Below are 72089 nucleotides of genomic sequence, written 5' to 3'. Positions count from 1 at the left end.
AATACAAATATTAAAGAAGAACTAAAAGAAAAATATAGACAAAGACTGACAAAAATACTGAAAACAGAATTGACACCAAGAAACAAGACAAAACCTATAAATACTTATGCTACACCAATATTGACCTACTCGTTTGGAGCAGTGAAATGAGTAACACAGACCTAGAAGCACTCAATACACTTACACGATCACAATGCCATAAATATAAAATACATCACATACATTCAGCAACAGCAAGATTCACATTAAGCAGAAAGGAAGGAGGAAGGGGATTTATCTACATAAAAAGCTTCATTATGGATGGGTAGATAATTTAAGAAAATTCTTTATAGAAAGAGCAGAAACTAGCAAAATACACTAAGCAATCACTCATATGAATACATCGGCTACACCACTGCAATTTCATAACCACTTCTACAACCCTTTAGATCACATAACATCAACAGATACAAAGAAAGTAAATTGGAAAAAGAAAACACTACATGGCAAGCACCCGTATCATCTAACACAGCCACACATTGATCAAGACGCATCCAACACATGGCTAAGAAAAGGCAATATATACAGTGAGACGGAAGGATTCATGATTGCAATACAGGATCAAACAATAAACACCAGACATTACAGCAAGCATATTACTGAAGATCCCAATACCACAACAGATAAATGCAGACTTTGCAAACAACAAACAGAAGCAGTAGATCACATCACAAGCGGATGTACAATATTAGCAAATACAGAATACCCCAGAAGACACGACAATGTAGCAAAAATAATACATCAACAACTTGCCATACAACATAAACTAATAAAACAACACGTTCCCACATACAAGTATGCACCACAAAATGTACTGGAGAATGATGAATACAAATTATACTGGAACAGAACCATTATAACAGATAAAACAGCACCACATAACAATCCTGACATCATACTCACCAACAAAAAGAAGAAATTAACACAACTAATCGAAATATCCATACCCAATACAACAAATATACAGAAGAAAACAAGAGAAAAAAATTGAAAAATGCATCCAACTGGCTGAGGAAGTCAAGGACTGAACAAGACAAGGATAAAGTTGACATTGTACCAATTATGCTGTCAACTACAGGAATCATACCACACAATATCCACCAGTACATCAACGCAATACAGCTACATCCAAACATATGTATATACAACTACAGAAATCTGTAATTATTGATACATGTTCAATTACCCGAAAGTTCCTAAATGCGATGTAACATATACCGCACAGTTAAAAGGAAGTCACGCTTGATCAAGGTCCGCGTCACTCTCCATTTTTAACCAGACATAACGTCTGAGAAAGGAAAGAAATAACAATAATAATAATAAGCGAAGAGGCAGGGGAACGAAAGATCAGCACCTGATCGACAAAATTATTCTGGAACACTGCAAAAGCCGCAAAACATATCTTTATGACCTGAATGGGTTACAAAAAGGCCTTTGATCCACTGCTACACAGTTACATCATAAGGTGCCTGGAAGCCGTCGGGGTCAACAAAAAGTTCAGGAAATTCGTAGAAAATGCGATGGAACACTGGAAAACAGAACTCTAGGTCGGAAAAGAAAATTATGCACTAGTCAGCATCAAGAGAGACATTTTACAGAGGAGGATTCGTTGTCCCAACTGATGTTCATTATCACCTTAATTCCAACGTCAACCATCCTACTGAAGACTTACCTGGCTATCAAACAGCGAAAAATTCTCAGGAGAGTATCCCATTTCCAGAATGAAATTTTTACTCTGCAGCGGAGTGAGCGCTGGTATGAAACTTCCTGGCAAATTAAAATTGTGTGCTCTGGTACAGCACTTGCCCGCGAAAGGCAAAGGTCCCGAGTTCGAGTCTCGGTCCGGCACACTGTTTTAATCTGCCAGGATGTTTAGTATCCTATTTGTTGTACATGGATGACCTGAAGCTCTGTGGAAAATATGAAACCTAAACCCAGTCTCTGACGAATACAGTTCGAATCTTTAGCTATGATCAACACGGAATTCGGCTTACACAAGTGCTTCGTACTGCCACTAATGAAGTGCAAAATTTCATGAATGAAGGCATCGAAACGCCAAGTGGACAAACTATCATGTATCTCCAGCCAGAAGCCTACAAATACCTAGTCATTTTCCAGTTGGACAAAATCAAGCACGAAAATGTAAAAATGAGGTCAGCAAAGAGAACACTCAAAGGGCAGGAAAATTTTGAAAAGCAAACTTAATAGCGGAAATATCATCAAGGTACTCATTACCTGGACCATACCCTTATCAGATAAGCTGCACGCTCTGTGGACCAGATACAAGCAGAACTGGATAATCCGGACTGGAAAATAAGTAAACTCATGAAATGTACCATGCGCTGTGGCCTCGCAGTGAAGGCGACAGTTGAACTTGCCCAGAAAAGCAGGTGGCACAGGATTCTTGGAAGTGGAAAAATAGAAACATGCATTGGCAGACTTTTTTTGTCATCAGTCTTCTGACTGATTTGATGCGTGCGACCTACCACGAATTCTTCTCCGGTGCTAACCTCTTCATCTCAGAGTAGCGCTTGCAACCTATGTCCTCAATTATTTGCGGGACGTATTCAATCTCTGTCTTCCTCTACAGTTTCTGGCCTCTACAGCGCCCTCTACTACCATGGAAGTCATTCTCTCATGTCTTAACAGATGTTCTATCAACCTGTCCCTTCTCCTTATCAGCGTTTTCCACATATTCCTTTCTTCTCCGATTCTACGCAGAATCTCCTCATTCCTTACCTTATCAGTCCACCTAATTTTCAACATTCGTCTGTAGCACCACATCTCAAATGCTTCGATTCGCTTCTGTTCCGGTTTTCCCACAGTCCATGTTTCACTACCATACAATGCTGTACTCCAGACGTACATCCTCAGAAATTTCTTCCTCAAATTAAGGCCGATATTTGATATTAGTAGACTTCTCTTGGCCAGGAATGCCTTTTTTGCCATTGGTAGTCTGCTTTTGATGTCCTCCTTGCTCTGTCCGTCGTTGGTTGTTTTGCTGGCTAGGTAGCGGAATTCCTTAACTTCATCTACTTCGTGACCATCAATCCTGGAGTTACGTTTCTTGCTGTTCTCATTTCTACTACTTCTTATTACCTTCGTCTTTCTTCGATTTACTGTCAACCCATACTTTGTACTCATTACACTATTCATTCCGTTTAGCAGATCATGTAATTCTTCTTCACTTTCACTCAGGATAGCAATGTCATCAGCGAATCGTATTATTGATATCCTTTCACCTTGAATTTTAATTCTACTCCTGAACCTTTCTTTTATTTCTATCATTGCTTCCCCGATGTACGGATTGAACAGTAAGGGCGAGAGGCTACATCTTAGTCTTACACTCTTTTTAATACGAACACTTCATTCTTGGTCGTCCGCTCTTATTATTTCCTCTTGGTTGTTGTACAAATTGTGTATGACCCGTCTCTCCCTATGGCTTACCCCTACTTTTGTCAGAATTTCTAACATCTTGCGCAATTTTACATTGTCGAACGCTTTTTCCAGGTCGAAAAATCCTATGAACGTGTCTTGATTGTTCTTTAGTCTTGCTTTCATCATTAACCACAATGTTAGAATTGCCTCTCTCGTGCCTTTACCTTTCCTAAAGCCAAACTGATCGTCGTCTAGCGCATCCTCAATTTTCTTTTCCACTCTTCCGAACATTATTCTTGCAAGCAACTTAAATGCATGAGCTGTTAAGCTGATTGTGCGATAATTCTCGCACTTGTTAGCTCTTGCCGTCTTCGGAACTGTGTAGATCATGCTTTTCAGAAAGTCAGATGGCATGTCGCCTGACTTATATATTCTACACACCAACGTGAATAGTCGTTTTGTTGCCACTTCTCCCAATGATTTTAGAAATTCTGACGGAATGTTATCTATTCCTTCGGCCTTATTTGATCTTAAATCCTCCAAACCTCTTTTAAATTCTGATTCTTACTGGATCCCCTGTCTCTTCTAAATCGACTCCTGTTTCTTCTTCTAACATATCAGACAAATCTGCCCATCATAGAGCCTTTCAATGTATTCTTTCCACCTATCCACTTTCTCCTCTGCATTTAGCAGTGGAATACCCGTTGCACTCTTAATGTTGTCACCCTTGCTTTTAATGTCAGCGAAGTTTTTTTTGACTTTCCTGTATGCTGATTCTGTCCTTCCTACAATAAGTTCTTTTCCGATGTCTTCACATTTCTCCTGTAGCCATTTCGTCATTGCTTCCCTCCACTTCCTATTTATTTCATTCCTCAGCGACTTGTATTTCTGTATTCCTGAGTTTACGGGAACTTTTTTGTACTTCCTCCTTTCATCGATCAATTGAAGTATTTCTTCTGTTACTCATGGCTTCTTCGCAGTTAGCATATTTGTGCCTACGTTTTCTTTCCCAACTTCTGTGATGGCCTTTTTTAGAGATGTCCATTCCTCTTCAACAGTATTGCCTACTGAGCTATTCCCTTTTGCTGTATCTCTAGCCTTAGAGAACCCCAACCGTATCTCGTCATTTCTTAGTACTTCTATATCCCACTTCTTTGCGTATTGATTCTTCCTGACTAATGTCTTAAACTTCAGCCTAATTTTCATCACTCCTGTATTGTGATCTGAGTCTGTATCTGCTCCTGGGTACGCCTTTCATTCCAGTATCTAATTTCGGAATCTCTGTTTGACCATGAAGTAATCTAACTGAAATCTTCCCATGTCACCCGGCCTTTTCCAAGTATACTACCTCCTCTTGTGATTCTTGAACGGAGTATACGCTGTTAATAGCTGAAACTTGTTACAGAACTCAATTAGTCTTCCTCTTCTCTCATTCCTTGTCCCAAGCCCACATTCTTCTGTAACCATTGCTTCTTCTCCTTCCCCTACAACTGTATCCCAGTCCCCCATGATTATTAGATTTTCATCACCTTTTACATACGGTATTACTCTTTCAATATCCTCATACACTTTCTCTATCTCTTCATCTTCAGCTTGCGACGTCGGCATTTATACCTATCGTTGTCGTTGTTGGTTTGCTGTCGATTCTGATAAGAACAACCCTGTCACTGAACTGTTGATAGTAACATACTCTCTGTTCTACCTTCCTATTCATAACGAATCCTACTCCCCTTAAACCGTTTTCTACTGCTGTTGATATTACACTATACTCATCTGATCAGAAACCCTTGTCTTCTTTCCACTTGACTTCACTGACCACTACTATATCTATGCATTTCCCTTTTCAGATTTTCTAGTTTCGCTACCACGTTCAAGCTCCTCACATTTCATGGCCCACTTCGCAGAACGTTATCCTTTCGTTGATTATTCAATCTTTGCCGGCTGGTGTGACCGAGCTGTTCGAGGCAGTTCAGTCTGGAACCACGCGACCGCTACGGTCGCAGGTTCGAATCCTGCCTCTGGCATGGATGTATGTGCTGTCCTTAGGTTAGTTAGGTTTGAGTAGTTCTAAGTTCTAGGGGACTGATGACCGCAGATGTCAAGTCCCATAGTGCTCAGAGGCATATTCAATCTTTTCCTCCTGGTAACCTCTCCCTCGGCTGTCCCCTGCCGGAGATCGGAATGGGGGACTATTCCAGAATCTTTTGCCAATGGAGAGATCATCATGACACTTCTTCAATTACAGGCCACACGCCCTGTGGATACACGTTACGTGTCTTTAATGAAGTTGTTTCCATTGCCTTCTGCATCCTCATACCGTTGATAGTTGGTGATTCTTCCAGCTTTAGGGGCAGTTTCCCACTCCTAGGACAAGAGAGTGCCCTGAACCTCTGTCCGCTCCACTACCCTCTTTGACAAGGCTGTTGGCAGAATGGGGTTGACTTCTTATGCCAGAATTCTTCGGCCGACAATGCTGACTATTAATCAATATTTAAGCAGCAGCGGGATTCGAACCCGGGACCTAAGACGTTTTTTGAATCAATGACGCTACCCCTAGACCACGGGTGCAGTCCTATGTGACTATGCAGACTATGTGAAAGATAACTAAGAATTAGGTCGGCCTCAAATCAACAACAGTGAGCCGTGGCCGTATCGATATCATTATTCATATGATGTTTGACTAACATGTTGCCGTTTGAGCACAGCACCTTCTGGTGTGGCAGCTCCGGGCGTGGTGGCCAGTTTGATAGGAGTTTGAGCTGAGGAACGAAGCTGTAACGAGCTTTGTATTAATTATTGTACTGTTTCAGATACTATGGAGACTCGAGCGTGTCCTGGAATAGCTCTGCTTCGCCATGTGCAACTCGAGTATGAGTTAAAAACACGTGGCCATGTAACTGATGGGAATGTAAAATGAACTGGCAGCACGTTTACGTCCTGCTACTGACAGCATCAGTGAGTTAGGTTTGGCTATTATGTATTACTCTTCAGCCTGTTTAGAACTGGCTCAAAATATTGCCTTTCTTAGTGACAATCAACCTACTCGTAGACTGTGGTGTTGGGTGCAAGCGCGATAGGCACACTGGAGTAACCGAATGTCGGACTTATTATAATTACACCTAAAAGAAGAACTGGATAGTTCGGTGCTAAAAATGCTTAGCCAAATTAAAGAGTTGCAATTTAAGGTTAGTCTCCTTGGGTTAGAAGAGGAAGGAAGTGCTATTCAGGATCGGGGTGGAATTACTCGACACATTTCACGGAGTACCATTGATATTGCAGAATTACGGACAAGTGGGTGTGTTGGTGAAGAGTATGCTAAAGTACCGAATCCTCTGGGGGTTGTTAACTAGAATTTTTTCTGAGGTACCCTCAAATAAAGCTTCATTAAGTGCACTCAGGAAAAGAATAATACAGTTTAAATTGTCCCCTCGAATTAAAAGAGAACTTGAGAATAAATATTTTAGGAGTGTGCAATCTGTTGATGAGAACTTAGAAGACTATATTGAGAGGGTTTGCGCCACCGTGACCACCCTAGAGCTACTGGTCACAGAGTTGTGTATTGTTCGTTATGTTCTGGGGGGGGGGGGGCGGAGGATGAAACCAGAGGACCGTTTGTGGTTTACTTTTTCCATTAAACCCATTTCTCTGGCTGGACTGGATCATTTGCTTATCTCTACCGAAGAAATGCGGTCGGCCAATAGTTGCCGTGACTAGTGACTGAACTGGGAATGCCCATCCTAGTGTCTGCCGGAATCTTGAGAGCTCAGAAAGAGCTCCTTAAGTTCAGCCTAAGATCAGGAACTGTTATCAATGTAGTAATCCAGGGCATTTGGTGCGAGACTGCACGGCCAAGCGGGGTCCACGTCTAAGTAGCTGAACAGAGGCGTGGGTAATGCCCCTAAACCACCTAAACAGCGCAAGATTTCCTTATGTCTGCGTGCAGTTTAATCAGGAGCCTATTTGTGCTCTTCTTAACTCTGGTAGTAGCTTTTCCTTGCTTGATTTTCAATGGTATCTTGAGTTTCGTGCCACTTGCAAGTTGCCCTCCTTGAGTGCTTCCGATCAGGGACGTCGTGCTGTCAATGGGCAAATGTTGCCTCTGATAGGTGAAGTGCGGGGGAAACTTAGTATCCTGGGGTTTCCATGGCCCGTTAATCTGTTAGTAGTTGATGGTCTCGCTGTTAATTTACTATTGTGGTGCGATTTTATACATCGCAGCGGACTTGTTCTTGATTATGGGGATAACATGTCTTATTTCAAGTTTTGTCCTAGTGCACCTATTGCTCTTCGCTCTTGTCAAGCTTGTTTTCTTGTTAATGGTGTGCGAACAAACTCATGGTTTCGGTGTTGCTCACTTGGACATTGGCCGAAGTAGGTAGTTGTTGCAGGTCCTTCAGGGTTTGCCCGATGTTCTAAAGTAGAGACTTTGTGTTACTAGTAGCACTGAGTATAAGATTCGTTTGAAAGATGACGTGTCTGTTACGCAAGCTCTTTATAGATTATGAAGGTCCTTAGTCGAATAATCAATGGTATATTTTGACTAAAGTTCAGTCTTGATCACGTCATGTATGTTTTAATGATACAGGTAACCGGTTTCGGTTCTTTCTACAAAACCATCATCAGACCCATGGCTCCCTTAGGATGGTAGACGGAGCTCTCCTCGCTGCTACGCAGGATCAGTTGACTGCGTAGCAGCGAGGAGAGCTCCGCCTACCATCCTAAGGGAGCCATGGGTCTGATGATGGTTTTGTAGAAAGAACCGAAACCGGTTACCTGTATCATTAAAACATACATGACGTGATCAAGACTGAACTTTAGTCAAAATATAACAATTAATTGATCACTGCTTTCCAAAAATGTTTACCAAATCAATGGTATGATTCGTGGGCGTCCACCTCCCTTTATGCCCCTCCTGTCTGTTTGGTTCCCAAGAGGCAGGGAGGTGATTACGGAGCTGTTGTCGATTATAGACTTCGCTTCTTGCAGTCTGTTCCTTCTTCCAGAACTACAGATTTATTTTACTTGGTTTTCGGGGGTGCATTATTTTACTGTTTTAGATTCGAAACAGACTCATTATCAGATAACCGTAACTGAGGACTGTAAACATCCAACCGCCTTCTGCACTAATTGGAATCCTTACGAGTTCAATCGTGTTTCATTCGGACTTTCCGCAGGAGCCGCGGTATTGTCTCGCTTGTTAGATAATGTGCTCGGGGACATTAAATTTAAGTACGTCCTATCTGGACGATGTGCGAGCTTCGATGAATACTTGGTTCATCTTCAGCAAGTGTTACTTCGTTTTGGAGAGGCAGATCTTCCGGTCAAAGCATATGAGGTCAGCTTAGTCTGATCGCAGGTTTCCTTTCTGAGTCATTTAGCTTCGGCTGATGAAATCAGAATACATAAAAGTGTACGCGTGATCTGTGTAACTTTCCACCACCTTAGAATAAGAAGGGGGTGGCCAAGTTTATTGGCATGGCCAATTTTTTTTCGGAAATTCACCCCAAATTTTGCTCAGCTGGCCACCCCGCTCGATAAGTTACATGAGAAAGGCGAAGTCTTTGTTTGGGGTGAAAGCCAACAAGCCACCTTTGAAGCCATTAAGGAAGCTCTGACTAACGCTCCTGTTCTAGGGATTCCTAATTTTGAACTTCCCTTTATCGTTCGAACTGCTGCACCTTTGGAGGAGTTTGAGGGGCAACGACGCTCTAAGCTTAGGCCTCGAGAGGATTATCGCATGCCGAATTAAAATATTCAGCGTGTGAATGCTAAGCACTCACTGTTCTCTTCGCCCTAGAGAAGTTCAAATTTTATTTAGAGCATAGGTAGTTTCAGCTTGAAACAGATTATCAGGCATTAAGCTGGGTTCTGGGGGGAAGCAGTAAAATTCGCATTTAAGCTCATGGTTAGGCACATTAAAGTCACTGACATTCAAGTCACCGATGCCCTTAGTAGAATGTTCGAAGGATTTTGCCATACTGAGCCAAGGGATGTTGTTCATAAAGCTGGGCATACGGAAGCCGTAGTCAAGAAAATTCTGGACTTCTTTGCTGATCTTAAGCAAGACCGAGGCCCAGTTATTCGACTTATTAAATGCCACTTACAAGAGAGAGAGCAGGTTAGCGTTTGTGTTTTGAGCAAGGGCATTATTCGTCGTAAGGACAGCCAAGGCATTGGACTAAAGATTTATCTCCCTAGTGAGTTAACACCTGCCGTGTTTTATTATAGGGGGTCACTTGTGACTATACAAAATCCTTGTTAAGATTAGGAAACAAGTTACCTGGGCTTTCCTGTATAAAGATCGGCGTTTGGTGGGGAGTGCAAAAATGCAAAATAGCTAAGCCTAACCCCAATTCTCGAAACAGTTTCTTGCATTTTACTCACGATGATCGCCACATGGACAAAAATTATATTGATTATGTGGGTCGCTTCCCTCGTACCAGGAATGGGTATCGTTATGTTCTCGTGCTAGTAGCTACTTTTACCCGGTTTACTTGGTTGATTCGTAGTCGGGGAGTCACTGCTGACTTGACCATTCAACATTTATCTACGATTTTTTCTGGTTTTGGCCCACCTAAGAGCTTGGTTAACGACAATGCTCCTGCATCTGTCTCTAAGGCGTTCACAAGATTTTGTTTTCAAAATGGCATTCAGCATGTTAAAACTACTCATTATTCCCAAGGATCCTTTGCCGAGAGGGTTGATAGGAACCTTAAATCGGCGCTTACCATCTTCCATGATTAGGCCCAGAAGAAGTGGGACAGTTCTATCCCCTGGCTTATGTTTAATATCGCTCAGCATGAATCTGTTAAAGCCGCTCAAGCTTCCTCGACGTTGTCTTAGCTTATTAACTCGCCCTTGGTCAATTTATGGTCTCTTGATGAAATTTCGCCCGACATGATCGAATCGGGCGTTATAGCAAGTAGTTGGAATAAGGCCAGGAAGAACATAGACTTGGCCTATCGAAGGCAGAGTCTCAGATATAACCGCGGCAGACATCCCTGTAAGATTAAAACTGGTGATAAGGTGTTTATACGAAATTTAGCCATGGGCTGGGGACCACAGTTAGAACCTTCTGGTAAATTGTCCCCGCTTCGTGGGCCCTTGTCGGGTTCATCAGTTACTGGGCTCAAATTTACTAGTGCATAACCTTAAGACTGGCACGTTACCTATGTACATGCTAGCCATGCCAAGGAAAGTCACGAGTTTTAGTTCTAAACCCACTAGTGTGCGGCATATTAGCTTTGGTGTGGAAGGCTGAGCCGTGGCGGCTCTCTCGCAGTGTATCGATGTTGTTGTTGTGATCTTCAGTCCTGAGACTGGTTTGATGCAGCTCTCCATGCTACTCTATCCTGTGCAAGCTTCTTCATCTCCCAGTACCTACTGCAACCTACATCCTTCTGAATCTGCTTAGTGTATTCACCTCTTGGTCTCCCTCTACGATTTTTACCCTCCACGCTGCCCTCCAATACTGAATTGGTGATCCCTCACTACTTGGTTGATTCGTATTCGTATGTCCGCCCCCGGTAGCTGAGTGGACGCCGGCACGGTAGCTCAGCGTGTTCGGTCAGAGGGTTACGTGCCCTCTGTAAAAAAAAAAAAAGAAACTGAGTCAATCGATCAACAACGAACATAAATGGATGTCTTACGGCGTCCGCCCCGAGCAGACACAACGAACAAAAGCGAGCAAAATGGGATTAAAAAAAAAAAAAAGTAGTCACCGCGATAGAATGTCAATTCTAAGGGCCCGGGTTCGATTCCCGGCTGGATCGGAGTTTTTATACGGTCAGGGACTTGGTGTTTTGTTGTCCTAATCACCATCATTTCATCCCCATCGACGCTTAAGTCGCCGAAGTGGCGTCAAATCGAAAAAACTTGCACCCGACGAACGGTGTACGCGACGGGAGGCCATAGTCACACGACATTTACATTTATTTACTATTCATATGATCTTTGAGTAACATGTTGCCAATGGAGCGCAACGCCCTCTGGTACGGCTGCTCCGGGCGTGGTGGCCGGTTTGGTGGGAGACTGATCTGGGGAACGATGCTGTAACGAGCTTTCCATGGGGCCCCTTCGCCGTGCTGAAAGCAGTCGGCGGTCGCCAAATACTGGGGTGGTGTTATCTCGTGTAAATTATCGAGTAACGACGTGGTTTGTCCTGCGAATTATCAGTAGGGTGCCGAGCTGTCAGGGAAGTGAATGTCATTTTGGTATGTCTTCCTGCTGGTTGTTGGGTATGGATCTTCGTGTCTCGGTGGTATTCGAAGGGCAATGTGATTGCAAGATCTGGTAGACATATTATACTGATTTGTTTGTGTGATATCTCATTATAACTCGTTGTACGCGTTAACCATATGTATATAGGGTACTTGTGGACCTTTAGCCTGTCTTAAATGCCGTGTTCCAGAAGAAATGTTATTTCGAAAGTTGGGGGTGTGCATCGGTATATACGTTACCTGTTCTTGTCCGCCTTCCCATAATTTCTCTGATTTTTAAAGTAAATATTGGTCATGTAATTTTCAACTGGAGGCGCAGTGAAATGTTTACTATTATCACTTACACGGTTGTTTAATTGTTCGTTTCAGAATGTGTGTGTGTGTGTTTTGGTGTTTTATTGGCCTATTTACAATTTGCTTTTGCGTTCTGGTTTCTTTGAAGCTAATGCCAAAGGCCTACGTTATCTGAGAAATTATGTAGTGCGTTTGTACTGTTTTAAGTGGCTCAGATAAATTTTAGTTTGTTCCCGGACGGATTGGTTTTCTGTGAACTGCTGTGGACTAATGTGTGTACTGATGAGTTTTGAATGTCATGCGAGTGTCCCTGCGGATGCACTAATGGTTTGGTAGAAACGAAAATTTTTCTGATATTATTATGTTACCGCTGAAATTAATTTTTAACTTGTTAAAAGACGATATGTTATAATGGTTTCGATAAGAGCTGAGACTAATTAATTTTACCTTAAAAGTATTTATTTGATGCAAGACTGTGTGTTGGAATTCTGTCTAATTGCAATTATTTGTGCTGCACAAAATGTTGCTGGTAATTTCTTGTTCTCATTGCTGCTAGGTGCTGCCTAGGATCGGCCAACTTAAGCCTCGTTGTCTTCCTTTGCAGGTTGGTTACGTCATTTAGAGTGCATACACTATACAGCTCTCGCCGCTGTTTGTCTTTCGCGCTGTTTCCTTCAACTGCAGCCACCCAACATATACCTTAATCCGTTGTAACTTAGTTATTCTTGCGTTATTGAAAAAAACTGGTGTTAAATCTTCAATTGATGTGTTTTCCTCGGCTTAAATTTACACTACTGGACATTAAAATTGCTACACGAAGAAGAAATGCAGATGATAAACGGGTATTCATTGGACAAATATATTATACTAGAACTGACTTGTGATTACATTTTCACGCACTTTACGTGCATACATCCTGAGAAATCATTACCCAGCACAACCATCTCTGGCCGTAATAACTGCCTTGATATGCCTGGGCATTGAGTCAAACAGAGCTTCGATGGCGTGTACAGGTACAGCTGCCCATGCAGCTTCAACACGTAGTTCTCGTAACATGCAAAGATCAGCACATTCCTCAAACTGGGGAACTATCAAGAATGGGGTTCCACAAGGGTCAGTCTTGGGTCCTTTGTTGTTCTTATTATATATTAATGACTTGCCATTCTATATTCATGAAGAGCAAAGTTAGTTCTCTTCGCTGATGATACAAGTATAGTAATCACACCTGAGAAACAAGAATTAACTGATGAAATTGTCAATACTGTCTTTCAGAAAATTACTAAGTGGTTCCTTGTAAACGGACTCTCACTGAATTTTGATAAGACACAGTACATACAGTTCCGTACAGTGAATGGTATGACACCATTAATAAATATAGACCTTAATCAGAAGCATATAGCTAAGGTAGAATATTCCAAATTTTTAGGTATGTCCATTGATGAGAGATTAAATTGGAAGAAACACATTAATGATCTGCTGAAACGTTTGAGTTCAGCTACTTATGCAATAAGGGTCATTGCAAATTTTGGTGATAAACATCTTAGTAAATTAGCTTACTACGCCTATTTTCACTCATTGCTTTCATATGGCATCATATTTTGGGGTAACTCATCACTGAGGAATAAAGTATTTATTGCACAAAAGCGTGTAATCAGAATAATAGCTGGAGTCCACCCAAGATCATCCTGCAGACATTTATTTAAGGATCTAGGGATATTCACAGTAGCTTCTCAGTATATATACTCTCTTATGAAATTTGTTATTAACAACCAAACCCAATTCAAAAGTAATAGCAGTGTGCATAACTACAATACTAGGAGAAAGGACGATCTTCACTATTCAAGATTAAATCTAACTTTGGCACAGAAAGGGGTGAATTATACTGGCACAAAAGTCTTTGGTCACTTACCAAATAGTATCAAAAGTCTGACAGATAACCAACAAGTATTTAAGAAGAAATTAAAAGAATATCTGAATGACAACTCCTTCTATTCCATAGAGGAATTTTTAGATATAAATTAAGAAAAAAATAAAAAAAATAAAAAAAATAAAAAATAAAATAAAATAAAAAATAAAGAAAAACAAAAAAACACAAAAAATAAAGTTGTTATATTAACTTAAGTATGTTGTTAAATTAACCTAATTATGTCATGTATTGGAAAATTCGACTCGTTCCACATCATTACGAAATATCGTATTCATGATCCATGGAACTAGTATTAATCTAATTTAATCTAATCTAATCTAACACGATACCACAGTTCATCAACAGTAGTGACTGGCGTATTGTGACGAGCCAGTTGCTCGGCCACCATTGACCAGACGTTTTCAATTGGTGAGAGATCTGGAGAATGTGCTGGCCAGGGCAGCAGTCGAACATTTTGTGTATCCAGGAAGGCCCGTACAGGACTTGCAACATGCGGTCGTGCATTATCCTGCTGAAATGCAGGGGTTTTGCAGGGATCGAATGAAGGGTGGAGCCACGGGTCGTAACACATCTGAAATGTAACGTCCACTGTTCAAAGTGTCGTCAATGCTTCCAATGTGCGTTCACCACGATGTCGCCAAACACGGATGCGACCATCATGATGCTGTTAACATAACCGAGATTCATCCGAAAAAATGACGTTTTGCCATTCGTGCACCCAGGTTCGTCGTTGAGTACACCATCGCAGGCGCTCCTGTCTGTGAGGCGGCGTCAAGGGTAACCGTAGCCGTGGTCTCCGAGCTGATAGTCCATGATGCTGCAAACGTCGTCGAACTGTTCGTGCAGATGGTTGTGGTCTTGCAAACGTCCCCATCTGTTGACTCAGGGATCGAGACGTGGCTGCACGATCCGTTACACCGATGCGGATAAGATGCCTGTCATCTCGACTGCTAGTCAATCGAGGCAGTTGGGATCCAGTACGGCATTCCGTATTACCCTCCTGAACCCACCGATTCCATATTCTGTTAACAGTCATTGGATCTCCACCAACGCGAGCAGCAATGTCGCGATACGATAAACCGCAATCGCGTTAGGCTACAATCCGACCTTTATCGAAGTCGGAAACGTGATGGTACGCATGTCTCCTCCTTACACGAGTCATCACAACAACGTTTCACCAGGCAACGCCGGTCAACTGCTGTTTGTGTATGAGAAAGGGTTGGAAACTTTCCTCAAGTAAGCACGTTGTAGGTGTCGCCACTGGCGCCAACCTCGTCTGAATGCTCTGAAAAGCTTATCATTTCCATATCACAGCATCTTCATCCTGTCGGTTATACTTCGTGTCTGTACCACGTCATCTTCAAGGTGTAGCAATTTTAATGGCCAGTAGTGTATCTTGTCTAGGTATTGGAGTTAAATTGTTTTTCATTGTTTTTGTGTATTATTTTAGCTTTTTTAATCAGTGAAGTTAAGACCTGTTTTATTCTTACCATTTTATAATTTAGGTAATTCTGGTGTGTTCGTGTTCTGTTGTTTAGGTTTACGTCTGCATTTATTGCGTCTTTAGCTTTATTACATTCTGTGCTTTATATAGCGCGTGTCTTCGCCTTATAGAATACAAAGTTTTTTAGCTTAAAATTACCTTTAAATTTTTCTGTAAATGAGTTTCTCATTGCTTGGCTTCTTAATTAATTAAAAAAGGTGTAATTGGCTGCTATGTGATTGAAGCTATGTAAAATAAATTTGTTTTCTTCCGGTGAACGTATTGTACAAAATCCCCACTGGTCTAGCGCTTCCCGGTTTTCCTTCCGGGCTGAATTAAGAGGCCATAATTATCACCGTTTCAAACAATCTTCTCAAGGTATAGCAAACAAAGAATCAATAACGGAAAGATGCACTCCAATGGCGGACTGACCGCCTGCACAGAAAGCAATGCATGGGCAGTTTTGGAAGAGGATTGAAGGCAAAATAGATAACGAAAAGGCCTGGTCTTGGCTGACCGACGGAATGCTGAAAAAGCAAACTGAAGGACTGATGTTTTCTGTACGGCATCAGTTCATCAGAATTAACACCATCAAAGCTAGAAACGAGAGGTCATCGAAAGACACAGAATGCTGATCCTGCAAAGAAACTGACGAAATAGTTGACCGTATCTTGAGCTGTTGCGAAAAGAGTGGCTATGACTGATTAGAGAGGAGGCACAGTGATGTGGCACGAATGATCCGCGGGGTGCCGTAATTACTATTTGCCAGAGAGATGACGAGCTTAAAAAAGTTGTCGAAAATGAACTTGCCAAATTACTTTGCGCCTTCCGACTTCGGACACCTCGGTCGCATGAACACAATATACCAGACATCACAGCTGTATAGAAACAGGAAGAGTGGATCATTGACATTGACATCCCAAGTGATAGCAGAATGGACGAGAAACAACTTGAAAAACTTGTCAGATATGAGAACTTGTACTACAGCGGCTCTGGTGTAAACCAGAGAAAGTGATCCCGGTAGTCTCGGCAGACGGGAAACACTGCCACAAAAACTTAGGACGCAACTGAATACCATTTGGATTGACAGAACATCCATATACATCACACAATCCCACAAAAAAAATGGTTCAAATGGCTCTGAGCACTATGGGACTTAACATCTATGGTCATCAGTCCCCTAGAACTTAGAACTACTTAAACCTAACTAACCTAAGGACATCACACACATCCATGCCCGAGGCAGGATTCGAACCTGCGACCGTAGCGGTCGCGCGGTTCCAAACTAGCGCCTAGAACCGCTCGGCCACCCCGGCCGGCTGAGTCACATCAAATCTTACTTATAGCAGACAAGAAGTACCACAATTTTTAATTTTTTACTACCAAGAGACTACAACGTTGACACAACACAATTACTTCAATTCCAGAAGAGGTTCAGAAATGCCTCCATTGACTTGTAAGCAAATGTTACACCGGCGGCTCATGTTCTGTCCAACACGTCCGAAACTGCAGGAGTGTCTATAATTTCTCCAGCTGTTTCTACCATCCGGGCAACCAAATCCTCTTATGATCGAACAGAGGTTTTGTAAACAGGGTTGTGCCTCTCTCTCCTCTCACAAAAAGTTCAAAACGAATCAAATCACGGGACTGTGAAGGCCATGGTGCAGGACCACCTTTACCAGTTCACTTTTCTGGAAACTGTCGGTCCGAGAATCGACGCATACGACAACAGAAACGTGCCAGCGCCCGGTTATGCTGGAACCGCATGCGCTGTCATTGCTCTGGCGATGAAATGCCTGTAATTTAATGGCTAAGGTGAGAGATATGGCGCATTTAAACAATTACCAACAACACCTGGACGCACACGTTCTCATAGAAGCCGCACTTGCTGAGCGCTAGTAAATTTGGCGTGTGTATTAAATTCACTCCACACATGCAAACCGTGAATGATGGAGACACCCTCAAGCACGAACGTTGCTCCATCTGTAAACAGCACAGAGATTGAAATGCAGGATACATTTGATACTGTTCTAGGTACCGCTGTTAAAATTGTTCTTTGAGTGGATGATTATCTGGCTCCAAGCTGTGCACACGCAGTAAAATAAATGGCTCTGAGTACAATGGGACTTAACTTCTGAGGTCATCAGTCCCCTAGAACTTAGAACTACTTAAAACTAACTAACCTAAGGACATCACACACATCCATGCCCGAGGCAGGATTCGAACCTGCGATCGTAGCGGTCGCGCGGTTCCAGACTAGCGCCTAGAACCGCTCAGCCACCCCGGCCGGCGCGCACACAGTAATTGAAATAGATGTAACAGTTGCTAATGAAGGACGTTTCTTACATTCGTCTGATTCGTCTCCATGTTACGCGGAATTGCACGCTATCGGGGGAAGGATTTTGCTCCACATGCTGCAGGACAGTTTGTTCAAGTTCGTACTGTGCAATATCATCCCAATCCAGGTAATCTGTTGAAAGACCCGATGCCCAGCAGATGTTGATACACAGCAGTAAACCCGAATGATGCGGATATTGCAATTGGTGTATTTTTGTTGAGAAACCCGCTGCGCTGTTAGTCCGTTGCCGTTCGCTTTGCAGTAAACACCAACAATATCATTACACTTACTTCAGGTGTGCCGCTCCGTTAGTAAACGAATACTGAGCTGGGTCAAGACATACAACTAAAGGTGAATATGAAACAGCTACTACAACTGAAGAGCGAATTCTCCCTCTGTCACATTAAATAAACTCACAGCAAAATACGAAATTAGAAAAACGTATACGTTTCGGAGTCCCCTGTAACCTCCCAGAGTTCGTCGGTTTAGATACACTGTGTGATCAAAAGTATCCGGACACGTGGCTGAAGTGACTTACCAGTTTTGTGGCGCCCTCCATCGGTAATGGTGGAATTCAATATGGTGTTGGCCCACCCTTAGCCCTGATAACAGCTTTCACTTTCGCAGGCATACTTTCGATCAGATGGTGGAAGGTTTCTTGGGAAATGGCCCATTCTTCACGGAGTGCTGCACTGAGAAGAGTTATCGCTGTTGGTCGGTGAGGCCTGGTACGACGTCCGCGTTCTAAATCATCCCAAAGGCGCTCTATAGGATTCAGGTCAGGACTCTGTGCAGGCCAGTCCATTACAGGGATGTATGACGTGCATTAAGAACAGGTGCTCGATCGTGTTGAAAGATGCAATCGCCATCCTAGAATTGCTCTTCAACATTGGCAAGCAAGAAGGTGCTTAAGACATCAGTGTAGGTCTGTGCTGTGTTACGCCACGAAAAACAACAAAGAGTGCAAGCCCCCTCCATGAAAAACACGACCACACCATAACACCGCCTCCTCCGAATTTTACTGTTGGTACTGCACACGCTGGCAGATGACGTTCATCAGGCATTCGCCATACCCACACCGTGCAATCGGATCGCCACATTGTGTACCAAAAAATGGTTCAAATGGCTCTAAGCACTACGGGACTTAACATATGAGGTCTTCAGTCCCCTAGACTTAGAGCTACTTAAACTTAACTAACCTAACGACATCACACACATCCATGCCCTAGGCAGGATTCGAGCCTGCGACCGTAGCAGCAGAGCGGTTCCGGACTGAAGCCCCTAGAGCCGCTCGGCCACAGCGGCCCGCCATTGTGTGCTGTGATTCGTCACTCAACACAACGTTTTTCCACTGTCCAGTCGCCCAATGCCTACACTCCTTACGTCAAGCGAGGCGTCGTTTGGTATTTACCGTCGTGATGTGTGGATTATGAGCAGCCGCTCGACCATGACATCCAAGTTTTCTCACCTCCCGCCTAATTCTCATAGAACTTGCAGTGGATCCTGACGCAGTTTGGAATTCCTGTGTGATGGTCTGGATAGACGTCTGCCTATTACAGGGGGTTGTGGAAGCGATTGCTTACTTTACACCAGCATTTATCTAACAACATACGTATTAGCACACAAACACAATGACATCAAGAGAAATTATTCGTAGTTAACAATAAATCATTAGAATTATGCCCAGAACAATTTCCTATGTAAAAATTAGAAACAGAGTAGTAACTTATCCTGTTGTTGTTGTGGTCATCAGTCCTGAGACTGGCTTGATGCAGCTCTCCATGCTTCTCTATCCTGTGCAAGCTTCTTCATCTCCCAGTACCTAATGCAACCTACATCCTTCTGAATCTGCTTAGTGTAGTCATCTCTTGGTCTCCCTCTACGATTTTTACCCTCCACGCTGCCCTCCAATACTAAATTGGTGATCCCTTGATGCCTCAGAACATGTCCTACCAACCGATCTCTTCTTCTGGTCAAGTTGTGCCACAAACGTCTTTTCTCCCCAATCCTATTCAATACTTCCTCATTAGTTACGTGATCTACCCATCTAATATTCAGCATTCTTCTGTAGCACCACATTTCGAAAGCTTCTATTCTCTTCCTGTCCAAACTATTTATCGTCCATGTTTCACTTCCACACATGGCTACACTCCATACAAATACTTTCAGAATCGACTTACTGACATTTAAATCAACACTAGATGTCAACAAATCCCTCTTCTTCAGAAACGCTTTCCTTGCCATTGCGCCTACATTTTATATCCTCTCTACTTCGACCATCATCAGTTATTTTGATCCCCAAATTGCAAAACTCCTTTACTACTTTAAGTGCCTCATTTCCTAATATAATTCCCTCAGCATCACCCGACTTAATTCGACTACATTCCATTATTCTCGTTTTGCTTTTGTTCATGTTCATCTTATATGTTCCTTTCAAGACACTGTCCATTCCGTTCAACTGCTCTTCCAAGTCCTTTGCTGTCTCTGACAGAATTACGATGTCATCGGTGAACCTCAAAGTTTTTATTTCTTCTCCATGGATTTTAATACCTACTCCGAATTTTTCTTTTGTTTCCTTTACTGCTTGCTCAATATACAGATTGAATAACATCGGGGAGAGGCTACAACCCTGTCTCACTCCCTTCCCAACCACTGTTTCCCTTTCATGTCCCTCGACTGTTATAACTGCCATCTGGTTTCTGTACAAATTGTAAATAGTCTTTCGCTCCCTGTATTTTACCCCTGCCACCTTCAGAATTTGAAAGAGTGTTCCAGTCAACATTGTCAAAAGCTTTCTCTAAGTCTACAAATGCTACAAACGTAGGTTTGCCTTTCCTTAATCTTTATTCTAAGATAAGTCGTAGGGTCATTATTGCCTCACGTGTTCCTACATTTCTACGGAATCCAAACTGATCTTCCCCGAGGTCGGCTTCTACTAGTTTTTCCATTCGTCTGTAAAGAATTCGCGTTAGTATTTTGCAGCTGTGACTTATCAAACTGATAGTTCGGTAATTTTCACATCTGTCAACACCTGCTTTCTTTGTGATTGGAATTATTATATTATTCTTGAAGTCTTAGGGTATTTCGCCTGTCTCATACATCTTGCTCACCAGATGGTAGAGTTTTGTCAGGACTGGCTCTCCCAAGGCCGTCAGTAGATCCAATGGAATGTTGTCTACTCCGGGAGCCTTGTTTCGACTCAGGTCTTTCAGTGCTCTGTCAAACTCTTCACGCAGTATCGTATCTCCCATTTCATCTACATCCTCTTCCATTTCCATAATAATGTCCTCAAGTACATCGCCTTTGTATAGACCCTCTATATACTCCTTCCACCTTTCTGCATTCCCTTCTTTGCTTAGAACTGGGTTTCCATCTGAGCTCTTGATGTTCATACAAGTGGCTCTCTATCCCTAAAGGTCTCTTTAATTTTCTTGTAGGCAGTATCTATCTTACCCCTAGTGAGATAAGCCTCTACATCCTTACATTTGTCCTCTAGCCGTCCCTGCTTAGCCATTTTGCACTTCCTGTCGATCTCATTTTTGAGACGTCTGTATTCCTTTTTGCCTGCTTCATTTACTGCATTTTTATATTTTCTCCTTTCATCAATTAAATTCAATATTTCTTCTGTTACCCAAGGATTTCTACTAGCCCTCGTCTTTTTACCTACTTGATCTTCTGCTGCCTTCACTACTTCATCCCTCAAAGCTACCCATTCTTCTTCTACTGTATTTCTTTCCCCCATTCCTGTCAATTGCTCCCTTATGCTCTCCCTCAAACTCTGTACAACCTCTGGTTCTTTTAGTTTATCCAGGTCCCATCTCCTTAAATTCCCACCTTTTTGCAGTTTCTTCAGTTTTAATCTACAGGTCATAACCAATAGATTGTGGTCAGAGTCCACATCTGCCCCTGGAAATGTCTTACAATTTAAAACCTGGTTCCTAAATCTCTGTCTTACCATTATATAATCTATCTGAAACCTGTCAGTATCTCCAGGCTTCTTCCATGTGTACAGCCTTCTTTTATGATTCTTGAACCAAGTGTTAGCTATGATTTAGTTGTGTTCTGTGCAAAATTCTACCAGGCGGCTTCCTCTTTCATTTCTTTGCCCCAGTCCATATTCACCTACTACGTTTCCTACTCTCCCTTTTCCTACTACCGAATTCCAGTCACCCATGACTATTAAATTTTCGTCTCCCTTCACTATCTGAATAATTTCTTTTATTTGATCATACATTTCTTCAATTTCTTCGTCATCTGCAGAGCTAGTTGGCATATAAACTTGTACTACTGTAGTAGGTGGGGGCTTCGTATCTATCTTGGCCACAATAATGCGTTCACTATGCTGTTTGTAATAGCTTACCCGCATTCCTATTTTCCTATTCATTATTAAACCTACTCCTGCATTAGCCCTATTTGATTTTGTGCTTATATCCCTGTAGTCACCTGACCAGAAGTCTTGTTCCTCCTGCCACCGAACTTCACTAATTCCCACTATATCTAACTTTAACCTATCCATTTCCCTTTTTAAATTTTCTAACCTACCTGCCCCATTAAGGGATCTGACATTCCGCCGGCCGAAGTGGCCGTGTGGTTAAAGGCGCTGCAGTCTGGAACCGCAAGATCGCTACGGTCGCAGGTTCGAATCCTGCTTCGGGCATGGATGTTTGTGATGTCCTTAGGTTAGTTAGGTTTAACTAGTTCTAAGTTCTAGGGGACTAATGACCTCAGCAGTTGAGTCCCATGGTGCTCAGAGCCATTTGAGCCATCTGACATTCCACGCTCCGATCCGTAGAACGCCAGTTTTCTTTTTCCTGATAACGACATCCTCTTGAGTAGTCCCCGACCGGAGATCCGAATGGGGGACTATTTTACCTCCGGAATACTTTACCCAAGAGGACGCCATCATCATTTAATCATACAGTAAAGCTGCATGCCCTCGGGAAAAATTACGGCCGTAGTTTCCCCTTGCTTTCAGCCGTTCGCAGTACCAGCACAGCAATGCCGTTTTGGTTATTGTTACAAGGCGAGATCAGTCAATCATCCAGACTGTTGGCCCTGCAACTACTGAAAAGGCTGCTGCCCCTCTTCAGGAACCACACGTTTGTCTGGCCTCTCAACAGATACCCCTCCGTTGTGGTTGCACCTACGGTACGGCTATCTGTATCGCTGAGGCACGCAAGCCTCCCCACCAACGGCAAGGTCCATGGTTTATGTGAATTTTTCAGTACGATACAATGTGTACGATTCAGTTATGATTCAGCCTCTGTCACATAAGCGGGCACCAACAGGAAACAACAGAATACAAATCACATTGTTCACAATTTCAGCCCATGATACGTAATAATCGAGCAACCATAATAACTCAGAACCCATCTCTACTACAAGTAGCCTCCATCAGCTACTGACTACTATACCAGACAGTAGGGACTACACTATACCACATAGTCTATGGGCAACAAACACGAACATAAAACTCAGAAAACCTACAACTACGTACAAAAGTTGAACATTCCTTTAGCGTGATTGCAAACCACAATACAGAACGAAGTACAAGGCTGAACATATTCTCTGTGTGAAAATAAAAAAAATATAGAATGAACACTCTTGCGCCCTCATGGCCACCTCCGTACAATATGGCACTTGTAAAGTATGTATTGTATACAGACACACGCTAGCCACTAGCTGCCTTCACTGTGCTCAGTACTGCCACACAATAACATCAGCCTGACAGCTCTGGGGCTGCTCACCAATGAATGTCGACAACTAAAGTACTTTCTCTGTACATCGCAACAGTAACACTTCTCTGGCCGTGTATGTTGTCATCTCTGGCCACTTGGAAAAGGCACTGTCCAGCCTCCAGGTACGCGATGTCGACGACAGCTTTGCCACGCCCTGTTACTCTGTGTAGGTTGCCTGGCTCCATGGCACATCACGTTGCAGCTTGTAACTTCCGTCAATTGCTGGTCACCAACCAACTTTCTGGTCTGTTCCAATTATGGCTAGCGACCACAACTTGGGCGCACCACGTCGCACGTAAAGCAAGTCCAGACATTTCCCCATAGCAGGACCGGCGCCGCCCCATGACTCGTTCGCCACTAACCACTGCGGCTTCCGGCGCTGGCTGAGGTTGTACACGACTCATCTCCCCGTCACACTGACCGACACATCCAGACTCAGTCCTCCAATTCCAACATCGACTGTCACGCCGATACTTGTCCCCACTCACACATCACAGACCTGTCCACCGGTTTCATGGCGGCGGTGGCACTGTCCTGCAGATTACGTAATCGTTACGGGTCGTTGCAGCTGATTCGTCCTCCGTGTCTCGCCGCTCCAGCTCGGCTCAGAGTGGCACTGCTGCAGCTCAAACGCCGCCATCCCAACACTGCTGCGGCCGGCTGGGTGGAGAAAAAAGGCAATCATACTGAAAAATTCACTTTCACGGCGCAGTGGCCAAAAATAATAAAACGAAATTTTAAAGCGAAGAATGGCTACTAGACTGATAAAATTTAACAGCTAAAGTTAGGAACTGCTTAGTGCAATACAGAGATGCACTTATCTGTATTTGTGCTGAATTGTGGCAGCAAACAATGCATTAGGGGTTGCTTCAAGCGTATTGAGAGTGTTCACTGGGAGACATCACAAGCTATACCAGAATGGAGCATTTCAAGACCTTGAATAGAATCGATAGTTAAATAAGTATGTTATGGTCAGAGAATGGTCAGATTGAGAGGTGGCATGAGTAATTCGATTTGGGGAAGTATAGCCGAGTATGGTCATTACAAGGCTAGTATTGAGAACTCAGAAAATGTGAATATTTTCCTCTCTAATTGCATGCAGTGAAAAGTTGCTATTCCTTCACACGCGGACTTCCCACGCAGCGTCTCTCGTCACCCGGGTGGTCCAGTGACAGGCGGGATCTACTGATATTGAAAGGGTTATGCCGACAGGTGTGAGGGAGTCGAGTGGATGCTTTCCAGACGCCAACATTGTCATAAGAGCAGGGGCGACATGCCCACAGGGGCCAGAAGAAGAGGCTCGGGTTAGAGATTCTGTTACTTTGCAGAAACTTAGTGAAAACACTTTCTGACGTGCTATGAATGAGGCGTGGGAATGACTTGTGTTCCCGGGCAGTTTTGGCAGGCAGTCCCACGTTTTCTGCAAAATCATAATTGCGATTGGCTTGCTCAAGGGATAGCTCCGTGACGTAGCAAAATCGGCGCAGAAATTGGCGCCAAGTATCTCCATTGGTGGAGTAGTAGTGCTTCGGCAATAGAGTGGAATTTTCAGCCGGTTTTCGAGTTGCTGATTGGCACGTTTAACCACGACCATGGTCGTGGGGGCGGTAATATTCTGTGATCAGTCTGTATGTGTGCTCTTAAAGAGTCGGCTCTCGCCTATCGGTCGGAGTGGGTTATAAGACTGAGCTCTCGCTGCTCTGGATAGCCTGCCTTCCGTTGGCTGTCTAATATACTTTCATTTAATTGTAACTGTTTGACGAAGTTGCTGAAGTTTCCACTTCAACGTAACTTTCCGAGTACACTTGGCAATTGAGCGTTCTGCGTACAAGCGGCCTATGTTGTCCGTCTTGAGCAGTTTTGGCTAAAGTTGACTGTATCGGAGTTACTGTGTGACTTCGCTTGTTAAAATCAGTCACTGTAATGTGATTGTGAAGCGAGTCTTCTTCGTCTCCCTCAGAGGTGCATTTGTGCTGCTGGGAAGTCTTTAGTCTGGAACAACCAGACCAGGATAATTTGTTTCGGGCTATACTCTCGACATTATCATCACCACGACGGGACGTCGTAGCAACCAGCCATCGCTTCCGGTATGCCACATCGTGTCCTTGCAGTTAAGAAGACAGCTTGGTAATGTATGTCTGGAGCACTGGCAGATCAGGGAATTTTGCTATGTGACAGTCAGAGCTCAGCAGAGCGCGCCTGTTCCAGTCTTTTCTAACATGGTTCTGTCTTGGGTGTTCATTGTCTGAGTTCTCACTACTGTGGCAGCAATTAATGTTGGTTTGGCTGGGTGTTTCTCTTAAGATTTGAATTGCAAGGAATTGGTTCCACATACCACTTGGTCTTAAAATCATAATTTAGTTTATGGACAACTTCACCTTCACAGCATTTATTTGAGTATCCAATTTGATGATTGTAAATGTTTCATGTGTTTTGTTTATTATTTTGAGTTTAGTCATAATAAATCAAATAGTTATTTTGGACAGAACTTTCATTCTGTTGATCGGTAGAGCAACCCTTTCATTTCTCACTGTGTCAATGAAACTGTCCTTTATCAAATTAATTTCTATCAAATAAAATTATTGCAGGTACCAAACTCTTTTCTACTCCACTTGCAGGGTCGATTACAGTCAGTTCGCGTTTCTTGTTAAGCCATGTGCAACAGCAAAAGTCGGATTTAGAAAAAGGGGGGAGGGGCTCAGAGCATCATTTCCATATGAAGAGTCAAGAAGAATTTAGTGTTAAACACACTGATAGCCCTGGCACCTCGTAAGATTACGGCCGAAATTTCAAAATAAAAATAATTACAGATGTATATTGCGTGATAAGTAGAGGTCAATGAAGTGCATTACAAATCCAGCACTGCAGTGACCAAATCTCATACAACCCGCCATGTCTCAGGATGGTAAAGGTATTCATAGCTGAGCACTCGCGTCGTCTGCACGCAGTATGTAGACTTGCACGAGGCACAAGACAGCTTGCCTTTAAAGCACCTTGGTCTGAGAGGAGTATACACTTGCTGAATCCGATACGCGCCGTTTCGGCTCGATTACTACGCTCCCGACGTTAGACACCCGATACGTGGTGCTGCCTGGCGGAGCCGTAAGGGCCAGGATATAGCTCACCCAGAACAACCTCCTCTCTTCATTCTGTCCGGAGAACTCACAAATGCACGCAGCAGGGAAAAGCGATACGGGAGCTATCGCATTAAATTTGACTTATATTTCAATAAGAGATTATTTTCTGTCCTTCTGTCGACTGTCCTGCAGTATTTTACAAATGACATATTCCCCCTGGACTGTTATTAGATGTAATTATTTACCATCACTGTTATCGGCTACTGTGCCATTTTCAAGCACGTCCGTACTGCTATTATTAAGATGAGATAGTCTTCATGTCAACATATTAACATCCTTTACGTAATTTCCGTAAGGGATAAGCGTTCCCCGCTGATACGTGGTACTCACTGGAATTAAGGAAAACGTGTAAGGAAGGTCCACTAATATAACTTTCTTTTCACACAACCTGTTTATTTAAAGATATATATAACTAAAAATTTTTTTACAGAATGAACAAACTTTCAAAATTCTTTTGACCTTAAATTTTAAGATGAATAAGCCTTTGCAAAATAATTCAAAACAGCAAACAATAGACAATGATTACAAGACGGCCGGACCTGCAGCCCGGGCGTCATTGGGTGAAACAGCGGTCTTTACTACCACTCTGGACACAGCCTCTTTTATTAAATGCTCTTCTGCAACACAGGAAAACTATATAAGCACCACTGATGACAAGAATGATTCAGTTACTCAAAACAGACGGCGTAACTTGTAATTTGAAAGCTGTATGCCCAAAAGTGCAGGCTTAAGATGCGCACCCGTGATTAAAGGTTAAACAGTTTAGGAAACAATATGACAATGATAAGGCTTACTTCAAAGCAACCAACCTCTTAATTTCAGTCGGCAACCATGATGCGACTGGATCTCAACCCGTCCCTTTTGACAATCTTATTTTGACTAACGCGCCCTGGTGACAGTTGGCTATTAATATTTTTAAATTTGGACTGATTGTCAGTTATTAAGAACGCTCTGATGAAACGTCTTAAAACATTACTTGTGAACACTTATTACAAGAGAACTCACTCGGCGGAACCACCAGATCCAGCTAAAATACACCGTTAATGTCCCGGACTTTCAAACACAGCAACGCATAGCTTAGTACAACAGGTTGTTCTGATTATACCTAATGACTGAGAAATGCTATTACAATCAAAGAATTGAACAGGTTAACATCTAAATCTAACCGCAAGGTCCCTATTTTGTTTAACGGCAACTGTGCCTTAGTAAAATTGTTCCAGCTGTATTTACGACCAGGAGCTGATTCATTGGAACATTAATGATCGGGTACAACTAGAAAGGAAAGGCAATATAACACCGTGACGAATTTTCAAACGACAGCTAGTGTCTTAGTACAATACCACGGCCTATATTTAAAATCAAAGAGCCAACCGAGTAAAACTCTGAGGGTCTGGTACAAACCAGAAAATAATAAGGAGGGTAGGCGCCTGGGTAGGCGCCCGCTGTGGCCAAGCAGTTCTAGGCGCTTCAGTCCGGAACCGCGCTGCTGCTACGGTAGCGGGATATGTGTGATGTCGTTAGGTTAGTTAGTTTTAAATAGTTCTAAGTCTAGGGAACTGATGACCTCAGATGGTAAGTCCCATAGTGCTTAGAACCATTTGAACCAATAAGGAGGGCATGTACACAATGACACAAGTCACCACGAGGATTACAGAATGTTACTACCCTTTATCAACAAGCAGTTCCACGGATCCACGGTGCGTCACAGCGGTTACTGTGTGGTGGCGATGAAAGCCAGTTAGAAGAGGGCAGCCAAGCCACGAGCGGTCGTCCAACACGAATGTTGCCAACCAACCGACGGGATGTTGGCCTGCTGCTTGTAGCCGACACTGACCCCGGTGAAGTACTCCGCGATCTTTGCAGCTCGTGGCTACGGCCACTCGGACCTCGTCACACCTCTTGACGCAACACTACCGCCAACCCCCAAACTTGGTGCCTCCCCCTCGGGCAATAGAACCCCGTATATACACACATCACAAAAAGTTTTCTATCAATTCCGGAACCTGTTCTGGAAATTGGAATATAGATCAACATAAACATCGTTTCCGCCCTTTTTATTGATATGAAAACCACACTTTTCGTGTTGTACCACCATACAGTGAGACCTTCAGACGTGGTGGTTCAGATTTCTGTACACACCGGTACCTCTAATACCCAGTAGCACGGTCTCTTGCATTGATGCATACCTGTATTCGTCGTGGCATACCATCCACAACACCAAGGCGCTGTCGGTCCAGATTGTCCCACTCCTCAATGATGATTCGGCGTAGATCCCTCAGAGTGGTTGGTGGGTCAAGTCGTCTATAAACAGCCCTTTTCAATATATCCCAGGCATGTTCGATAGCGTTCATGTCTGGAGAACGTGCTGGCCACCCTAGTCGAGCGATATTATTATCCTAAAGGAAGTCATTCACTAGATGTGCACGATGGGGGCGCGAATTGTCGTTCATGAAGATGAATGTCTCGCAAATATGCTGCCGGCATGGTTGCACTATTTGTCGGAGGAAGGCATTCATGCATCGTACAGCTGTTACGGTGCCTTCCATGACCACTAGCGGCGTACGTCGGCCCCACATAACGCCACCCCAAAGCAGCACTTGCTGCACTCGACAGACAGTGTGTCTAATACGTTCAGCCTGTCCGGGTAGCCTCCTAGCACGTCTTCGTCGATTGTCTGCTTGAAGGCACATGCAACACTAATGGGTGAAGAGAACGTGATGCCATCCTGAGCAATCCATTCGGCTTGTTGTTGGGTCCGTCTGTACCACGCTGCATGGTGTCGTCGTTGCAAAGATGGAACTCGCCATGGACGTCGGGAGTGAAGTTGCGCATCATGCAGCCCATTGCGCACAGTTCGAGTTGTAACACGACGTCCTTTGGCGCACCAAACGCATTATTCAACATGGTGGAGTAGTTGTCGGGGTTCCTCCGAGCTATAATCCGTACGTAGCGGTCATCTACTGCAATAGTAGCCCTCGGGCGGCCTGAGCAAGGCATATCATCGACAGTTTCTGTCTCTCTGTATCTCCTCCATGTCCGAACAACATCGCTTTGAGAATGAGATTTTCACTTTGCAGTGGAGTGTGCGCTGATATGAAACTTCCTGGCAGATTAAAACTGTGTGCCGGACCGAGACTTGAACTCGGGACCTTTGCCTTTCGTGGGCAAATGCTCTGCCATCTGAGCTACCCGATCACGACTCACGCCCCGTCCTCACAGCTTTACTTCTGCTAGTATCTCGTCTCCTACCTTTCAAACTTTACAGAAGCTCTCCTGCGAACCTTGCAGAACCAGCACTCCTGAAAGAAAAACACTTGGCCGCGAAAGGCAAAGGTCCCGAGTTCGAGTCTCGGTCCAGCACACAGTTTTAATCTGCCAGGAAGTTTCATATCAGCGCACACTCCCCTGCAGAGTGAAAATCTCATTCTGGAAACATCATCCCCCAGGCTGTGGCTAAGCCATGTCTCCGCAATATCCTTTCTTCCACGAGTGCTGGTTCAGCAAGGTTTGCAGGATAGCTTCTGTAAAGTTTGAAAGGTAGGAGACGAGGTACTGGCAGAAGTAAAGCTGTGAGGACGGGGCGTGAGTCGTACTCGGGTAGCCCAGATGGTAGAGCACTTGCCCGCGAAAGGCGAAGGTCATGGGTTCGAGTCTCGGTCCGGCACACAGTTTTAATGTCTCATGAAGTTTAACAACGCTTTGGTGCACTCCGAGACGCCTGGACACTTCCCTTGTTGAGAGCCCTTCCTGGCACAAAGTAACAATGCGGACGCAATTGAACCGTGGTATTGACCGTCTAGGAATGGTTGAACTACAGACAATACGAGGCATGTACCTCCTTCCTGGTGGTATGACTGGGACTGATTGGCTGTTGGACCCCCTCCGACTAATAGGCGCTGCTCATGCATGGTTGTTTACGTCTTTGGGCGGATTTAGTGACATCTCTGAACAGTCAAATGGAATGTGTCTGTGATACATTATCCACAGTCAACGTCTATTTTCAGGAGTTCTGGGAACTGGGGAGATGAAAAACTTTTTTGATGTGTGTATATCGGCAAGCAAAGACGTTCTAAGGACACAACCCACGGATACCAACTCTTCCTCATAGATATTTGCAATGTGGTCGAGATGGATAGTCGATAGTGCACCTGAGCCAGTAGTGCCAGTGTAGTGGGACGCGAAATTGAAGCGTCACCCATCCACCAGTGTCAGCCCAGTTTGCAGGTGAATATAAGTTTAAATTAGTTTTTTGTTTATGTATTTTTGTAATATTTGTAATGGTTGTGAATTGTCTAAAGTTGTGTATTTATTTTTTATGTTTCATGTACGGAGAGGGCGGCGCAACGAACGGAGACAGCATCTTCGCTGCCGGGACCAGAGAGAAAATTGCTGGCCACTATACGTCGCAGGTCGACAGCCAAAGAGCAACAGAAGATCCTGAAACCGAGTTGTTGCGTCGTGCTTCTAAAAATTGAAAATTAAGAATTTGTAATGTTTCTACAACAATGACGTCATAGAAAGTTAATCATGTTGTAAATGTTCAGTTCTGTCTTGTCAAGCCTCAGGTTCACGTCTATATGTAGGAAGATAATAAACTAATGGATGCTACTAAAATTTAAATGCGTGTTCCGAGAATTTATTTATGAAGAATTATGTTACGTAATTTATTTGACAAGATTATTAATTTTGACAACGTTCATCGCGTGTTTGAATCCTGAAAGTTTATTCAATATGGTTCTAATATTTATCAAATCAGATCACTTGCATTAATATAATTTCTGAGGAGAAAAAAACGACATCTAAATTGAAAAAAAGTTTGCGCAAACCAATTGGACTGAGTGACGAAATTCTGCGCATACGACTCAAATGATAATGTTTTAATTATGGTTTCGTTCAAGAACCATTCAGAGACAATGTAAAAAGAATTTAAATAATTTTGAAGCGTGTTGTAACTGACGTAGGTGACAAAGTCTGCACATGGTCATATGTCAAAAGAAAATCATTTATACAAAACTTACGTCGTTACACTACACCAGACAGAAGTCTGCTAACTCAATGGCGCCAAGGCTCAACCTCCCCCTCTCCAACTTGTACAAGCCTGCCCCCAGGACTAAGAACCCCTCACTCTGCTGGAATTTAATCTGGGTGAGGTGAACCTTTATGAGGTTCCCCTTTACCGGGTCCCTGATCAAAAGACTGACCGGGCATAAAATTTTGACAATGGAATATGGACCTAGGAAACGTGGGGCAAGCTTACCTAAGCGGTTATCCAGGGAAGACCTCTCAGGAACGTTCCTGATGTAGACAAGGTCCCCTTTATCCCCTTGAAAGGGGCGCCTTTTTCTATTATAGAGACAGACCTGACGATTGTGAACTTCGCAATATTTGCCGGAGCTCGCCCCCTTTTCTCCCAAAGAACATCCGGAGTGATAGATGGAAGTAAAAGATCTATTATGTCCCATAAATTGGAGAGCAGGGAATTCATGGGATATACGAGCATTAGGCTAGCTTGGGTGGCCTGTGATGCTTCATGCCACATGGAGTTAAATGCTAAGTTTAACCGGGACAAGATGGTATCCCACTTCTTGGGCGATTTATTGTGGTAAATAATCTACGCTGACTTCAAGTTGCGGTTAATTCTTTCAGCAAAGGAAGCCTGAGGATAATAAGGTGTGGTGGTTAAACCGTGAATTTACTTTCAAAACCTTTTCTTAAGAATTTACTTTATTTTCTAGCGATTTATCAAGAACATTAACTCATTTAATCACACTGTGAGCGTGGAAGTAGTCGCCAGTGGGTAACTGATGAAAACAAATTAAATTTCTTTCAACAAATGGAAATTTTATTCCTAAAAGCCCCTTTTTTTAAACAGGTTTAAAATTATAATCAGAAAGCATCCTCTAAATATCAAGTTACAATTTTATTCAGAGGCAGAAAGAACAAATTTTGACAGTATGAGCTTTCGGGCTGAAAACCTTGCCGTTCCCTTTTGACACGGCCGTAGTCACGACCACTCACAACAACCTCTGAAAGACTACACTGGTGCAACTCTGCAACGCACCAGATTACTTTAAACTAAAAATTTTAACAACTCACACAAGCACATAAACTATGCACCTCGTAGGAGGGATGGAAATGATACAAAACACTAACATTAAAAAAAAATAACTTGCCACCAAAGGTGCAACTTGATTTTAAAAAGAAAAAAACTCTTACGGTAGAAGGGTGGCAACTTTATATACTAAAATGACAATTTAAATAAAAAACCCATGAAATGCAGTTTTATATAAAATATACAAACATGCTCTACATTACACATATACCGCCTCTCAAGATGATAAGCAAGTTAAAAACATATTTCAGGAATTCGGCCGTTACACTTCAACAATAAATTCGTTAACACCGAATCCGACAAACATGACAGAGGCAGCTATTAACGTACGGCAGACCGACAGACAGACAGACAGACACTAACTGCCTAACAAATGCGGACGGGAGACAGACGAGCAAGCTGGTGACGAGAGACTGACCAAGAAAAGTAGTAGAATTTAACAAGGCAATGAAACAACTTATCACGAATCACTTAACTTCTAATAAACTGCGATATCTGGCGAAGACCTGGCGCAGCACCCCCAAAATGCTCTCCCGAACCGTCCGCTGCCAGCCGCTTCAACGGACGCAAGAAGGAGCGCCGACCTCCCATCTCACGGCGTCGCAGCTCGCTCCGGCCAGACCGATGTCGTGGTTTGGCTCCTGTTGCTCTCGTGTTGGCCGCGAAGCCACTACCCCTCGCTATACGGCGCGGCCCACTGGACTGACGTGGCGACCTCACGTGCGCCGACGCTCAAGACGGACAAGTCATCTTGTGTCTCAGTGCGCGAACGACCAACCGATCGATCCAACCGCCAATCACCGTCGCCTGAGCAACTCGAGCAGACTGCGGCCTAACACATACTAGCACTCCGGATGACAGACAGACACTGACTGCCCCACACTGACCCGGCTGACCGACTGACCGACTCGCCGATACTGGCAGACTGACCCCCATCTGCCAAGCTCATAGCATCCCTCAAATGCACGTCAACAGGCAACTTTTCCCCTTTCCCACCAGAGGGAGACACCAAAGCTGCGATTGCCACAGCGGCGCCACCGCCAGAAACTGAAGGCGACTGCTTTACACTACGCCCTGCGGCGCGCTCTTCAAAACAGCAAATTTTACCACGGCTCAGTGGTAACATGTTTTATCCCATTGCAACAACAGAATTGTCTAAACCTGTAAGTAGGCTGTTTACGTTTTCTTACTGGCAACGTTACGTAGCGCTCTGTATTAAAATCACTAGCTGTGCTGTGTGCAGTCTGTGGCTAGTTTGCATTGTTGTCTGCCATTGTAGTGTTGGGCAGCGGCAGCTGGATGTGAACAGCGCGTAGCGTTGCGCAGTTGGAGGTGAGCCGCCAGCAGTGGTGGATGTGGGGAGAGAGATGGCGGAGTTTTGAAATTTGTCATGAACTGCTATATTTATATATGATGATATCAAGGTAAATACATTGTTTGTTCTCTATTAATATCTTTCATTTGCTAACTATCCCTATCAGTAGTTAGTGCCTTCCATAGTTTGAATCTTTTATCTAGCTGGCAGTAGTGGCGCTCGCTGTATTGCAGTAGCTTGAGCAGCGAAGATTTTTGTGAGGTAAGTGATTTGTGAAAGGTATAGTTAATGTTAGTCAGGGCCATTCTTTTGTAGGGAATTTTGAAAGTCAGATTGCGTTGCGCTAACAAAATATTGTGTATCAGTTTAAGCACAGTCATGTATAATTGTTCAAAGGCGACGTTTCGTAACATGTTTTATCCCATTGCAACAACAGAATAGTCTAAACCACCTTGCCAGAAAGCCAAGAACGTTATCCTTACCCAACGGCCGCAGTGACCCGAACCACCTAAATATATTAGTAAGATGAGAGATGGTGATAAGAGCGGTCACACCCCAGCTAGGTATCAACCAGACGAACCTGGAGAAGGTGTCCACCAATACGAGAATATACGAATTGTCTTGTTCGTCCGGGGAAGCGGGCCCATATAACATACAAACAATTTGTCCAATGGATGCTCTTCCCATTCTGGCTGCAGCAATCCCCTCGCCGGGGAGTTACTTGGTTTTCCCTTCTTACAATCTCTGCATTCTTTGAATAAACCTCTAATGTCTTTATAACGTATCGGCCAGGTCAGCTGTTCCTTGACCTTCTCTAAAGTTTTATAAAGACCTAAATTCCCTCCTGCTGAGTCATGGAAGTACTGGAAAACCGGAATAACTAAGGTTAGCGGGAGACATATTCTAGCTTCCCCAGACTTACCCCTGCGGTTACAAAGAATGTCGTTCTTCAGAAAATAGTCACTGGATTCCTGTCCATCTAGTATTTGCTTCCTGAGGCACCTCCACAATGGGTCTTGTTAATTTTTCAAATTATTAAACAGTTGGTGTACCTTGGTAAGGATTGTACGTACTGGGAGACTGTCCGGCGTTTCCTCATCAAACTCGTGCTGTTGGAACATCCTGCTAAGGGCGTTAGCAACCTGATTATCAGATTCCTTAACGTATAGAACCTTAAAATGGGAAGCCGAAATGCAGACCGTCCATTCGCGGATCGCCCTGTCTTCTTAGGACGAGCTAGGACGCAACTAAGGGCCTGATTATCTGTCTCCAGGTCAAATTCAAGACGTTAGAGATACAACTGAAATTTTTCGGGGCCAAATAATGCAGCTAACGCTTGGCACTCATATACCGAGTAATTGAGCTCAGGCCCCTCCAGACGGCAGGAAGGAAATGCTAACGGACCCCTGATACCTTGACCTTCCTGCAAAAGAACTGCCGCCACATCAGTGTTGGAAGCATCAGACTGGACCAGAAATCTTTTCTTAAAGTCAGGTACGGCGAAAACCGCTGGTTTGGCAATGACAGTTTTAATTCCTTCAAAGGCTGCCTGCTGACTTTCAGCCCAAACGAATTTCTCATAATTTCTTAGTAACAAATTTAACGGAGCTGCAAGTTGCGCAACGTTTGGGACAAATCTGCGGAAATAGTTAACCATCCCTGCAAATCAGGCAACCTCCCTGTTATTTCGTGTCTGCGGAAATTCCTCAACACCTTAGTGCATTCCTGATCAATGCTAATTCCGTCTCCGGACACCAAGTGACCCAAAAATGACACCTGGCGCTAAGCCAAGGTTGCCTTTTAGGGTTTCACATTCAGCCCCGCATCCCTGAGTCTGGATAGTAGCTTCCGGATGTGCTCTAAATGCTCTTCAAAGGAGTCACTAAATATGACCACATCGTCCAAATAATTGAAGACCCAATTAAACTTTAAACCACCTGAAATTTTATCCAATAAACGGGAAGAAACTGCTGCACTGGTTGAACATACACTACCGGTCATTAAAATTGCTACACGACGAAGATGAAGTGACACAGACGCGAAGTTTAACCGACAGGAACAAGATGCTGTGATATGCAAATGATTAGCTTTTCAGAGCATTCACATAAGGTTGGCGCCGGTGGCGACACCTACAACGTGCTGACACGAGGAAAGTTTCCAACCGATTTCTCATACACAAACAGCAGTTGACCGGCGTTGCCTGGTGAAACGTTGTTGTGATGCCTCGTGTAAGGAGGAGGAATGCGAACCATCACGTTTCAGACTTTGAATAAAGGTCGGATTGTAGCCTATCGCGATTGCGGTTTATCGTATCGCGACATTGCTGCTCGCCTTGGTCGAGAGCCAATGACGGTTAGCAGAATACGGAATCGGTGGGTTCGGGAGGGTAATACGGAACGCCGTGCTGGATCCCAACGGCCTCGTATCACTAGCATCTTATCCGCATGGCCGTAAGGGATCGTGCAGCCACGTCTCGATCCCTGAGTCAACAGATGGGGTCGTTTGCAAGACAACGACCATCTGCACGAACAGTTGGACGACGTTTGCAGCAGCATGGACTATCATCTTGGAGACCATGGCTGCGGTTACCCTTGACGCTGCATCACAGGCAGGAGCGCCTGCGATGGTGTACTCAACGACGAACCTGGGTGCACGAATGGCAAAACGTCATTTTTTGGGATGAATCCAGGTTCTGTTTACACCATCATGATGGTCCCATCCGTGTTTGGCGACATCGCGGTGAACGCACATGGGAAGCGTGTATTCGTCATCGCCATACTGGCTTATCACCCGGCGTGATGGTATGAGGTGCCATTTGTTACACGTCTCGGTCACCTCTTGTTCGCATTGACGGCACGTTGAACAGTGGACGTTACATTTCAGATGTGTTACGACCCGTGACTCTACCCTTCATTCGATCCCAGGGAAACCCTACATTTCAGCAGGATAATGCACGACCGCATGTTGCAGGTCCTGTACGGGCCTTTCTGGATACAGAAAATGTTCGACTGCTGCCTTGGCCAGCACATTCTCCAGATCTATCACCAATTGAAAACGTCTGGTCAATGGTGGCCGAGCAACTGGCTCGTCACAATACGCCAGTTACTACTCTTGATGAACTGTGGTATCGTGTTGAATCTGCATGGGCAGCTGTTCCTGTACACGCCATCCAAGCTCTGTTTGACTCAATGATCAGGCGTATCAAGGCCGTTATTACGACCAGTAGTGGTTGTTCTGGGTACTGATTTCTCAGGATCTATGTACCCAAATTGCGCCAAAATGTAATCACATGTCAGTTCTAGTATAATATATTTGTCCAATGAATACCCGTTTATCATCTGCATTTCTTCTTGGTGCAGCAATTTTAATGGCCAGTAGTATATAAATTCCAATCCGTGGCGAAGGCGGTGAGATGCTTAGATTCCTCCGTTAAGGATATCTGGTAATAAGCCTCATTACATCTAACACCGTAAACCAAATGCTCCTGAAAACCAGGTGAAAGAGTTGTGGAAATCATTTCAGGGATTAGGCTTAAAGACTGGATCCATCTTTAAAAATTATCTGTTGCTTTCTGCTTGTGTTTCCAACATACGCCATTTCTGTCGGTTTATAACCCAATGCTAATCTGAGAAGTATTGTGTTGTTCGGCACAGTACTGTGGTAGTTAGCTCCTGTCACACTATTTCTATTCTTATGCGGTCTGCTCCTTTCTCCAGAAAAATTCTGTTCTTACTCTTCGTGGTTTTAGGTACTCACAATTCATTCTGATGAAAAGGTATTATTAGGTGCTCACCATTCATTTTCATGAAGAAATACTAGAAAAAGAAAACTGATGTGAATGGGGAAACATTCCTGTTACACTTAATTTTAGCGGATGCGAATTGTTCTTTTGACAATGGCAAAGGCAGCAGGTACTAGTGGCACAGTATCAAGTGCTATGACGAGGATATTGTATACAAGGAGCATCGAATTGTAGTAGGACGGTATGAGATTAGGTCATGTAACGTTACAGGTTAATTATGTGAGTATTAATAATAAGACTAAATACACTGAAGCGCCAAAGAAGCCGGTATAGGTACGCGTATTCAAATACAGAGATATGTAAACAGGCAGAATATGGCGTTACGGTCGGCAACGCCTATATAAGACAACATGGCTCTGGCGCAGTTATTGGTCGATTACTGCTGCTACAATGGCAGGTTATCAAGATTTAACTGAGTTTGAACGTGGTGTTTTATTAGTCGCGTACGTAGGATGGGTCACAGCATCTCCGAGGTAGCGATGAAGTGGGGATTTTCCCGTACGACCGTTTCACGAGTGTACCGTGAAGACGAGGAATCTGGTAAAACATCAAATCTCCGACATGGATCGGCCGGAAAAAGATCCTGTAAGAACGGGACCAACGACGACTGAAGAGAATCGTTCAATGTGACAGAAGTGCAACCCTTCCACAAAATTCTGCAGATTTCAATGCTGGGCCATCAACAAGTGTCAGCGTTGAAACCTTCAACGAAACGTCATTGACATGGGCTTTCGGTATCGTGTCCGGCCCACATGTCTTTGCAGAGTGCCTAGGAAGCTATTTTCTCCTATAGCTGGACAACAATTCAAGCAAATCTTATTAATGAAGTTTATTACAGTAAATTAAATTGACAATACGTCGCAAGCAACTGGCGACATGCAAATAACCAATGTCCCTCGATATATACAACTTCCATGCAGGCAATTAATATAGATCACAAGTGACGGCTAAATCGTTTGGATCACGGCCTGTCTTCTAGTGCGGCTCTTCTAGTGCCCGTCTTCTAGTGTGTCCGTGGCTAGCGCGGAGCGGCGCTTGTATTTTCTTCATATAGGGGCCGCTCCTGTCGTGGTGCGATCCTAGCCAGCGTACTATTGGCTGACGTCGTGTCACAGGCTTCGCCGCTGTTACGTTCCAGGCTGAGGTGCCGGGGCTTGATGTTACGCCGGAACATTCCTCCCCCTCAAAGCGATGGTCCGTCGTTGTGTAGGGTGCGCGACAACGGCAGGGGAGGCAGGAGTATGGATGCATCGCTGGACCGGAATCTGTGGCTGTAGGGGACGTCAAGCTTCCGGTCGTACCCCGCCATCCGGCCATCGCTCTGGTGAAAACGTCCCCCGGAAAACGACCAGAAGGGTACGCGTCCACCTCTGGAGGCCAATAACCAGATCTGGAAGGCGCCGGCTGCTGCAGTGTTGGCGAGTCCAGCTCCATCGGTAGGACGAGAGGAGGCGGAGGAGGCGAAGGCTCCATGGGTCGTCCTGTGGTGTCGTGATGACACCCTCTGGTGGCTGTGTGGCCGCGCTGTCCTCTGGATCCGTGATCTGGGGGAAGAGACACAGAGGGATCACCTTAGACTTTACAGTGGCGAAGTTGACTGTGATGTCGGCGCTCCAAGCCGTCTGGACCTGAAAGGAGATACATGCATGCGCCAAGTCGGCGCAGGATCTCGCCTCGCGCCCACCGCCTGCTGCCTGGAAAACACTTCGGTGCCGGATGCTGAGGAGGATGGAGCAGATGGAGCAGTGTCCGATGGCGGCGGCCGTGAAGCAATTCCATCGGCGATGGCCCATCTCGTAGGTGTGAACGATAGGAGACGAGAAACAGTTGCAATGCTTGATCCATGGTATGTGTGGAGCGGAGTTTGGCCATTTGCTGCTTGAAGATTCTGACAAAACGTTCCGTTCTGACGTTTGACTGTGGACGGAACGGTGCACTAGTTAGATGCTGTACGCTATTGCGTCCACAGAATGTTTCAAATTCATGGAATGTGAACTGTGGGCCGTTGTCTGACACTATAACTTCAGGTAAAACTTCGATGCCAAAAAAAAAAAAAAAAAAAAAAAAAAATAGAAGACAGCACCTGAATTGTGCCACGTGACGTTGTTGAGTTCACTGGCACAGCAGAAGAGACTTGCAATACGACCCAACCACAATCAACCAACGAATGTTTCAAAAAGGTCCTGCAAAGTCTGTTTGCATGAGTTGCCGAGGTGACTGCGGCTTAGGCCATGCAGAGAATTTTTGTGGCGAAGTGCACTGATTTTGCACACATGCATGACACTATGACGTCACCTGTTCTATTTGAGTTTCCATACCCTGACAAGTACAGTGTTGACGCGCTGTTTCGTACGTGAAATACCCCAGTGTCCTTGGTGAAGTAACTGCAACAATTCTTTTTGAAAAGCTTTGGAGACAAACACACCTAACTGTCCACTGTCATTTGGAACAAGAATCACACCTTTCTGTATAGCGGGGCTATGCCAACGTGCGAAGTATCGGCGCACTACAGAATACTTTATGCTATGCAAGGAACGAGGCCAAGATGTGCGAATGTATGTTAGCAAAACGTATGTTAGCAATATGAATCAGCTTCCGTGGCCTGTGCGATTTGTCTGTAGTTTAGCAGAAAAGATTGAAGCATTTCAGAATCCTGAACAGCGATGTGACAACAAGATGCAGCAGAAGCGTCAAAGTCTGTGTCAGGGCCAATCGGGAGACGTGAAAGTGCGTCCGCATTACCATATTTAGCTGTCAGGCGATACACAAGCTCGTACTGGTATTGAGACAACAACAAAGCCCATCTTTGCATTTTTTGTGCAGTTCGTACAGGAACCGGTTTCGTCGGATGAAACAAGGACTGCAAAGGCTTGTGATCCGTTCCTAAGTAGAATTTTCTGCCATACAAATAATGGTGGAATTTGGTGACACCATACACAATAGCCAAAGCCTGTTTCTCAATTTGTGAATAGTTACACTGAGCTTTGGACAACACTCTTGATGCGAAAGCAATAGGCCTGTCTGTATTACCAATTCTGTGCGAAAGCACTGCACCGATTCTGTAAGAGGAAGTGTCAACTTGCAGTACAACTGGTTTGTCAGAATCAAAGTGAACTAAGCATAGGTCACTGAGCAGTGCAAGTCTTTTAAAACCTAATTGGCACTCATATGTGAAAACAAAGGGGACATTCTTGCGACGCAAGCAATGTAATGGATCCGCGATTTGTGCAGCATTCGGTGAGAACCAAATATACACTCCTGGAAATGGAAAAAAGAACACATTGACACCGGTGTGTCAGACCCACCATACTTGCTCCGGACACTGCGAGAGGGCTGTACAAGCAATGATCACACGCACGGCACAGCGGACAAACCAGGAAAGCTGCGCAGCATTTGTGCACCGCCGCCGTCAGTGTCAGCCAGTTTGCCGTGGCATACGGAGCTCCATCGCAGTCTTTAACACTGGTAGCATGCCGCGACAGCGTGGACGTGAACCGTATGTGCAGTTGACGGACTTTGAGCGAGGGCATATAGTGGGCATGCGGGAGGCCGGGTGGACGTACCGCCGAATTGCTCAACACGTGGGGCGTGAGGTCTCCACAGTACATCGATGTTGTCGCCAGTGGTCGGCGGAAGGTGCACGTGCCCGTCGACCTGGGACCGGACCGCAGCGACGCACGGATGGACACCAAGACCGTAGGATCCTACGCAGTGCCGTAGGGGACCGCACCGCCACGTCCCAGCAAATTAGGGACACTGTTGCTCCTGGGGTATCGGCGAGGACCATTTGCAACCGTCTCCATGAAGCTGGGCTACGGTCCCGCACACCGTTAGGCCGTCTTCCGCTCACGCCCCAACATTGTGCAGCCCGCCTCCAGTGGTGTCGCGACAGGCGTGAATCGAGGGACGAATGGAGACGTGTCGTCTTCAGCGATGTGAGTCGCTTCTGCCTTGGTGCCAATGATGGTCGTATGCGTGTTTGGCGCGGTGCAGGTGAGCGCCACAATCAGGACTGCATACGACCGAGGCACACAGGGCCAACACCCGGCATCATGGTGTGGGGAGCGATCTCCTACACTGGCCGTACACCACTGGTGATCGTCGAGGGGACACTGAATAGTGCACGGTACATCCAAACCGTCGTCGAACCCATCGTTCTACCATTCCTAGACCGGCAAGGGAACTTGCTGTTCCAACAGGACAATGCACGTCCGCATGTATCCCGTGCCACCTAACGTGCTCTAGAAGGTGTAAGTCAACTACCCTGGCCAGCAAGATCTCCGGATCTGTCCCCCATTGAACATGTTTGGGACTGGATGAAGCGTCGTCTCACGCGGTCTGCACGTCCAGCACGAACGCTGGTCCAACTGAGGCGCCAGGTGGAAATGGCATGGCAAGCCGTTCCACAGGACTACATCCAGCATCTCTACGATCGTCTCCATGGGAGAATAGCAGCCTGCATTGCTGCGAAAGGTGGATATACACTGTACTAGTGCCGACATTGTGCATGCTCTGTTGCCTGTGTCTACGTGCCTGTGGTTCTGTCAGTGTGATCATGTGATGTATCTGACCCCAGGAATGTGTCAATAAAGTTTCCCCTTCCTGGGACAATGATTTCACGGTGTTCTTATTTCAATTTCCAGGAGTGTAATAATTCATTTCCCTTAACACTGATTGCAATTCTGTGACATTGCAAGGATCTGTCAGATTTCGTCTGGCTAACAAGGGCCACTGAAGAGGATGTACACCTTGACTGTTTATGGCATGACCTAGACACTGCAACTCAGGTTTAAAAAAATTACACTTGTCCAGTCTACACTTTAATCCTGTATCAGATAACACACGAAATAAAGCACGCAAACTTGCAATATGTTCTTCAGGTGAACGACCTACTAAGACAATATCTACATCTACATCTACATCTACATGATTACTCTGCAATTCTCATTTAAGTGCTTGGCGGAGGGTTCATCGAACCACAATCATACTATCTCTCTGCCATTCCACTCCCAAACAGCGCGCGGGAAAAACGAACACCTAAACCTTTCTGTTGGAGCTCTGATTTCTCTCATTTTATTTTGATGATCATTCCTACCTATGTAGCTCGGGCTCAACAAAATATTCTCGCATTCGGAAGAGAAAGTTGGTGACTGAAATTTCGTAAATATATCTCGCCGCTACGAAAAAAGTCTTTGTTTTAATGACTTCCATCCCAACTCGCGTATCATATCAGCCACACTCTCTCCCCTATTATGTGATAATACAAAACGAGCTGCGCTTTTTTGCACCCTTTCGATGTCCCCCGTCAATCCCACCTGGTAAGGATCCCACACCGCGCAGCAATATTCTAACAGAGGACGAACGAGTGTAGTGTAAGCTGTCTCTTTAGTGGACTTGTTGCATCTTCTAAGTGTCCTGCCAATGAAACACAACCTTTGGCTCGCCTTCCCCGCAATATTATCTATGTGGTCTTTCCAACTGAAGTTGTTCGTAATTTTAACACCCAGGTACTTAGTTGAATTGACAGCCTTGAGAATTGTACTATTTATCGAGTAATCGAATTCCAACGGATTTCTTTTGGAACTCATGTGGATCACCTCACACTTTTCGTTATTTAGCGTCAACTGCCACCTGCCACACCATACAGCAATCTTTTCTAAATCGCTTTGCTACTGATACCGGTCTTCGGATGACCTTACTAGACGGTAAATTACAGCATCATCTACGAACAGCATAAGAGAACTGCTCAGATTGTCACCCAGGTCATTTATATAGATCAGGAACAGCAGAGGTCCCAGGACGCTTCCCTGGGGAACACCTGATATCACTTCAGTTTTACTCGATGATTTGCCGTCTATTACTACGAACTGCGACCTTCCTGACAGGAAATCACGAATCCAGTAGCACAACTGAGACGATGCCCCATAGGCCTGCACCTTGATTACAAGTCACTTGTGAGGAACGGTGTCAAAAGCTTTCCGGAAATCTAGAAATACGGAATCAACTTGAGATCCCCTGTCGATAGCGGCCATTACTTCGTGCGAATAAAGAGCTAGCTGCGTTGCACAAGAACGATGTTTTCTGAAACCATGCTGATTACGTATCAATAGATCGTTCCCTTCGAGGTGATTCATAATGTTTGAATACAGTATATGCTCCAAAACCCTACTGTAAACCGACGTCAATGATATAGGTCTGTAGTTCGATGAATTACTCCTACTACCCTTCTCAAACATTGGTGCGACCTGCGCAATTTTCCAATCTGTAGGTAAAGATCTATCGGTGAGCGAGCGGTTGTATATGATTGCTAAGTAGGGGGCTATTGCATCAGCGTAATCTGAAAGGAACCTAATCGGTATACAATCTGGACCTGAAGACTTGCCTGTATCAAGCGATTTGAGTTGCTTCGCAACCTGTAAGGTACCTACTTCTAAGAAACTCATGCTAGCAGCTGTTCGTGTTTCAAATTCTGGAATATTCCATTCGTCTTCCCAGGTGAAGGAATTTCGGAAAACTGCGTTCAATAACTCCACTTTAGCGGCACAGTCGTCGGTAACAGTACCATCGGCACTACGCAGCGAAGGTATTGACTGCGTCTTGCCGCTTGTGTACTTTACATACGACCAGAATTTATTCGGATTTTCTACCGGATTTCGAGACAATGTTTCGTTGTCCAAATAATTTGAACAGTTTGGTACCTGCGCAGTTAGCTGTTCGAAATACCTTTGGAAAATAGCGGGTGCGAAAGCACTGCCAAAAGGCAAACTCAAATATTTAAACAAGCCCAAATGAGTATTTATTACACACACTTTTTGAGATTCTTCATCGAGTGGCATTTGAAGATACGCGTCACGCAAATCAATTTTTGAGAGGTAGCGATCAGCGCCAAATCTGTCCATGACATCCTCAGGGCATGGCAATGGATAAGTATCAATCACAGTTTGTGGGTTGACTGTAGACTTAAAATCAACACAGAGGTGAATGCGACCTGAAGATTTGGGGAGCAAAACCAGTGGACTTGCCCATTGATTTGCAATTCTTAAAGTTCAGCAGCGACTTTGTCCCGTAATGCAATGGGAACAGTTCTGCCCCGGTAAAATTTCGGCTGAGAATTGTCTTGCAGAGTAATATGTGCAACAAAATTGTTAGCCTTGCCTAAATCTCAGAAAAGAGTTCTGGGAATTCTTTTAGCAAGCTAGCTACATTGTCGTTTGCATGGAAAGCAGACACTGACAACATATTGTCCTGAATGTTGAAGTCAAACAAATCAAATGAATCAAGACCAAATATGTTCTCATTATCGTGTGACTTGCGCTGTAAAAGTTACTGTTCACCTATCCGAGCGTTACATGGCAGGCAAAGTACATTTTCCGTCACTGGGAATGTCTTGTCCATTATAAGCTGGCAGCTGCGTGCTAGTTTTGGACAGGCACTGGGAGCCTAACTGTTCATATGTGTGACGATTCAGCAATGTGACAGACGCACCCGTGTCCAACTTAAATTTCTCACGTTTCCCACAAAGAAGAAAATGAAAAAAAAAGTTTGTTGGACTGGCGTATCACTGAAGAAACTGCTCGTATGCCAGTTTTGCGAATGCCTGTTGCAGACTTTGAATATTCTGCATTAATGATATGGGCCTTGTGACAAGATTTTTGTGAGTTGGGCGAATTCTTATGTTTGTTCCATTGCAAAAATACGGATTGTACATGTCCTTTCCTGCAATAAGCGTAACACTGAATTTGTCAGGAGGGGGCAACCTTGGCGTTTATGCCATGAATAACACCGAGGGCAAGACTTAATTCTGTTCACCTGTGTAGCTGCCGGTTTAGTGAGCTGCTTACATGGTGTGGAGAGTTGTCTATGCGGCGTGACGAGCGCAAGCTGCTGCTGAATGGGCCAATCGCAAACGAGAGACTCAACTGGACGAACTGCTGGCTGCTCAGATTTCTCAGCTGACGGGGCACCTGAACCATACTGGTCTCGTATTTGTGCTACCTGCTGAAATGATGGATCGGACTGTTTCAGAAGCTGTTCTCTGAGTTTGACATCGGTTATATTGTACACGATTGCATCATGCAATAGAACATTGGAATATAAAGCACCACAAGTACATATGAATTTGCTTCGAGATACCTTGTAAATCTGTTCTGACCGTTTTTTACAATTAAAGAATTGATACCTAGCTGCTGCTGTATTAACGTGTTGGTCATAATAGTTGGTCATCGAATCTACAACGTGTTCACACGAAAGTTCAATCAGAGTGCCGTTAGGGAACAGTTTGTTTATGAGCCTGAACACTCCACTTCCTACTGTTGAGAGAAAGTAATGGCTTTTGACAGTACCTGGTACGTTATGAGCAAGTACATGGGCTTCAACTGTTGCAACCACTCGAGCCATTCCTTTTCTTGTTCATGAAACTGGCAAAAAGGCGGTTTGGCTGCTGTAAGTGTTGCTTGTTCCATTTGGCATGCAGCGTTGGACAGTTGCTTCTGCACTGTGTTGATCAGTGTAGATATTTGATGGGTCTGAAAGGGAAACATCTGCATTACCTGTGTCACATCTGACGCTGGCAGCTGTGGTACCTGAGCATGGGGTGGGATGGGTGGGGTGCGTATGTTGGAAGAGGCAAATGCGAGAAACATACAAGGCAAGCAAGAAAAATAAGTACAAAAGCAAATAAAATTTCTGCAACTCCCACCTCAAAATACCTATTAGCAAAAATGATAAGAGCCTACTGAAGCAAGTAGACGTGATTTTTCTTTTAGTAAAAGTAGTTTTGATTACGTTTTTAATGTTAAATTGTCTATTAGGCTCAACGACTATGAAAACTTTGCAATGAAAATTAACTGTTTAAGTTTATTTTAGTGCCAGTAATTTCGATTGTGTTTTTCATCCTAAACTTTGGGCTACCCGCTCTGGATGGTGCGCATACCGCACATTAAAACTGACAGCTTGCGTAACGCTAACCGTTGGTGGCGAAATTCAACTGCGAGAATGAATATTGAAATTAGCTGCACTGCCTAGCTGCCTAGCTGCGAGAATTCGAAGAAAGTCATGTCCTGTCTGAAACTTATCGTTACTACAAAATCTGACTATGAATTTTGATGCAAAACTGATTACTTTGAAACGAAACTTCGTCTCTCTGAAATTAGATTAAAGAAAGAATCTGTTTTCTACACTGTTCGGCTTATTTGGGTCAAAGTCGTACGGTATAACGCCGTGCAAACTGCTATCGTAGCTACAGCGTTTCTCGATAAAAGAGCTCCAGATACGTAAAGAGATACGTACTGAGCTACGTAAAGGTGCAATGCTTTCTGTAAAACCATTGATATCATTCTTGGTTCATAATTTTTGATAATGGTTCCAAATAAATTGAAAATTAATTGACTCCAGGGTTTTGGAGAATGACTCTGGATTAAATGAATTCAGTAGCAATCTCATGTCACTTAATAACATATAATGAAACTTTAATAATACTTAAGCTTTCTCTGCAACCACGTAACTATAATCCAAGAATTTAGAAAGTTAAATTTAAGATATATAACCTTTCCAAAATCTAATTGTTAAATCCATTTCTCGCACAAAGATCGATAAAACCTAACAAGAAAATGAAAAGCAAAAATTTTCCTCATCTGGATGTCTGATGAACCAAAAACGCTGCGTTACCAAAACACTGCCTAAAATAAAACAAACTTAATCATTACCTACAAGCCATTCTTCACAAGGACTACAGTCGTACCAATGTAAAATCAACTCTTTTTCTCCTCCACAATAAGTCTTCCATTGCTCATAATGTAATTCCCAAAAAATCGCCAATGTTTGCTGCTCACTGCTACTAAACCAAAACTCAACTTTCCACATTTGACACCAAAGCTCTACTATCTGTCTGATCAACAGATAAATACACCTCAAAACTCAACTCTGTGCGGGACAGCTTCTCTGCTGAGGCTGTGCGCGCATGTCTAAGCAATTCAAGCCTTACGAGTGCAATTTTGCAGCGAACCAGATGTATCAAAAAGACATATAAAATGGAACCCACGACTGACTCCCAGTGTTCACACAGAAACTACATTGAACCACCAAAGAAACTGGTATAGGCATGTGTATTCAAATACAGAAATATATAAACAGACAGAATACGGCCCTGCGACCGGACAACAAGCGTCTGGCGCAGCTATTAGATCGGTTACTGCTGTTACAATGGCAGGTTGTCAAGATTTAAGTGAGTTTGAACGTGGTGTTACATTCGGCGCACCATCGAGGAGACACAGCATCTCCGAGGTGGCAATGAAATGGCGACTTTCGCGTACGACAATCTCACGAATGTACACCAAATCTCTGACATCGCTGCAGCTGGAGAAAGATACTGCAAGAACGAGACCATTGACAGAAGAGAACCGTTCAATGTGACGGAAGCGCAACCCTTACGAAAATTGCTGCAGATTTCAATGCTGGGCCATCAAAAAGTGTCATTGTGCGAACCATTCAACGAAACATCATCTTTCGGAGCCGAAAGCCCACTCGCTTACCGTTGATGACTGCGTGACACAAAAGCTTTACGCCTCGCTTGGGTCCGTCAACACCGACATTGGACTGTTGATGACTGCAAACATGTTGCATCGTTGCACGAATCTCGTTTCAAATTGTGGGGAGCCGATGGACGTGTACGGGTATGGAGACAACCTCATGAATCCATGAACCCTGCATGTCAGCAGGGGACTGTTCGAGGTAGTGGAGGCTCTGTCATGGTGTGGGGCGTGTGCAGTTGGAGTGACATGGGACCCCTGATACGTCTAGATACGACTTTGACAGGTGACACGTACGTATGCAATGTTGTCTGATCACCTGCATCCTTTCACGTGCATTGTGCATTCCGACGAACTTGAGCAATTCCAGCAGGACAATGCGACACCCCACACGTCCAGAATTGATACAGAGTGGCTCCAGGAACAGTCTTCTGAGTTTAAACACTTCCGCTGGCCAACAAACTCATTATTGAGCAAATCTGGGATGCCTTGTAAAGTGCTGTTCAGAAGAGGTCAGCACCTCCTTACACTCTTACGGATTTATGGACTGCCCTGCCGGATTCATGGTGTCAGTTCCCTCCAGCACTACTTCAAACATTAGTCGAGTCCATACCGCGTCGTGTTGCGCCACTATTGCTTGCGCGCGGGAGCCCTACACGATATTAGTCAGGTGTACCAGTTTCTTTGGCTTTTCATTGTATAAGCAAGAAATAGACGTTTTTGTACAGTCTGAACTATTTTCCTATAAAGTCTAATTTTCCGAAAACATTTCAAATAAGTAAATTCATTTAAAAATGTACTGTTTTTAAAGGTATTTTTACAGCCTTATTTGCTTCTAAAAGACAAATACTATCAGTTGCAACCAGAAAAAGCATATGTTAGCTCTGACATAGGGAACTACCATCGTAAGTATAGTCCTTGAATAGAAAAAAATGTAATATTTTGCACATAGTTACTCTATGACACTTTAAAATTTTTGTAAGGTATTCGAAGTGCTGACATATGTAATAAAACTACTGTAATGCGCGAAAACTGCGTTTTACTTCAATTTGTCACTGTCTCGAATCAGTGCAATTGATAGGAAAAATAGTACGTGTTTTTTGTGAAGAAGAATTAATTCAGACTTCATTATATCGTCATCAAACTAACTGTATCCTAGTAATGTGGCCAGTGAAAAATGTTATGCGCAATCAACGACAATGTTAAGCACCTGAAGATGGGACATAAGGCTTCGAAATGGACACACATTTCAGTATGAACTTCGATTTGCGAGTGAAGCCGATGTTTCTCCTTTATTTTATAATTTCCATATCATCATGTATCGAACAATTATTTAATGTCATAATTCAAGAAAGACAGTAATATTTCTTCTCAACACAATATATTTTTGTTACATCTACACCTCATTTAGCTTTCTCTACTGTTGTACATGATTGAAAAATCTTAAAATAACATGTTTCTGAGTGCTTTCGTGAAAAAATTATCGAGGATCGTTTCCACCGCTTTATATTTTTGTTTTCGATATAAGATTCCATTTGCAGAAAAACTGCGCTTTTATTCTCTGTGGATCAAAAAGTGTGGAAGTATATTGGATAATTACCGATTCTGTGCAATTCTTTCATTGAGTACCACATAGAAAAACTATTTACATTTGGAAAGCACTTCTTTAACGGCGATCTATAATAGTGAGCTATATTTAATTTTCAATTGATTTCCAAAAGGAACGGAAAATTTTAGCCGATGGACGCCAAATCTGAGTCGGGATTATTCCTCGAGGTACATTCATATTATTTTTGACACCAGCCACGAAGGCGCAAAAGATCTTCATAGGAGGTGTACAGAATCCTACTGTCATTACCAGAAGGAATTCCATGATTTAGCTTACACTCTTTCGCTAAATATACACTGCGGAATGCAAATTAAGATCACTTTTTCAAAACCCCATAGTTGTCACCCATTGAGACTGTAATTTAGTATTTTGCCTCGAATGTGCCTACAGTCTTCCTCTCTATTGGTGGAAAATCGTGGCGCTCTGTGACTTCGCCCTCTGGGTCGGCGACACTTCAAACAGCAAGGCACCGACACATCGAAAAAATATGTGAAGATGATATCTGTTCTTTCGGGCAAGTCTGAAGGAACAGATACCATCAGTGACCAAGCAGCTCTCTTAGAATGAAACGATAATTAAATCAAGCCCCTAAGCTGTCGACAGGCTTTGATATGCATTAACGGGGATAGCTGAAAATGTGTGCCCCGACTGGGACTCGAATCCGGGATCTTCTGCTTACAGGGCAGACGCTCTATCCATCCTTTTTTTTTTAAGTCTCATTTTGTTCGTTTTCGTTTGTTGCATTTGTTCGGTGCGGACGTCGCAAGACAGCCGTTTCAGTTCGTCGTTGATGCATTAACTCAGTTTTTTTTTTATTACAGAGGGCAGCTAGCCCTCTGACCGAACACGCTGAGTTACCGAGCCGGCGATCCATCTGAGCCACCGAGGGCACAGAAGAGAGTGCGACTGCAGGGATTTATCCCTTGCACGCTCCCCTTGTGACCCTCATTCCCAACTTAATGTCCACACACTACATTCGTAATGCCCCTGCCCATTACACTCATTACTTGCGGAAGACAATCTTACCGAATCCCGTAAGAGTTCGAGCAATGCGTGTGCGTCCAGCACAGAAGAAGAAGGTCGATGGCCGGTTAGCCTTAACTATATGAAGGTGGTATCTGTTCTTTCGGACATGACATGTAATGAGCGTAACGGGCAAGGGCCCTACGAATGTAGTGTGTGGACATTAAGTTGGGAATGTGTGTCTCACGGGGAGCGTGCAAGGGTTAAATCCCTGAAGTCGCACTCTCTTCTGTGCTCTCGGCGGCTCAAATGGATAGAGCGTCTGTCATGTGTCTGTCCCCGTTGATGTATATCAACGCCCGTCGGTAGCGTAGGGTCTTGATTTAATTATAATTTCACATTGAAAAAAGACCAGAGTTCAGAATTTCATGTGACGTGTAAAATGAGTTAATGGCGTCACATTGGCATCAAACTTCACCTTAATTTTACCCAACCCCACCTTGGATGTATTACACGATGGGAAGGTCGTCACATCCCTCTTAAACACATTTCATCCCTTCTTTTGGCGCCTCTGCAATGGAGGTCAGAACAGCGACACTCAGCGTTGAAATCAAGCTGTTCTCTAACGCGTGGGCAAGTACAAGAATTCAGAGACATCTACAATCAAAGTCGACACGAAAAGATTTTAGGGGATGGGAAACCGCCCCTTGTCACATGATGGGAAGGTCGTCACATCCCTCTTACACACATTTCATCCCTTCTTTTGGCGCCTCTGCAATGGAGGTCAGAACAGCGACACTCAGCGTTGAAATCAAGCTGTTCTCTAACACGTGGGCAAGTACAAGAATTCAGAGACATCTACAATCAAAGTCGACACGAACAGATTTTAGGGGATGGGAAACCGCCCCTTGTCACATGATGGGAAGGTTGTCACATCCCTCTTACACACATTTCATCCCTTCTTTTGGCGCCTCTGCAATGGAGGTCAGAACAGCGACACTCAGCGTTGAAATCAAGCTGTTCTCTAACGCGTGGGCAAGTAAAAGAATTCAGAGACATCTACAATCAAAGTCGACACGAAAAGATTTTAGGGGATGGGAAACCGCCCCTTGTCACATGATGGGAAGGTCGTCACATCCCTCTTACACACATTTCATCCCTTCTTTTGGCGCCTCTGCAATGGAGGTCAGAACAGCGACACTCAGCGTTGAAATCAAGCTGTTCTCTAACGCGTGGGCAAGTAAAAGAATTCAGAGACATCTACAATCAAAGTCGACACGAAAAGATTTTAGGAGATGGGAAATCGCCCCTTGTCACATGATGGGAAGGTCGTCACATCCCTCTTACACACATTTCATCCCTTCTTTTGGCGCCTCTGCAATGGAGGTCAGAACAGGGACACTCAGCGTTGAAATCAAGCTGTTCTCTAACGCGTGGGCAAGTAAAAGAATTCAGAGACATCTACAATCAAAGTCGACACGAAAAGATTTTAGGGGATGGGAAACCGCCCCTTGTCACATGATGGGAAGGTCGTCACATCCCTCTTACACACATTTCATCCCTTCTTTTGGCGCCTCTGCAATGGAGGTCAGAACAGCGACACTCAGCGTTGAAATCAAGCTGTTCTCTAACGCGTGGGCAAGTACAAGAATTCAGAGACATCTACAATCAAAGTCGACACGAAAAGATTTTAGGGGATGGGAAACCGCCCCTTGTCACATGATGGGAAGGTCGTCACATCCCTCTTACACACATTTCATCCCTTCTTTTGGCGCCTCTGCAATGGAGGTCAGAACAGCGACACTCAGCGTTGAAATCAAGCTGTTCTCTAACGCGTGGGCAAGTACAAGAATTCAGAGACATCTACAATCAAAGTCGACACGAAAAGATTTTAGAGGATGGGAAACCGCCCCTTGTCACATGATGGGAAGGTCGTCACATCCCTCTTACACACATTTCATCCCTTCTTTTGGCGCCTCTGCAATGGAGGTCAGAACAGCGACACTCAGCGTTGAAATCAAGCTGTTCTCTAACGCGTGGGCAAGTACAAGAATTCAGAGACATCTACAATTAAAGTCGACACGAAAAGATTTTAGGGGATGAGAAACCGCCCCCTTGTCACATGATGGGAAGGTCGTCACATCCCTCTTACACACATTTCATCCCTTCTTTTGGCGCCTCTGCAATGGAGGTCAGAACAGCGACACTCAGCGTTGAAATCAAGCTGTTCTCTAACGCGTGGGTAAGTACAAGAATTCAGAGACATCTACAATCAAAGTCGACACGAAAAGATTTTAGGGGATGGGAAACCGCCCCTTGTCACATGATGGGAAGGTCGTCACATCCCTCTTACACACATTTCATCCCTTCTTTTGGCGCCTCTGCAATGGAGGTCAGAACAGGGACACTCAGCGTTGAAATCAAGCTGTTCTCTAACGCGTGGGCAAGTAAAAGAATTCAGAGACATCTACAATCAAAGTCGACACGAAAAGATTTTAGGGGATGGGAAACCGCCCCTTGTCACATGATGGGAAGGTCGTCACATCCCTCTTACACACATTTCATCCCTTCTTTTGGCGCCTCTGCAATGGAGGTCAGAACAGCGACACTCAGCGTTGAAATCAAGCTGTTCTCTAACGCGTGGGCAAGTACAAGAATTCAGAGACATCTACAATCAAAGTCGACACGAAAAGATTTTAGGGGATGGGAAACCGCCCCTTGTCACATGATGGGAAGGTCGTCACATCCCTCTTACACACATTTCATCCCTTCTTTTGGCGCCTCTGCAATGGAGGTCAGAACAGGGACACTCAGCGTTGAAATCAAGCTGTTCTCTAACGCGTGGGCAAGTAAAAGAATTCAGAGACATCTACAATCAAAGTCGACACGAAAAGATTTTAGGGGATGGGAAACCGCCCCTTGTCACATGATGGGAAGGTCGTCACATCCCTCTTACACACATTTCATCCCTTCTTTTGGCGCCTTTGCAATGGAGGTCAGAACAGCGACACTCAGCGTTGAAATCAAGCTGTTCTCTAACGCGTGGGCAAGTACAAGAATTCAGAGACATCTACAATCAAAGTCGACACGAAACGATTTTAGGGGATGGGAAACCGCCCCTTGTCACATGATGGGAAGGTCGTCACATCCCTCTTACACACATTTCATCCCTTCTTTTGCCGCCTCTGCAATGGAGGTCAGAACAGCGACACTCAGCGTTGAAATCAAGCTGTTCTCTAACGCGTGGGCAAGTACAAGAATTCAGAGACATCTACAATCAAAGTCGACACGAAAAGATTTTAGGGGATGGGAAACCGCCCCTTGTCACATGATGGGAAGGTCGTCACATCCCTCTTACACACATTTCATCCCTTCTTTTGCCGCCTCTGCAATGGAGGTCAGAACAGCGACACTCAGCGTTGAAATCAAGCTGTTCTCTAACGCGTGGGCAAGTACAAGAATTCAGAGACATCTACAATCAAAGTCGACACGAAAAGATTTTAGGGGATGGGAAACCGCCCCTTGTCACATGATGGGAAGGTCGTCACATCCCTCTTACACACATTTCATCCCTTCTTTTGGCGCCTCTGCAATGGAGGTCAGAACAGCGACACTCAGCGTTGAAATCAAGCTGTTCTCTAACGCGTGGGCAAGTACAAGAATTCAGAGACATCTACAATCAAAGTCGACACGAAAAGATTTTAGGGGATGGGAAACCGCCCCTTGTCACATGATGGGAAGGTCGTCACATCCCTCTTACACACATTTGATCCCTTCTTTTGGCGCCTCTGCAATGGAGGTCAGAACAGCGACACTCAGCGTTGAAATCAAGCTGTTCTCTAACGCGTGGGCAAGTACAAGAATTCAGAGACATCTACAATCAAAGTCGACACGAGAAGATTTTAGGGGATGGGAAGCCGCCCCTTGTCACATGATGGGAAGGTCGTCACATCCCTCTTACACACATTTCATCCCTTCTTTTGGCGCCTTTGCAATGGAGGTCAGAACAGCGACACTCAGCGTTGAAATCAAGCTGTTCTCTAATGCGTGGGCAAGTACAAGAATTCAGAGACATCTACAATCAAAGTCGACACGAAAAGATTTTAGGGGATGGGAAACCGCCCCTTGTCACATGATGGGAAGGTCGTCACATCCCTCTTACACACATTTCATCCCTTCTTTTGCCGCCTCTGCAATGGAGGTCAGAACAGCGACACTCAGCGTTGAAATCAAGCTGTTCTCTAACGCGTGGGCAAGTACAATAATTCAGAGACATCTACAATCAAAGTCGACACGAAAAGATTTTAGGGGATGGGAAACCGCCCCTTGTCACATGATGGGAAGGTTGTCACATCCCTCTTACACACATTTCATCCCTTCTTTTGGCGCCTCTGCAATGGAGGTCAGAACAGCGACACTCAGCGTTGAAATCAAGCTGTTCTCTAACGCGTGGGCAAGTAAAAGAATTCAGATACATCTACAATCAAAGTCGACACGAAAAGATTTTAGGGGATGGGAAACCGCCCCTTGTCACATGATGGGAAGGTCGTCACATCCCTCTTACACACATTTCATCCCTTCTTTTGGCGCCTCTGCAATGGAGGTCAGAACAGCGACACTCAGCGTTGAAATCAAGCTGTTCTCTAACGCGTGGGCAAGTACAAGAATTCAGAGACATCTACAATCAAAGTCGACACGAAAAGATTTTAGGGGATGGGAAACCGCCCCTTGTCACATGATGGGAAGGTTGTCACATCCCTCTTACACACATTTCATCCCTTCTTTTGGCGCCTCTGCAATGGAGGTCAGAACAGCGACACTCAGCGTTGAAATCAAGCTGTTCTCTAACGCGTGGGCAAGTACAAGAATTCAGAGACATCTACAATCAAAGTCGACACGAAAAGATTTTAGGGGATGGGAAACCGCCCCTTGTCACATGATGGGAAGGTCGTCACATCCCTCTTACACACATTTCATCCCTTCTTTTGGCGCCTCTGCAATGGAGGTCAGAACAACGACACTCAGCGTTGAAATGAAGCTGTTCTCTAACGCGTGGGCAAGTAAAAGAATTCAGAGACATCTACAATCAAAGTCGACACGAAAAGATTTTAGAGGATGGGAAACCGCCCCTTGTCACATGAAGGGAAGGTCGTCACATCCCTCTTACACACATTTCATCCCTTCTTTTGGCGCCTCTGCAATGGAGGTCAGAACAGCGACACTCAGCGTTGAAATCAAGCTGTTCTCTAACGCGTGGGCAAGTACAAGAATTCAGAGACATCTACAATCAAAGTCGACACGAAAAGATTTTAGGGGATGGGAAACCGCCCCTTGTCACATGATGGGAAGGTCGTCACATCCCTCTTACACACATTTCATCCCTTCTTTTGGCGCCTCTGCAATGGAGGTCAGAACAGCGACACTCAGCGTTGAAATCAAGCTGTTCTCTAAGGCGTGGGCAAGTAAAAGAATTCAGAGACATCTACAATCAAAGTCGACACGAAAAGATTTTAGAGGATGGGAAACCGCCCCTTGTCACATGATGGGAAGGTCGTCACATCCCTCTTACACACATTTCATCCCTTCTTTTGGCGCCTCTGCAATGGAGGTCAGAACAGCGGCACTCAGCGTTGAAATCAAGCTGTTCTCTAAGGCGTGGGCAAGTAAAAGAAATCAGAGACATCTACAATCAAAGTCGACACGAAAAGATTTTAGGGGATGGGAAACCGCCCCTTGTCACATGATGGGAAGGTCTTCACATCCCTCTTACACACATTTCATCCCTTCTTTTGGCGCCTCTGCAATGGAGGTCAGAACAGCGACACTCAGCGTTGAAATCAAGCTGTTCTCTAACGCGTGGGCAAGTACAAGAATTCAGAGACATCTACAATCAAAGTCGACACAAAAAGATTTTAGGGGATGGGAAACCGCCCCTTGTCACATGATGGGAAGGTCGTCACATCCCTCTTACACACATTTCATCCCTTCTTTTGGCGCCTCTGCAATGGAGGTCAGAACAGCGACACTCAGCGTTGAAATCAAGCTGTTCTCTAACGCGTGGGCAAGTACAAGAATTCAGAGACATCTACAATCAAAGTCGACACGAACAGATTATAGGGGATGGGAAACCGCCCCTTGTCACATGATGGGAAGGTCGTCACACCCCTCTTACACACATTTCATCCCTTCTTTTGGCGCCTCTGCAATGGAGGTCAGAACAGCGACACTCAGCGTTGAAATGAAGCTGTTCTCTAACGCGTGGGCAAGTAAAAGAATTCAGAGACATCTACAATCAAAGTCGACACGAAAAGATTTTAGGGGATGGGAAACCGCCCCTTGTCACATGATGGGAAGGTCGTCACATCCCTCTTACACACATTTCATCCCTTCTTTTGCCGCCTCTGCAATGGAGGTCAGAACAGCGACACTCAGCGTTGAAATCAAGCTGTTCTCTAACGCGTGGGCAAGTACAAGAATTCAGAGACATCTACAATCAAAGTCGACACGAAAAGATTTTAGGGGATGGGAAACCGCCCCTTGTCACATGATGGGAAGGTCGTCACATCCCTCTTACACACATTTCATCCCTTCTTTTGGCGCCTCTGCAATGGAGGTCAGAACAGCGACACTCAGCGTTGAAATCAAGCTGTTCTCTAACGCGTGGGCAAGTACAAGAATTCAGAGACATCTACAATCAAAGTCGACACGAAAAGATTTTAGGGGATGGGAAACCGCCCCTTGTCACATGATGGGAAGGTCGTCACATCCCTCTTACACACATTTGATCCCTTCTTTTGGCGCCTCTGCAATGGAGGTCAGAACAGCGACACTTAGCGTTGAAATCAAGCTGTTCTCTAACGCGTGGGCAAGTACAAGAATTCAGAGACATCTACAATCAAAGTCGACACGAACAGATTATAGGGGATGGGAAACCGCCCCTTGTCACATGATGGGAAGGTCGTCACACCCCTCTTACACACATTTCATCCCTTCTTTTGGCGCCTCTGCAATGGAGGTCAGAACAGCGACACTCAGCGTTGAAATGAAGCTGTTCTCTAACGCGTGGGCAAGTAAAAGAATTCAGAGACATCTACAATCAAAGTCGACACGAAAAGATTTTAGGGGATGGGAAACCGCCCCTTGTCACATGATGGGAAGGTCTTCACATCCCTCTTACACACATTTCATCCCTTCTTTTGGCGCCTCTGCAATGGAGGTCAGAACAGCGACACTCAGCGTTGAAATCAAGCTGGTCTCTAACGCGTGGGCAAGTAAAAGAATTAAGAGACATCTACAATCAAAGTCGACACGAGAAGATTTTAGGGGATGGGAAGCCGCCCCTTGTCACATGATGGGAAGGTCGTCACATCCCTCTTACACACATTTCATCCCTTCTTTTGGCGCCTTTGCAATGGAGGTCAGAACAGCGACACTCAGCGTTGAAATCAAGCTGTTCTCTAACGCGTGGGCAAGTACAAGAATTCAGAGACATCTACAATCAAAGTCGACACGAAAAGATTTTAGGGGATGGGAAACCGCCCCTTGTCACATGATGGGAAGGTCGTCACATCCCTCTTACACACATTTCATCCCTTCTTTTGGCGCCTCTGCAATGGAGGTCAGAACAGCGACACTCAGCGTTGAAATCAAGCTGTTCTCTAACGCGTGGGCAAGTACAAGAATTCAGAGACATCTACAATCAAAGTCGACACGAAAAGATTTTAGGGGATGGGAAACCGCCCCTTGTCACATGATGGGAAGGTTGTCACATCCCTCTTACACACATTTCATCCCTTCTTTTGCCGCCTCTGCAATGGAGGTCAGAACAGCGACACTCAGCGTTGAAATCAAGCTGTTCTCTAACGCGTGGGCAAGTACAAGAATTCAGAGACATCTACAATCAAAGTCGACACGAAAAGATTTTAGGGGATGGGAAACCGCCCCTTGTCACATGATGGGAAGGTCGTCACATCCCTCTTACACACATTTCATCCCTTCTTTTGGCGCCTCTGCAATGGAGGTCAGAACAGCGGCACTCAGCGTTGAAATCAAGCTGTTCTCTAACGCGTGGGCAAGTACAAGAATTCAGAGACATCTACAATCAAAGTCGACACGAAAAGATTTTAGAGGATGGGAAACCGCCCCTTGTCACATGATGGGAAGGTCGTCACATCCCTCTTACACACATTTCATCCCTTCTTTTGGCGCCTCTGCAATGGAGGTCAGAACAGCGACACTCAGCGTTGAAATCAAGCTGTTCTCTAACGCGTGGGCAAGTACAAGAATTCAGAGACATCTACAATCAAAGTCGACACGAAAAGATTTTAGGGGATGGGAAACCGCCCCTTGTCACATGATGGGAAGGTTGTCACATCCCTCTTACACACATTTCATCCCTTCTTTTGGCGCCTCTGCAATGGAGGTCAAAACAGCGACACTCAGCGTTGAAATCAAGCTGTTCTCTAACGCGTGGGCAAGTACAAGAATTCAGAGACATCTACAATCAAAGTCGACACGAAAAGATTTTAGGGGATGGGAAACCGCCCCTTGTCACATGATGGGAAGGTCGTCACATCCCTCTTACACACATTTCATCCCTTCTTTTGGCGCCTCTGCAATGGAGGTCAGAACAACGACACTCAGCGTTGAAATGAAGCTGTTCTCTAACGCGTGGGCAAGTAAAAGAATTCAGAGACATCTACAATCAAAGTCGACACGAAAAGATTTTAGAGGATGGGAAACCGCCCCTTGTCACATGAAGGGAAGGTCGTCACATCCCTCTTACACACATTTCATCCCTTCTTTTGGCGCCTCTGCAATGGAGGTCAGAACAGCGACACTCAGCGTTGAAATGAAGCTGTTCTCTAACGCGTGGGCAAGTACAAGAATTCAGAGACATCTACAATCAAAGTCGACACGAAAAGATTTTAGGGGATGGGAAACCGCCCCTTGTCACATGATGGGAAGGTCGTCACATCCCTCTTACACACATTTCATCCCTTCTTTTGGCGCCTCTGCAATGGAGGTCAGAACAGCGACACTCAGCGTTGACATCAAGCTGTTCTCTAAGGCGTGGGCAAGTAAAAGAATTCAGAGACATCTACAATCAAAGTCGACACGAAAAGATTTTAGAGGATGGGAAACCGCCCCTTGTCACATGATGGAAAGGTCGTCACATCCCTCTTACACACATTTCATCCCTTCTTTTGGCGCCTCTGCAATGGAGGTCAGAACAGCGGCACTCAGCGTTGAAATCAAGCTGTTCTCTAAGGCGTGGGCAAGTAAAAGAAATCAGAGACATCTACAATCAAAGTCGACACGAAAAGATTTTAGGGGATGGGAAACCGCCCCTTGTCACATGATGGGAAGGTCTTCACATCCCTCTTACACACATTTCATCCCTTCTTTTGGCGCCTCTGCAATGGAGGTCAGAACAGCGACACTCAGCGTTGAAATCAAGCTGTTCTCTAACGCGTGGGCAAGTACAAGAATTCAGAGACATCTACAATCAAAGTCGACACAAAAAGATTTTAGGGGATGGGAAACCGCCCCTTGTCACATGATGGGAAGGTCGTCACATCCCTCTTACACACATTTCATCCCTTCTTTTGGCGCCTCTGCAATGGAGGTCAGAACAGCGACACTCAGCGTTGAAATCAAGCTGTTCTCTAACGCGTGGGCAAGTACAAGAATTCAGAGACATCTACAATCAAAGTCGACACGAACAGATTATAGGGGATGGGAAACCGCCCCTTGTCACATGATGGGAAGGTCGTCACACCCCTCTTACACACATTTCATCCCTTCTTTTGGCGCCTCTGCAATGGAGGTCAGAACAGCGACACTCAGCGTTGAAATGAAGCTGTTCTCTAACGCGTGGGCAAGTAAAAGAATTCAGAGACATCTACAATCAAAGTCGACACGAAAAGATTTTAGGGGATGGGAAACCGCCCCTTGTCACATGATGGGAAGGTCGTCACATCCCTCTTACACACATTTCATCCCTTCTTTTGCCGCCTCTGCAATGGAGGTCAGAACAGCGACACTCAGCGTTGAAATCAAGCTGTTCTCTAACGCGTGGGCAAGTACAAGAATTCAGAGACATCTACAATCAAAGTCGACACGAAAAGATTTTAGGGGATGGGAAACCGCCCCTTGTCACATGATGGGAAGGTCGTCACATCCCTCTTACACACATTTCATCCCTTCTTTTGGCGCCTCTGCAATGGAGGTCAGAACAGCGACACTCAGCGTTGAAATCAAGCTGTTCTCTAACGCGTGGGCAAGTACAAGAATTCAGAGACATCTACAATCAAAGTCGACACGAAAAGATTTTAGGGGATGGGAAACCGCCCCTTGTCACATGATGGGAAGGTCGTCACATCCCTCTTACACACATTTGATCCCTTCTTTTGGCGCCTCTGCAATGGAGGTCAGAACAGCGACACTTAGCGTTGAAATCAAGCTGTTCTCTAACGCGTGGGCAAGTACAAGAATTCAGAGACATCTACAATCAAAGTCGACACGAACAGATTATAGGGGATGGGAAACCGCCCCTTGTCACATGATGGGAAGGTCGTCACACCCCTCTTACACACATTTCATCCCTTCTTTTGGCGCCTCTGCAATGGAGGTCAGAACAGCGACACTCAGCGTTGAAATGAAGCTGTTCTCTAACGCGTGGGCAAGTAAAAGAATTCAGAGACATCTACAATCAAAGTCGACACGAAAAGATTTTAGGGGATGGGAAACCGCCCCTTGTCACATGATGGGAAGGTCTTCACATCCCTCTTACACACATTTCATCCCTTCTTTTGGCGCCTCTGCAATGGAGGTCAGAACAGCGACACTCAGCGTTGAAATCAAGCTGGTCTCTAACGCGTGGGCAAGTAAAAGAATTAAGAGACATCTACAATCAAAGTCGACACGAGAAGATTTTAGGGGATGGGAAGCCGCCCCTTGTCACATGATGGGAAGGTCGTCACATCCCTCTTACACACATTTCATCCCTTCTTTTGGCGCCTTTGCAATGGAGGTCAGAACAGCGACACTCAGCGTTGAAATCAAGCTGTTCTCTAACGCGTGGGCAAGTACAAGAATTCAGAGACATCTACAATCAAAGTCGACACGAAAAGATTTTAGGGGATGGGAAACCGCCCCTTGTCACATGATGGGAAGGTCGTCACATCCCTCTTACACACATTTCATCCCTTCTTTTGGCGCCTCTGCAATGGAGGTCAGAACAGCGACACTCAGCGTTGAAATCAAGCTGTTCTCTAACGCGTGGGCAAGTACAAGAATTCAGAGACATCTACAATCAAAGTCGACACGAAAAGATTTTAGGGGATGGGAAACCGCCCCTTGTCACATGATGGGAAGGTCGTCACATCCATCTTACACACATTTGATCCCTTCTTTTGGCGCCTCTGCAATGGAGGTCAGAACAGCGACACTTAGCGTTGAAATCAAGCTGTTCTCTAACGCGTGGGCAAGTACAAGAATTCAGAGACATCTACAATCAAAGTCGACACGAACAGATTATAGGGGATGGGAAACCGCCCCTTGTCACATGATGGGAAGGTCGTCACACCCCTCTTACACACATTTCATCCCTTCTTTTGGCGCCTCTGCAATGGAGGTCAGAACAGCGACACTCAGCGTTGAAATGAAGCTGTTCTCTAACGCGTGGGCAAGTACAAGAATTCAGAGACATCTACAATCAAAGTCGACACGAAAAGATTTTAGGGGATGGGAAACCGCCCCTTGTCACATGATGGGAAGGTCTTCACATCCCTCTTACACACATTTCATCCCTTCTTTTGGCGCCTCTGCAATGGAGGTCAGAACAGCGACACTCAGCGTTGAAATCAAGCTGGTCTCTAACGCGTGGGCAAGTAAAAGAATTAAGAGACATCTACAATCAAAGTCGACACGAGAAGATTTTAGGGGATGGGAAGCCGCCCCTTGTCACATGATGGGAAGGTCGTCACATCCCTCTTACACACATTTCATCCCTTCTTTTGGCGCCTTTGCAATGGAGGTCAGAACAGCGACACTCAGCGTTGAAATCAAGCTGTTCTCTAACGCGTGGGCAAGTACAAGAATTCAGAGACATCTACAATCAAAGTCGACACGAAAAGATTTTAGGGGATGGGAAACCGCCCCTTGTCACATGATGGGAAGGTCGTCACATCCCTCTTACACACATTTCATCCCTTCTTTTGGCGCCTCTGCAATGGAGGTCAGAACAGCGACACTCAGCGTTGAAATCAAGCTGTTCTCTAACGCGTGGGCAAGTACAAGAATTCAGAGACATCTACAATCAAAGTCGACACGAAAAGATTTTAGGGGATGGGAAACCGCCCCTTGTCACATGATGGGAAGGTTGTCACATCCCTCTTACACACATTTCATCCCTTCTTTTGCCGCCTCTGCAATGGAGGTCAGAACAGCGACACTCAGCGTTGAAATCAAGCTGTTCTCTAACGCGTGGGCAAGTACAAGAATTCAGAGACATCTACAATCAAAGTCGACACGAAAAGATTTTAGGGGATGGGAAACCGCCCCTTGTCACATGATGGGAAGGTCGTCACATCCCTCTTACACACATTTCATCCCTTCTTTTGGCGCCTCTGCAATGGAGGTCAGAACAGCGGCACTCAGCGTTGAAATCAAGCTGTTCTCTAACGCGTGGGCAAGTACAAGAATTCAGAGACATCTACAATCAAAGTCGACACGAAAAGATTTTAGAGGATGGGAAACCGCCCCTTGTCACATGATGGGAAGGTCGTCACATCCCTCTTACACACATTTCATCCCTTCTTTTGGCGCCTCTGCAATGGAGGTCAGAACAGCGACACTCAGCGTTGAAATCAAGCTGTTCTCTAACGCGTGGGCAAGTACAAGAATTCAGAGACATCTACAATCAAAGTCGACACGAAAAGATTTTAGGGGATGGGAAACCGCCCCTTGTCACATGATGGGAAGGTTGTCACATCCCTCTTACACACATTTCATCCCTTCTTTTGGCGCCTCTGCAATGGAGGTCAAAACAGCGACACTCAGCGTTGAAATCAAGCTGTTCTCTAACGCGTGGGCAAGTACAAGAATTCAGAGACATCTACAATCAAAGTCGACACGAAAAGATTTTAGGGGATGGGAAACCGCCCCTTGTCACATGATGGGAAGGTCGTCACATCCCTCTTACACACATTTCATCCCTTCTTTTGGCGCCTCTGCAATGGAGGTCAGAACAACGACACTCAGCGTTGAAATGAAGCTGTTCTCTAACGCGTGGGCAAGTAAAAGAATTCAGAGACATCTACAATCAAAGTCGACACGAAAAGATTTTAGAGGATGGGAAACCGCCCCTTGTCACATGAAGGGAAGGTCGTCACATCCCTCTTACACACATTTCATCCCTTCTTTTGGCGCCTCTGCAATGGAGGTCAGAACAGCGACACTCAGCGTTGAAATGAAGCTGTTCTCTAACGCGTGGGCAAGTACAAGAATTCAGAGACATCTACAATCAAAGTCGACACGAAAAGATTTTAGGGGATGGGAAACCGCCCCTTGTCACATGATGGGAAGGTCGTCACATCCCTCTTACACACATTTCATCCCTTCTTTTGGCGCCTCTGCAATGGAGGTCAGAACAGCGACACTCAGCGTTGAAATCAAGCTGTTCTCTAAGGCGTGGGCAAGTAAAAGAATTCAGAGACATCTACAATCAAAGTCGACACGAAAAGATTTTAGAGGATGGGAAACCGCCCCTTGTCACATGATGGAAAGGTCGTCACATCCCTCTTACACACATTTCATCCCTTCTTTTGGCGCCTCTGCAATGGAGGTCAGAACAGCGGCACTCAGCGTTGAAATCAAGCTGTTCTCTAAGGCGTGGGCAAGTAAAAGAAATCAGAGACATCTACAATCAAAGTCGACACGAAAAGATTTTAGGGGATGGGAAACCGCCCCTTGTCACATGATGGGAAGGTCTTCACATCCCTCTTACACACATTTCATCCCTTCTTTTGGCGCCTCTGCAATGGAGGTCAGAACAGCGACACTCAGCGTTGAAATCAAGCTGTTCTCTAACGCGTGGGCAAGTATAAGAATTCAGAGACATCTACAATCAAAGTCGACACGAAAGATTTTAGGGGATGGGAAACCGCCCCTTGTCACATGATGGGAAGGTCGTCACATCCCTCTTACACACATTTCATCCCTTCTTTTGGCGCCTCTGCAATGGAGGTCAGAACAGCGACACTCAGCGTTGAAATCAAGCTGTTCTCTAACGCGTGGGCAAGTAAAAGAATTCAGATACATCTACAATCAAAGTCGACATGAAAAGATTTTAGGGGATGGGAAACCGCCCCTTGTCACATGATGGGAAGGTCGTCACATCCCTCTTACACACATTTCATCCCTTCTTTTGGCGCCTCTGCAATGGAGGTCAGAACAGCGACACTCAGCGTTGAAATCAAGCTATTCTCTAACGCGTGGGCAAGTAAAAGAATTCAGAGACATCTACAATAAAAGTCGACACGAAAAGATTTTAGGGGATGGGAAACCGCCCCTTGTCACATGATGGGAAGGTCGTCACATCCCTCTTACACACATTTCATCCCTTCTTTTGGCGCCTCTGCAATGGAGGTCAGAACAGCGACACTCAGCGTTGAAATGAAGCTGTTCTCTAACGCGTGGGCAAGTACAAGAATTCAGAGACATCTACAATCAAAGTCGACACGAAAAGATTTTAGGGGATGGGAAACCGCCCCTTGTCACATGATGGGAAGGTCGTCACATCCCTCTTACACACATTACATCCCTTCTTTTGGCGCCTCTGCAATGGAGGTCAGAACAGCGACACTCAGCGTTGAAATCAAGCTGTTCTCTAACGCGTGGGCAAGTAAAAGAATTCAGAGACATCTACAATCAAAGTCGACACGAAAAGATTTTAGGGGATGGGAAACCGCCCCTTGTCACATGATGGGAAGGTCGTCACATCCCTCTTACACACATTTCATCCCTTCTTTTGGCGCCTCTGAAATGGAGGTCAGAACAGCGACACTCAGCGTTGAAATCAAGCTGTTCTCTAACGCGTGGGCAAGTACAAGAATTCAGAGACATCTACAATCAAAGTCGACACGAACAGATTTTAGGGGATGGGAAACCGCCCCTTGTCACATGATGGGAAGGTCGTCACATCCCTCTTACACACATTTCATCCCTTCTTTTGGCGCCTCTGCAATGGAGGTCAGAACAGCGACACTCAGCGTTGAAATCAAGCCGTTCTCTAACGCGTGGGCAAGTAAAAGAATTCAGAGACATCTACAATAAAAGTCGACACGAAAAGATTTTAGGGGATGGGAAACCGCCCCTTGTCACATGATGGGAAGGTCGTCACATCCCTCTTACACACATTTCATCCCTTTTTTTGGCGCCTCTGCAATGGAGGTCAGAACAGCGACACTCAGCGTTGAAATGAAGCTGTTCTCTAACGCGTGGGCAAGTAGAAGAATTCAGAGACATCTACAATAAAAGTCGACACGAAAAGATTTTAGGGGATGGGAAACCGCCCCTTGTCACATGATGGGAAGGTCGTCACATCCCTCTTACACACATTTCATCCCTTCTTTTGGCGCCTCTGCAATGGAGGTCAGAACAGCGACACTCAGCGTTGAAATCAAGCTGTTCTCTAAGGCGTGGGCAAGTAAAAGAATTCAGAGACATCTACAATCAAAGTCGACACGAAAAGATTTTAGAGGATGGGAAACCGCCCCTTGTCACATGATGGGAAGGTCGTCACATCCCTCTTACACACATTTCATCCCTTCTTTTGCCGCCTCTGCAATGGAGGTCAGAACAGCGACACTCAGCGTTGAAATCAAGCTGTTCTCTAACGCGTGGGCAAGTACAAGAATTCAGAGACATCTACAATCAAAGTCGACACGAAAAGATTTTAGAGGATGGGAAACCGCCCCTTGTCACATGATGGGAAGGTCGTCACATCCCTCTTACACACATTTCATCCCTTCTTTTGGCGCCTCTGCAATGGAGGTCAGACCAGCGACACTCAGCCTTGAAATGAAGCTGTTCTCTAACGCATGGGCAAGTACAAGAATTCAGAGACATCTACAATCAAAGTCGACACGAAAAGATTTTAGGGGATGGGAAACCGCCCCTTGTCACATGATGGGAAGGTCGTCACATCCCTCTTACACACATTTCATCCCTTCTTTTGGCGCCTCTGCAATGGAGGTCAGAACAGCGACACTCAGCGTTGAAATCAAGCTGTTCTCTAACGCGTGGGCAAGTAAAAGAATTCAGAGACATCTACAATCAAAGTCGACACGAAAAGATTTTAGGGGATGGGAAACCGCCCCTTGTCACATGATGGGAAGGTCGTCACATCCCTCTTACACACATTTCATCCCTTCTTTTGGCGCCTCTGCAATGGAGGTCAGAACAGCGACACTCAGCGTTGAAATCAAGCTGTTCTCTAACGCGTGGGCAAGTACGAGAATTCAGAGACATCTACAATCAAAGTCGACACGAAAAGATTTTAGGGGATGGGAAACCGCCCCTTGTCACATGATGGGAAGGTCGTCACATCCCTCTTACACACATTTCATCCCTTCTTTTGGCGCCTCTGCAATGGAGGTCAGAACAGCGACACTCAGCGTTGAAATGAAGCTGTTCTCTAACGCGTGGGCAAGTAAAAGAATTCAGAGACATCTACAATCAAAGTCGACACGAAAAGATTTTAGGGGATGGGAAACCGCCCCTTGTCACATGATGGGAAGGTCGTCACATCCCTCTTACACACATTTCATCCCTTCTTTTGGCGCCTCTGCAATGGAGGTCAGAACAGCGACACTCAGCGTTGAAATCAAGCTGTTCTCTAAGGCGTGGGCAAGTAAAAGAATTCAGAGACATCTACAATCAAAGTCGACACGAAAAGATTTTAGAGGATGGGAAACCGCCCCTTGTCACATGATGGGAAGGTCGTCACATCCCTCTTACACACATTTCATCCCTTCTTTTGGCGCCTCTGCAATGGAGGTCAGAACAGCGACACTCAGCGTTGAAATCAAGCTGTTCTCTAAGGCGTGGGCAAGTAAAAGAAATCAGAGTCATCTACAATCAAAGTCGACACGAAAAGATTTTAGGGGATGGGAAACCGCCCCTTGTCACATGATGGGAAGGTCTTCACATCCCTCTTACACAAATTTCATCCCTTCTTTTGGCGCCTCTGCAATGGAGGTCAGAACAGCGACACTCAGCGTTGAAATGAAGCTGTTCTCTAACGCGTGGGCAAGTATAAGAATTGAGAGACATCTACAATCAAAGTCGACACGAAAAGATTTTAGGGGATGGGAAACCGCCCCTTGTCACATGATGGGAAGGTCGTCACATCCCTCTTACACACATTTCATCCCTTCTTTTGGCGCCTCTGCAATGGAGGTCAGAACAGCGACACTCAGCGTTGAAATCAAGCTGTTCTCTAACGCGTGGGCAAGTAAAAGAATTCAGAGACATCTACAATCAAAGTCGACACGAAAAGATTTTAGGGGATGGGAAACCGCCCCTTGTCACATGATGGGAAGGTCGTCACATCCCTCTTACACACATTTCATCCCTTCTTTTGGCGCCTCTGCAATGGAGGTCAGAACAGCGACACTCAGCGTTGAAATCAAGCTGTTCTCTAACGCGTGGGCAAGTAAAAGAATTCAGAGACATCTACAATCAAAGTCGACACGAAAAGATTTTAGGGGATGGGAAACCGCCCCTTGTCACATGATGGGAAGGTCGTCACATCCCTCTTACACACATTTCATCCCTTCTTTTGGCGCCTCTGCAATGGAGGTCAGAACAGCGACACTCAGCTTTGAAATGAAGCTGTTCTCTAACGCGTGGGCAAGTACAAGAATTCAGAGACATCTACAATCAAAGTCGACACGAAAAGATTTTAGGGGATGGGAAACCGCCCCTTGTCACATGATTTGAAGGTCGTCACATCCCTCTTACACGCATTTCATCCCTTCTTTTGGCGCCTCTGCAATGGAGGTCAGAACAGCGACACTCAGCGTTGAAATGAAGCTGTTCTCTAACGCGTGGGCAAGTAAAAGAATTCAGAGACATCTACAATCAAAGTCGACACGAAAAGATTTTAGGGGATGGGAAACCGCCCCTTGTCACATGATGGGAAGGTCGTCACATCCCTCTTACACACATTTCATCCCTTCTTTTGGCGCCTCTGCAATGGAGGTCAGAACAGCGACACTCAGCGTTGAAATCAAGCTGTTCTCTAACGCGTGGGCAAGTACGAGAATTCAGAGACATCTACAATCAAAGTCGACACGAAAAGATTTTAGGGGATGGGAAACCGCCCCTTGTCACATGATGGGAAGGTCGTCACATCCCTCTTACACACATTTCATCCCTTCTTTTGGCGCCTCTGCAATGGAGGTCAGAACAGCGACACTCAGCGTTGAAATGAAGCTGTTCTCTAACGCGTGGGCAAGTAAAAGAATTCAGAGACATCTACAATCAAAGTCGACACGAAAAGATTTTAGGGGATGGGAAACCGCCCCTTGTCACATGATGGGAAGGTCGTCACATCCCTCTTACACACATTTCATCCCTTCTTTTGGCGCCTCTGCAATGGAGGTCAGAACAGCGACACTCAGCGTTGAAATCAAGCTGTTCTCTAACGCGTGGGCAAGTAAAAGAATTCAGAGACATCTACAATCAAAGTCGACACGAAAAGATTTTAGGGGATGGGAAACCGCCCCTTGTCACATGATGGGAAGGTCGTCACATCCCTCTTACACACATTTCATCCCTTCTTTTGCCGCCTCTGCAATGGAGGTCAGAACAGCGACACTCAGCGTTGAAATCAAGCTGTTCTCTAACGCGTGGGCAAGTACAAGAATTCAGAGACATCTACAATCAAAGTCGACACGAACAGATTTTAGGGGATGGGAAACCGCCCCTTGTCACATGATGGGAAGGTCGTCACATCCCTCTTACACACATTTCATCCCTTCTTTTGGCGCCTCTGCAATGGAGGTCAGAACAGCGACACTCAGCGTTGAAATCAAGCCGTTCTCTAACGCGTGGGCAAGTAAAAGAATTCAGAGACATCTACAATAAAAGTCGACACGAAAAGATTTTAGGGGATGGGAAACCGCCCCTTGTCACATGATGGGAAGGTCGTCACATCCCTCTTACACACATTTCATCCCTTTTTTTGGCGCCTCTGCAATGGAGGTCAGAACAGCGACACTCAGCGTTGAAATGAAGCTGTTCTCTAACGCGTGGGCAAGTAGAAGAATTCAGAGACATCTACAATAAAAGTCGACACGAAAAGATTTTAGGGGATGGGAAACCGCCCCTTGTCACATGATGGGAAGGTCGTCACATCCCTCTTACACACATTTCATCCCTTCTTTTGGCGCCTCTGCAATGGAGGTCAGAACAGCGACACTCAGCGTTGAAATCAAGCTGTTCTCTAAGGCGTGGGCAAGTAAAAGAATTCAGAGACATCTACAATCAAAGTCGACACGAAAAGATTTTAGAGGATGGGAAACCGCCCCTTGTCACATGATGGGAAGGTCGTCACATCCCTCTTACACACATTTCATCCCTTCTTTTGCCGCCTCTGCAATGGAGGTCAGAACAGCGACACTCAGCGTTGAAATCAAGCTGTTCTCTAACGCGTGGGCAAGTACAAGAATTCAGAGACATTTACAATCAAAGTCGACACGAAAAGATTTTAGGGGATGGGAAACCGCCCCTTGTCACATGATGGGAAGGTCGTCACATCCCTCTTACACACATTTCATCCCTTCTTTTGGCGCCTCTGCAATGGAGGTCAGAACAGCGACACTCAGCTTTGAAATGAAGCTGTTCTCTAACGCGTGGGCAAGTACAAGAATTCAGAGACATCTACAATCAAAGTCGACACGAAAAGATTTTAGGGGATGGGAAACCGCCCCTTGTCACATGATTTGAAGGTCGTCACATCCCTCTTACACGCATTTCATCCCTTCTTTCGGCGCCTCTGCAATGGAGGTCAGAACAGCGACACTCAGCGTTGAAATGAAGCTGTTCTCTAACGCGTGGGCAAGTAAAAGAATTCAGAGACATCTACAATCAAAGTCGACACGAAAAGATTTTAGGGGATGGGAAACCGCCCCTTGTCACATGATGGGAAGGTCGTCACATCCCTCTTACACACATTTCATCCCTTCTTTTGGCGCCTCTGCAATGGAGGTCAGAACAGCGACACTCAGCGTTGAAATCAAGCTGTTCTCTAACGCGTGGGCAAGTACGAGAATTCAGTGACATCTACAATCAAAGTCGACACGAAAAGATTTTAGGGGATGGGAAACCGCCCCTTGTCACATGATGGGAAGGTCGTCACATCCCTCTTACACACATTTCATCCCTTCTTTTGGCGCCTCTGCAATGGAGGTCAGAACAGCGACACTCAGCGTTGAAATCAAGCTGTTCTCTAACGCGTGGGCAAGTAAAAGAATTCAGAGACATCTACAATCAAAGTCGACACGAAAAGATTTTAGGGGATGGGAAACCGCCCCTTGTCACATGATGGGAAGGTCGTCACATCCCTCTTACACACATTTCATCCCTTCTTTTGGCGCCTCTGCAATGGAGGTCAGAACAGCGACACTCAGCGTTGAAATCAAGCTGTTCTCTAAGGCGTGGGCAAGTAAAAGAATTCAGAGACATCTACAATCAAAGTCGACACGAAAAGATTTTAGAGGATGGGAAACCGCCCCTTGTCACATGATGGGAAGGTCGTCACATCCCTCTTACACACATTTCATCCCTTCTTTTGCCGCCTCTGCAATGGAGGTCAGAACAGCGACACTCAGCGTTGAAATCAAGCTGTTCTCTAACGCGTGGGCAAGTACAAGAATTCAGAGACATCTACAATCAAAGTCGACACGAAAAGATTTTAGAGGATGGGAAACCGCCCCTTGTCACATGATGGGAAGGTCGTCACATCCCTCTTACACACATTTCATCCCTTCTTTTGGCGCCTCTGCAATGGAGGTCAGACCAGCGACACTCAGCCTTGAAATGAAGCTGTTCTCTAACGCATGGGCAAGTACAAGAATTCAGAGACATCTACAATCAAAGTCGACACGAAAAGATTTTAGGGGATGGGAAACCGCCCC

Source organism: Schistocerca serialis, chromosome 6 (assembly GCF_023864345.2).
Source record: "Schistocerca serialis cubense isolate TAMUIC-IGC-003099 chromosome 6, iqSchSeri2.2, whole genome shotgun sequence".
NCBI classification, from domain to species: Eukaryota; Metazoa; Arthropoda; class Insecta; order Orthoptera; family Acrididae; genus Schistocerca; species Schistocerca serialis.
The sequence above is the reverse complement of the archived record's forward strand: the minus strand, read 5'-3'. Positions refer to the sequence as shown.